The sequence below is a fragment of the Pleuronectes platessa genome, chromosome 8 (genome assembly GCF_947347685.1).
Source record: "Pleuronectes platessa chromosome 8, fPlePla1.1, whole genome shotgun sequence".
Classification (NCBI taxonomy): domain Eukaryota; kingdom Metazoa; phylum Chordata; class Actinopteri; order Pleuronectiformes; family Pleuronectidae; genus Pleuronectes; species Pleuronectes platessa.
The window spans coordinates 7,974,302-8,045,995 of NC_070633.1; the positions used below are offsets into that span (position 1 = coordinate 7,974,302).

At 40.6% G+C, this 71,694-nt stretch overlaps 3 protein-coding genes and 1 long non-coding RNA gene across 10 annotated transcripts; all 4 read left to right on the plus strand.

Moving 5' to 3' along the window:
- The first annotated feature begins 1,506 nt into the window (after positions 1-1,506).
- On the plus strand, positions 1,507-4,897 carry LOC128445942 (uncharacterized). Its single transcript, XR_008339526.1, has 5 exons — positions 1,507-1,586; positions 1,841-1,926; positions 3,623-3,742; positions 3,895-4,058; positions 4,680-4,897. It is a non-coding gene; the product is annotated as an uncharacterized LOC128445942 (long non-coding RNA).
- A 716-nt stretch (positions 4,898-5,613) lies between these two features.
- LOC128445941 (fibrinogen-like protein 1) lies at positions 5,614-10,540 on the plus strand. Its single transcript, XM_053428866.1, has 7 exons — positions 5,614-5,849; positions 6,660-6,822; positions 7,051-7,192; positions 7,400-7,497; positions 8,195-8,283; positions 8,952-9,139; positions 9,253-10,540. Exons 1-7 carry the CDS (start codon positions 5,784-5,786, stop codon positions 9,446-9,448), a joined length of 942 nt encoding a protein of 313 aa, XP_053284841.1. The 5' UTR covers positions 5,614-5,783; the 3' UTR covers positions 9,449-10,540.
- A 1,645-nt stretch (positions 10,541-12,185) lies between these two features.
- Positions 12,186-26,999, plus strand: snx25 (sorting nexin 25). Its single transcript, XM_053429105.1, has 21 exons — positions 12,186-12,730; positions 13,733-13,817; positions 16,106-16,322; positions 16,988-17,160; positions 18,293-18,479; positions 18,899-18,969; positions 19,602-19,792; positions 19,980-20,111; positions 20,460-20,609; positions 20,806-20,931; positions 21,070-21,234; positions 21,586-21,717; positions 22,732-22,872; positions 23,293-23,406; positions 23,834-23,911; positions 24,571-24,654; positions 24,760-24,877; positions 25,039-25,105; positions 25,582-25,763; positions 25,899-25,999; positions 26,110-26,999. Exons 1-21 carry the CDS (start codon positions 12,380-12,382, stop codon positions 26,173-26,175), a joined length of 2,931 nt encoding a protein of 976 aa, XP_053285080.1. The 5' UTR covers positions 12,186-12,379; the 3' UTR covers positions 26,176-26,999.
- A 3,034-nt stretch (positions 27,000-30,033) lies between these two features.
- On the plus strand, positions 30,034-45,721 carry LOC128446455 (centrosome and spindle pole-associated protein 1). Of its 7 annotated transcripts, none has more exons than XM_053429507.1 (29): positions 30,034-30,169; positions 30,902-31,023; positions 31,517-31,589; positions 31,786-31,901; positions 32,548-32,613; positions 33,184-33,491; positions 33,591-33,691; positions 33,846-33,942; positions 34,419-34,476; positions 34,797-35,074; positions 35,267-35,385; positions 35,519-35,660; positions 36,120-36,231; positions 36,981-37,037; positions 38,038-38,185; positions 38,378-38,506; positions 39,234-39,346; positions 39,575-39,724; positions 39,828-39,971; positions 40,849-40,962; positions 41,135-41,207; positions 41,349-41,463; positions 42,057-42,196; positions 42,278-42,403; positions 42,569-42,609; positions 42,781-42,841; positions 43,869-43,978; positions 44,113-44,266; positions 45,312-45,721. In XM_053429507.1, the coding sequence occupies exons 2-29, from the start codon at positions 30,925-30,927 to the stop codon at positions 45,482-45,484; spliced, it is 3,417 nt and encodes a 1,138-aa protein (XP_053285482.1). In that variant the 5' UTR covers positions 30,034-30,169; positions 30,902-30,924; the 3' UTR covers positions 45,485-45,721. The 7 variants fall into 7 exon arrangements, with proteins under 7 accessions (XP_053285482.1, XP_053285483.1, XP_053285486.1 ...); XM_053429508.1 differs by having other exon boundaries at positions 41,141-41,207; XM_053429511.1 differs by having other exon boundaries at positions 41,165-41,207.
- The last annotated feature ends 25,973 nt before the right edge of the window (positions 45,722-71,694 follow it).

Genomic DNA, 71,694 nt, shown 5'->3' on the forward strand with positions numbered 1-71,694 from the left:
GTGTCTCAAGCTCCCCCACAGCTCTGCTCCTTTTGCTGTTTTTTTTTGTTATGTATTCTGCTTTATTATTTTTTGCTTGTGTAATATTTTGTGCATTGCTAGAAGAGAGCCTGTGACCCAAGCATTTCATTGCTAGTGACTGCTCAATGTGATTGTTGTGCACATGATAATAAAGTCTTGATTCTTGAATCCACTAGGCGGCATGAAGTCTGAATGCTGGTTATAATCTGACTGCTATCAGACCTTATAAGCTGCTAATCTATCATATATCATCTTACATGACCGGATCAATATTTTTCATCATTCTATATTTTTGATGTCCCTCATAACTCAAGACTAGCTGTCTATATTTGAATCCCAAAGTGTTTTTGTCTTTTTACGCCCTCAAGTTGTGTCCATTTTATTTCATAGCTCATCTGCTCTAATTGAGAAGAACAATGTAGAGGATGTTAAGGTTTTCATTTGTGTCGTACTGACTTCGGATTATAGCCAGTACTCCTTGAGGAGAATAAAAGTGTTTTCTTCTTTGAAAAAACGCTCCTCCCTTTGAAAATGTGTCAAAATCTTTTAGCTTAATTGTATATGAACAGCTTCATTATTAGAATACTATTAAATACTTTGTTAAGTTTTGAACACATGTGAACTATGTGACATCCTGAGATGGCCTGTAAATAAGGCATTCTGTGTTTTACGTCTAGAGATCTAGGGTTTGAACACAGGCTCTGAATGTCAGTCAGTAGAGACTAAACAGTGTAAAATGACAAGTCAAAACCTGCATGGTAATAACATGCTAAATGAATGAAGACACTGATGTGTTATTTCTATGCCACTGGGTGATGCCAGTCTGTTTTAACTACCACTACTAGGCAGCTACCTTGAACAGGGGCCAAGGAGGCACTGGCCCCTGCTGAAATCTGAGGGACCCCTAAAGTACCCCTGTCCTGTCAGTGATGTTTATTTGTATAAAGTTGTAACAAAAAAGGGGCAATTTGTTTGCACATTTTTAAGAACACAATGTGATTGAGCAGTTTTCAAAATATATTCAACGATGTATTTTATCAATGCAGGTTAATGGAAAACAATTTAGTGCAACTAGAAAGAGAAACTACCAGCTGTAGACAGTGTTATTTCCCCTCACCTTTTCCTCTCCAGTCCGGGATGTCCAGTTTCCTAACTGACTAATAACAGAGAAAAAGGAATGGCATAAATACAAAAACCTTACAGAATCAGTAATTGAGCTTGGATGTAAGCCATATATGGCCCTTCTATGTAAATTGGACACATTTAAGGCCCCTGATATAGAAAACCTGCTTCTGAACAGAAGAAAAAAAGAGAGTTTAGACAACATAAGTACTTGGTTATTTTTAGTAAATGTTAATGGTTTGTATTAAAGGTTAACCATGTGCAAAGGCTTGACTTCCCTCATATGCTGAAAGGCTGTTTAAATAACCATGTGAGACGGCTGTAATGTGCTCATTGCATTTTCTGCAGCATGTCAGTGAGTGACTTGGGACCAAAGTCCAACTTGCCTGTGATTTCAGGAAGTGACTTGAACGGATCTCGTGGAGAAATCACTGCATAAACAGGTAGTTTCTATCAACACATTGATTGCTTCTCTGTAGCTTCTCTCACTTCGATGGTCTTTCGGATTTTGATGGTCTCCCTCTTTTGTCCCACTGCTTCCCTTCTGTTCTCTTTGCATGTTTCTTATCTGTGGTGTTTTATCTCGTAGTCTCTAATTATTCTGTGACACACTGATCACAACACAAAACATTCCCTCTCTCACGCCTCACTCAGCTGTAAACATGCGCTTGGTTAAATGAATGTGTGTGCATGTTAGTGTGTGTTCCAGGGATGGAGATCAGCGTTGTGTTGCTGTGTGTGACGCTGGCAGCCAGTGTGACACCAGTGTCTTCTGCAGCAGAGGTAAGACCATCTTATAACGTAATGTTCATTTTTAAGAGCTAAATCTATTAATCACTATTTAGAGGAGATTAATTATTGTCTTTCTAAACACAATTATAAATGTCCAACACATTGAACATATATATAAACTAGAAAAAATATCAATAATGCACATTTCTTTTCACAATATCTATTTAAACGTCTCTTAAATAAAGACTTTGTGCATTTACCAAAACAATTAATGGATGAACATAAAGCAAAGGTAAAGCCTGTCATGGGATTATTCTAAAAACATACTTGAAAAAAACAAAACAATTTTGAGATCAGATTTAATTAGATTCAGCAGCAGTACTTATACACCACCTTGTGGTCAGATCTATATATGCACAGAAATAAATGATAGGTCTTAGCTTTTATGTTCCCCTTCTCCATTTCTTTCTTTAAATTTCTCTTGTATTATTATTGTTTATTCAGACACTTGATTTCCTTTCATGTGATCATTTTGTGGTGATAGTATTATTATTTCTATCTGTCTTCTCGAATTACATTTTACTCTAGTTTTAGTTGACGAAAACAAATTACGTTTTAGTCTAGTTTTAGTCACATTTAGTAGCCACATTAAACTCCTTATCTTCCCTTCTCAGGCCCAGGGACCCTGTGTTGTGTCTAAAACTGCAAAATAGTCTAGCTTGCAGTACTTAGGTTGTCCATTAGATAGCCCTCCTAGCATAGGGCTATAGCAGGGGTCGGCAACCTTCACTTTCAAAAGAGTAATTTTGCCCTCTCTTCCCCCAAATAAAATGTGTCTGGAGCCGCAAAACATATTTGATAACAAAGCTAATAAAGTTTAATATAAAGTTATACTATACTAAACTATAGTTTGTTGCATTTACGAAATTATAGAACGACAATAAAGAAAACTCTCTGCTATTAGTACCTGTTACAAAAAAAGAAAACACAGAACGCTTATGAAGAGAAGAAAATACACAGGCAAGTGTAGGCCTACTTTGAAATAATTAGACACAGAACTATGTAGGGCTATTTGAGTCCTCCCCGTATTTGTGGGAAATGTATGAAATAAGAAGAACCCTATTTTAGAATAAATAAAAACATATAGCTGCAGCCTAATAGCTTAAAAATATATATTTGGTTTTAAATGTGAAAACAAAAAGCGAGAGCAGGTCAGACTGGAGGCGAACACAGATACTGAAGCTCTTTAGAAACCAACTGCAGCTTCTGCTCTGATCAAGAAGCTGCTGCGCTGATCTCTGATCAGCTGAGACCAGAGAAACTCTGTGTTTTCACTGTTTCCACTGTTAAGAAGCAGCCGGTGAGTCACTGACGGGCTCCTTCACGTGAACGAGCTCTGGTCTCACTGTGTCTCTGAGCGAGTGAGCGGGGCGGGGGGCGAGCCTCGGGACCGGTGCGCTATCTGGCGCACACACACACACACACACACACACACACACACACACACACACACACACACACACACACACACACACACACACACACACACACACACACACACACACACACACACACACACACACACACACACACACACACACACACACACACGTGTCATAGTTTTCGTCAACGAAATTAATACTGCTGCTTAGGGCTTCTATGTGTGTTAAATCATGACAACTGGATATACTGTAGATATTATATAACAGATGTGTATACATATACTTTTTCTATATGTCTGTTGTAGCCAGGTATCATAGAGAGCCTCCTACTGGCCACCAACCAGCGTCCATGGCTCTGGGGTGTCTATGTCTTCACTGTGGGACTTCCCATCATTCTCTTCATCAGCCTCATGTGGCCTGACAAGGTACAGACAGCTTTGTGTGTTTGTGTGTGTGTGTGTGTGTGTGTGTGTGTGTGTGTGTGTGTAGCTATAAAGCACTAATTGTATGTGTATGTGTGTGTGTGTGTGTGTGTGTGTGTGTGTGTGTGTGTGTGTGTGTGTGTGTGTGTGTGTAGCGGTTTGGGCCTCCTGATGAAGAGTATTACTACAAGAAGTGTGACGATGCTCAACCAGACAGTCTTGACACCTCTCCTCCTCCTGTACGTAAAGCCGGAGAAACAGTAGCGAGGAGAAGGGAAACTAAGGGTAACCAGAAGAAGTCAGACTTAGAATCCTGAAGGTGAGTGTCAACAGACGTTATAATGACCGATGATGTGATACTGATGATTGTTAAGGTGAAAAAGTTAATTTGTAAACATTCAATGTGTCACAAAATTAAATCAAACTTCCATATTGGAGGTGATGGAAGTATTATCTGCTTTCTGAGTGTGCAGTAGGGATGATGGAGGCAGGGAGGTTTAAACAGGGGGAGTTTTATAAATAACTCATGACCACATTCTGAGAAATGTTCTGGCACTGTTCTATCAAGCAAAAAACCAGGACTCCAGGCACCGTTACAGAGCTGAAAGGATACATCATCTTACTCCAAAACAACTTATTTACTCTAACAGTTGGATAGAGCCAATGTGTTTCAGCATTTGCAACACCAGTCCTTTAATTATAGCCCACTTAGATTTCTGAACAATAATGTTACAATTAATGCTACTGTTTTGCCAGATTAGTATTGTGAAGACCTTTGTGCTAATTGTTTTTAAATAAAAATATGAATAAACTGTAAGATGGTATTCAAGTAAGCCCAAATGCTTTAATATTTACAAATTCAACTCTTGTGTGTGTGTGTGTGTGTGTGTGTGTGTGTGTGTGTGTGTTTGTGTGTGTGTGTGTGTGTGTCACTGATCAGTGCCACAAACTCAGGAGACGAAGCTCCACCAGCCTTCAAGAGGATGGAATCTTTGGCCAATCTCACTGATGACTGGACAAAACAACAAAGACTGAAGACTGAAGACTAACTATTTAATTATATTGTATTATGGCTTTTCATTAATGAAACTTAGTATTTTCAGGTCAATTTATAATTTCAAAATTATAAATATATATTGTAGATATTTCAATTTGGTAGATTACAGTATTTTAGTGCAGATACATGAAGAAAGTCAGATGAAGACATGGAGATGAAGAACTAATAAAAAGTCAATTTGACCCCAAAACGATTTTGTTTTTCTTATTGATAAATTCAGATTATCTTCACTTGAATAAACTGAGGACGATTTAGAGAAGTCTGGCATGAACAGCAAAAGTATTTCTTTAGTGCACAACAAAGATGAAGTCAAGAAAATGTACTTGAGTCAATTTTGGCTGAGAAAAATAATAATTTGACACAAAATGAATGGGTTAAATATACATATATCTGTAGATATACAACAAGTCACAGACACGAGAATGAGAGCCATGTATAAACACACATTTTCATAGAACGAGGTGGCAAAGATGTTATGGTGATGGAATGCTTATCCCTTGTGCTCTGCAAGAGCTAAAACTAAAAGCTGTCTTCCTTTCCTCGACACAACAGCCTGCTTGTGCCATCTCTATTTTGAATAATCAGTAACGGCCACTTTATTCACTCAGGTTTCTTTGTGATTCTCTGAGATAATGCATCTTCCTGCTGTTTGGAGGTGACCCTCAGTGGCATTCAGCTCCTCACAGCATTGACAGCATTTTTATTCCATTACGTATAATACCACAAGAAAGAATTTTCCCAACAAGTGCAGCCAGTTTTGGCACATGTGTTCTGGACCCTCCCTGCATATTTCCTACATTTTATGACTGTAGAGAATCAGGTATTTTGTCAGTTTCTGGTTATATGTGGCAACAGCTTGGTTTTGCTGCAGGTGTGGGGAAAATCCAACACACTGTTGAGACAGACAACTGAAACAACACTACAAAACTAAACTTTGAGAGGAGGAACTCTCCCTTTTCTTTGACTTGCTGTCCAAAGCAGACGAGGATGAGAGGCCCACTGCAGCTGCTCATGGGACTGATGGTCATCACTGCCTGCTCTCAGTCTCTCTTTGTGAGTATTTTATTTAGAAATGTTAAAATTATAATCAACAAATCTGTTTCACTTTGTGTTTGTATGTATTTTTACATTTGTAGATAAGCATTATCATTCTCTCCTATAATGTACTGTGTTCATTTTATCTAATGTCAAATCTAGATGTAGAATTTATGAATTTTAGTAGCTCTATAGCACCATAAGTATATTTAGTTACTCGGAGATGTGGTTGATGTCCTTTTTAGAGTCTTAAGAGACTGGACTAATTCAATGAAAAGTGACACTGTTTACATAAGTAAATGTTCAATTTAGCTTGGTTTAACAACAGATTGGAAAATAAGAAGACTAATGCCATTCACATCTTTATGTTAAATATGTAACTACAGCCACCCGCTGGTCAGTTTAGCTGAGCATAGATTTTGAACTATTGTTACAAAGGGGAAATTTGTTACAGGGAGGGTTGAATGTAATAGTTTATGACACATTGCGCAGTGTATCAGTTTTTATAATCTGGTGCTTATTGTAAGTATTGTGATCCATTCCGCTGAATATTCATATTTACCACAATTCCTTTTTAAAACGTGCAAGTAGATCTATTACAGTCAAATAAAGTAAAACAACAATAGCAAAAAACGTTTGTTTCTTTTTATTATCTCATACTTCCCATTTCGTGCATGTTTTATTTTTTAATATGAATGAAGACCCTCACAAATATAGGGAGCTCATGGGTGAAAGAAGTTAATTGTGTGTGTGTGTGTGTGTGTGTGTGTGTGTGTGTGTGTGTGTGTGTGTGTGTGTGTGTGTGTGTGTGTGTGTGTGTGTGTGTAGGCGTTACACACTTGCAGTGAGGAGGTGGCTCGTCTCAGGGAACAGGAGATTCTCCTGAAGGGCCTGCTGCAGAAACAGGAGCTCCTCCTCCACAGATTACAGTCACTGAACCAACCTGTCAACAACAACAAAGTGAACCAGACCGAGGACACTGAGTATGCAGGTCTGTCTGGGCCTCACAACTGGAAAACTGCAGAACTAGTGCATGAAGCTCTCATATTAGAGAAACAGACAACAGATAATTTACCAAAGTTCATTCTTCACAAGGACTGTGTGCATGTTTTTTCATATTATGCATTCTTTCAGAATGAGGAAATTAATATAAAGACCCTCACATACATATTGTGTGGGTGTGTGTGTGTGTGTGTGTGCGTGTGTGTGTGTGTGTCAGATTGCTCCCAGCTTTTCACCTCTGGCTTCAGATCCAGTGGATTCTACAGAATCAAAACCAGCAGAGTGTACTGTGATATGAGTGAAGGAGGAGGTTGGACTGTCATTCAGAGACGCATCAATGGAAGTGAGACATTTAACAGGTGTGTCTGAAGTCTGATAGCTGTTAATATAAAGGGATGAAATCAAGTGAAAATAATGCTTTTGGGCCAAAAAAAAAAATCAAAAAGAATAGAATGGTTGAATCCTTTTAAGGATATTGCTCTAAACAAAAGATCATTAGTTATAATTTATTTAGTAGAATGATCTATCTATCTATCTATCTATCTATCTATCTATCTATCTATCAGGTCCTGGGAGGAGTATAAAGAAGGTTTTGGAGACATGAACTCAGAATCAGGAGAGTTTTGGCTTGGAAATGACAACCTGCATAACATCACTGCACAAGGTCAACACCACTTCTAAAAAACATCTATTTTCTTACATTAACAATGCATCTATTGTAATATTAACGGTGGCGCTGACAGTAATGAAACCACAGAGAATGGACTCTTCGTTTTGGCTTTTCAGGCACATAGCACCGTCACTGCTCATATTTCCATCTTCAGGAAGAAGTTTTAGACTCTCAAAATGTCACGATTGCCCTCTGGTGGCCGGTGATCAGAATAAAAGTAGAACACATTTTTCCCAAAGATGGTTCCTATCTATTTATTTTTTAACCCACTGGTGTATGTGTGTCCATTTCATTGATTATTAATAATAAAATGTTCCATTCAGTTTGATTCTAATTTGTTATTTCATGCTATAAAAATGGGGTGAGACATTCTGATTGACAGCTCAAACAATTCTGAGGCTCCACCCCCCCACTGCAACACATACTTTGGTTTAAAATTACATCATCATTGCAAGATGGCAGTGTTAATAAAATAAGATGAGATAAGATAAGATAAGATAATCCTTTATAAGTCCCACAATGGGGACATTTGCAACATTACAGCAGCAAGAGTCAAAAGTAGTAACCGGGAAATTTTAGCTTCATTTCTGAATAGTGGGTGGAAGTGGCATTGCAATATTCATCTTTGGTCTATGGTTGATATATATGGATTGTTTTGCAGACATTTATTGACTAAATCTGTGTGTTCCAGGGAATTATTCTTTGAGGATAAACCTGGAAGACTTTGATGGTGGCCAGCGCTATGCTGAGTACAAGAACTTCAAAGTGGCAGATGAAAAGGTGCTGATGCCAACTGAACACTAAAATGCAGTAAAGCCTTAGACTGTATAGCTTTATGTGTTTATATATTCCATCTTTTTCATTATGCATATAGAAACAATTCTGAAGGTTACATGAGCGGGTACATCTCTCTACAGTCTCTACACAAAATATGAAGCTAGCCGGTTGCTGGTTAGCTTAGCATAAAGGCTGGGAGGAGGGAAAAACATTAAGAGTGGTTCTGTCCAACGATATAAATCTGTTTATCCAAGCCAGTAAAGCTCAGTAGTTAATTGGTTCCTTTTTAAATAAGTAAAAACAACAAGTTTCAAATTAACTGTATTCATATAGAGTTTTTCTAGTCTGCATTTAAGGTTTCAGTATATTGCTAAAGGAAACTTCGTAAGGCAGACTGGAGGAGCCAAGGATCAAACCACTGACCTCCGGGTTTAGTGGGTGACCCTCTCTTGAAGAGTTAGACAACTTCCCTTTTTGTCGTGACAAATGTGACAGAGGGATTTCTGGGATTTGTATACTGAAAATACTTATTTATATTTAGTTTACAGGCATGAGGAAGCTTATGAGTTTCTCATTTTGATTTCTTTAAGAAAATGTACTTTCTAGAAATGTTGAACGATGTCTCAACTTTTTATTTTGTTGACCAACTTTTCAAATATGTTTTTCTGCAGGATCACTACCGACTCACGTTTGGAGCCTATGTAGGAACAGCCGGAGATGCTCTGTGTGGAAGTTTCCATGTTGGTGTCTCCGGGTGGGCGAGTCACCAGGGCATGAAATTCAGCACCTACGACCAGGATAATGACAACTACAAAGGCAACTGTGCCCAGGAGGACAAGGGAGGCTGGTGGTTCAACAAGTACGGTTCTTCGCCCAAAATGCACACAGATTCCAACATATACACCACAAAGCGTGAAATATAAATTAAAGTTTGATCAACTATCATTTCCTCCTCTTTCCCTCTCTCTCAAGTTGTCACTCAGCTCATCTTAATGGCATCTACTACCCCAGTGGTCACTACAGTGCAGTGACAGACAATGGTATTATTTGGTACACATGGAGAGGGTGGTGGTATTCTCTGAAGACCAGCGTCATGAAGTTGCGACCAACTGACTTCGAAATTGGCCCCATTGACGATCCCAATGCTGTAAATCCCGGTCCATCTTAGTAGATCAGACATGAGCAGAGATCAAATCGATTTTTTTCGGGATTAAAACTGTTTGTCAAGCCATATTGTTCTAATTGGTGTAAAATCCCATTTGAATTTAAAATAGGTCAAAACAATAGACTGTTAGTTAAGATAAATGATGCGTCTCCACTTCCTCCTACTGCAAAAAAATGAAGTCAAAATATCCAGGCTGTGGGTGTTGCCATCTCAGCCTATTTTAAAATGTCTCTGTTGTTATAGCATCAAATAACTAATTCAAACCAAATTTATCAGAAATATGAACATCTGAACAAACATAAATGTGATAAGAACTACCTAAAATTACACAAACTTTTTATTTAGGGAAGAAAATCATTCAAAATGTACTCTGACATTTTAGTTTGGCTCAGGTCCGATCTGATAATATGGAGAAGCCAGAATTTTTGACATATACCACAGACAGCCACCAGGAGGCGTTCAAGATTTTTCGCCTTGACTTTTGGGGAGCTGTCATAATTTCCATCTTTATACACAGTCTGTAAACCTTATTTCATTATCCTCTTAATATAATGTGAACCTATTAAGTTCCATCTGGTTATTCTGCTAAGCAGTAACTATATGATCAATGTATGAGGCCAAGATGAGCCAATGAACCAATCAGACAAAAGTCTGAAGTGGTAGATGAAACTGCACATCTTAACAATATAGTTGAAATGTTGGTAGCTTACATAGCAATATCTAAATGTGTAAATGCAAGTTTTTGCATCGTCAGGAGTTGTGAAACACTGACTGCTTTAGAGCCATGAATGTTGCAAGGGGAAGTGGAATGCACACACAGCTCTCTGTTTTGGTGTATAAAGGGAAATCTGATGCTGATGTGTGCTTTTGTGTGCGTGTATGTGTGTGTGTGTGTGTGTGCGTGTGTGACAGACAGAAACATCAGACTGAAGAGATGAAAAGAGCCATTACCATGTCACTGTAACAAGAACATAACAGCTTTTCATCTTTTTAATAATAGCATGGAGTGAGCTCAGAAGTGGTAATTGTCATAAAGATGAACATTAACTCTATGTATCACAAACAACAAATAAATGATTCCTTTTGTAGCTTTAATTTATTAGACTGTTAAAATGTATTATTATCAAACTTATCTTGTGAACTTTCATTCAGCTCGGCCTCCCTTTTATTTGCATTATGAACATGATTCACTTTTATTTCTATTACAGTAAACTATTTCATATAGATGTCTTAATAGTTAATATTATAATAACCACTGTATTTTGAGTCAACTATGAGTCTTTATTATCTCTTATAACTCATTTCAAGAACAAGGGCTCCCAAGGCAGTTGATATTGTGCTGTTGAAGTGACACATTCTAAATGTTTTATGATATTTTAACGAATTAACATAATTCATATTTTATAATTTTGTGATAATAATTCAATGTAATTAAACTGTAAGACAGTGAGCCAGGAAAACTGACCAACTGTGTTTTCTGTAATCACATATAGAGACTATGAGTATAATAGTAGGATTCATCCATCCATTCATGTCAGTAGTAGCAGATAGCAGTACTATCTGTTTTTAATATGACAATAATTCATATTTATCTATGGAAGCCGCCATGTTTCTTGCATTAACCCAGACTGGACAAACTAAACACCCTTTGAGTTTATGAAAACTGAAGGTTACCACAGGTTCTCTTGGGGTGAGGGGTATTCAGCTGCAACATGCAACCACTATGTCACCAAATATTACACACTGCAACTTTAAGACTTTCAAATAGAAATGATACAAACTTATATATATAAATATATAAGTTTGTATCATTACTCTGTATCAGAAAACAAAAATGAACATCTTTATAAGTCATCTAAGAGTTACATAAAGGGATGAGAGACAGTTACTGAAGCCACTGTCTGGAGGAAATGTCAAGGCATGATCCTGTATCTGCTTGTAGGCTTGATTATATCACCTGCAGCTGCCATGTTGTGCGGTGTTCTTTCCCCCACTTCATCCATAGCAACGTGCACACGGAACAACCCCCGCCCTCCTCTCCTCACTCGGACGGTCTCGGTTAATAAAACAGGCGCCCCGCCGGCGGGTAACACGGGCGCTGATTGGCTGACAGCCCCTGCACCTTCACAGATCGGCAGTCAGCTGGAGCTCGGGGGAAAATAACAGTAGCCTGTTTTGATCTGTCGAGGATATTGGACCAGACACATTCGGACACTTTTTGAATCGCCGTGTCAAAGCTACCTGTGTATTCTTTACACAGAGGAAGAGCGACACCTTTATTCAAACGCTAGGTGCGTAAGCCAACATTAGCTGACGTCCATTGGGTTACTTAGCGAGCAAAGCTAGCTAGCTAGCTGTCACTGCTGTAAGTAGCTTTACTCTCAGCCGGAGCACACATCAGGTCAACTTTATTTGCTGCCTCTCACTATGACTTGTTTTGCTTTGGAGCAGGGAACTTAACAGTAACTCGGCTCCATACTTTAGCCTCCTGCTAGCTAGGTGTGTTAGCACCAGTCACTAAGCTACCCTTCCACCTATTTGTATCCAAGGTGACGGTGGTCGTTGCTCCATCCGTCCCGCCACCTTGGCTCTCCCTCCGCCTGCTTGTCTGTAACCTCCCGGCGCCTCTCCCAGGACAAGCCCCGTCGTCCTGGTTCTGCCGTCGGGTGGCACCGAGCTGCGGAGGACTAATCTGGCGGGGCTGCGTGGCTGTGGCCGCCGGCTGGGCCGATGCTAGGAGCGTGGAAAACATAGCGGCGTGGGTCGGTGAGGAGATGTCAACGCGGGGATGCCTCTTCTTGGAGACAGTGTTGTAGTCGAGGGTACACACGAGTGCGCACGGTATACCTACCTCTGTGACTTGGCACGTAGACAAGCGGAGCAGCTTCCCAGCCCAACAAGCAGTGGGACATATATGGATGGTGGGGTCGCAGCATGCCCAGCCCCTCGACTACCACTACACCACAGGCTGGAGGGAGTAGCAGCGCCGGAGAAGGAGAGGGGCCCATGTACGCCACCTCCACCTCTTCTGTCGGCTCCTCTTTCCGGTTCGTCCCGGCTTTCTGCCTGGGCGTGGTGGCAGCAGTAGTATTTCAGCTGGCCTGGGGAGGCCTGACCCTCACCTCCTTCTTCCTGAAGCTCTTCATCTATGTGTCATTCGCCCTGCTGTGTTTCCTGGCGGGGAGCTTCGTCCTGCTCGTCAGGAAGAGTCCTCTCAAAGTGAGCTGCTTCGCTAGAAACACAAGGCAATCAGCTGCATGGCTGGAGTTCTTCAACAAGCTCATGGTAAGATACTGCTACCTCCTAGTTCAAACTCATTACTGACTTAAACTCGTACACAAAACTCCGGAGAATGTCTGAACAATTGGGTCTTGACTTTCTCAGGAGTTTGCCTTTTACAAATTCTGCTGCAGGAGATTCATGCTCAGGCTTTGTTATTTACTCCTGACATATCTTGAATTGTTTTAGTTTTGTCACTTGCCTGAATAATCCCCTGCAGGATCTCCTGCTGATTTCTCACGTCTACAGATTAGGACTGTATCTGGAGTCTAGACTCTTTACTGGGGGGCTGGCAGGAGAGATGATTGTGGAGAATGTCCGGAGCATTTCACTATGACATTTGTGTTCACTCATACACACAGTCCATATCTGAAAGCAGTTACACAGTGCACATGTGGTCTGTTTACCAGCTCCCCAGGATATCACATGGGGGATATAATCATGTCATCAGGAAGCAGGCAGACCCGAAACAGTGTTGAACACACAGTACACATCAAGTTTTATATATTTTGTATCTCCAATGGTCTCTTTTGCTCCTCTCTGCAGCTCTGTCCTTTTCACCTTCAATTATTTTTCCCCTCGCCATTTTTCTCCCCTCTCTCATCTTGTCTGCCTGCCCCCCTCGCTGTGTTGAGCTTTAATAGACAATGCAAGCCATGCTGCTGGATTTGGACACACACACACACACACACACACACTTATGGAGATTTATTCTCCAATAAAAGTGATTGTGTCCTTGTGACTGGCTGTTGTCTTACCTTAACAAGCAGCCTCAGCCCAGCGGCAGCCTTTCAGCGACTGCTGCTGTGTGCCTGATGACTTATTGATGTTGACAGCGGAGGAGTATTGTCTCAAGTAGTTGTCTCGTCGACATGTATGAGCTATGCAAATTTGGGCCCAGCTTGTTTTTCAGGATTTCAGGCTCATTAGACACACAGTTCTCAATCCTCTCCCTTTCCTGTTATTTTCCCGTAGTTCTTGTCCTCATTCATGCTTTTTGTTTTTCAGGCTCGTTTTTTGGTTCCAATTCAGGAATCAAGTCAGAGCAGGAGGGTTGTGGTGTCACACAATGTGGACAAAGCTCTAAAGGAAGGTAAAAGATCACCTTCTGACAACTTTATGTTCATATCATTGTAAATGCTATCAACTGTCACTTGAGCTCTCAGCTATGCTTGTTGTGTGCAGTCATGACATCCGCCAACAAATCACATTGTTATGTTATCATCACATTAATACGATTATAATATGAATATATTTTACTTCCAGGTGCCTTTCTAAACACAGAAGGTAGTTGCAATACATCATAAATGAGCACATAAAATCAAACCCAATGTCAGGATCCGAGTAAGAGACACAATACTACAACTAAGGCTGGGTAATATGTAACAAAATATATATCACTATATATTATATATAATCAATATATATATATATATATCCTTAAAAAATCTACTCACTATTACTGTAATTGTTGCTTAGATTGGAAGATGAGTGGTATATCCTGTCTCTGTGGGAACATGCTTTCGATAAAATTTGCAATGCAAGCTACTCTGCTATAGCCCCCCCAAAAATGTTAGACTACCGAATTCCTCTGACCTTTCTTTTCAACAATGTCCATGTCTGATTGTCGAGTGCCCTGGTCACACAAACGCACACTGTATATGTTTATATTTCTATTTAAGTGAGGACACTAATTGACATAATGCATTCCCTAGCTCCTTACATTAACCTTAAAGGGATAGTTTACAGAAAAACTGATAGCCTCCTCAGAGCTGCGTTCATGTACGCACAGGCACACTGGAGAACCGCACACATGCCTAACCCTAATGCTTACCTAAACCTAATTCTAACCCTAACACCAAGTCTTAACCCTTAAAACAGTTCTCACTCTGTAGGGTATCTGCTTAAAATGGTTCTCACGAAGATATAAGTATAGGAACACACTCACATGTATTCTCACTCTCACTCTCGCACACACAGTCTGTCTGTAGAAAAGTATGTCTGGCTGCCAAGGAACAGATGGCTCCAGATTTACCCAGGGGGTGTGTATTTGCACATGCTCCTGTGTGTTCTAAAATGGTGTTTTGATTGTAGTGTGATACCAGTTCATGATGACATTGTCAGGTTCACAGTCAACCCCACTGGGTCAATTATTCTGATGATTATTGTGTCTGTATCAGCTTTGTGTTTGTGCTAAATTTTAGGATCGGGATAGGTTCTTATTAATTGGTTCCAAATTAAAAGATAATCATATTGATCTCATTTAGTGATTGATATTTTATTAATATTTGGAAAAAACATTTGTACTGATTGACTGAAAATCCATAGTATAGTGGTCTACATATGTACGATTTGCCTTTAAACTACTGTCAGAGCACCAACCTCCTCTACGCATCATATTTTTAAGCCTCTGATCCTTTGCAGGGTCATGGTGATGATAGGCCTAACACCGGTCGCCAGTTCACAAAGATCTAAAACACTCTTCACACCCACAGGCAGTTGAGTCACCATTTCATGAAGCTTGCATGTCTCTGGACTTTGGGAGGAGGGATATAACCAAACCCGACAAATGGAAAACTGCAGAAAATATCGTTTAGAATGAAAAGAAGTGCCTAGATATTTTTGCCATTGCTGACTGATGTTAAAATTGTTTGTGAGAAAAGAAGTTACATCTGCCATTTGGGTTAGGGTTAACACATATGAATGTTCGTTAATTGTGAGAAATACCTGCATTCATAATTTTTAGAGCATAAGAGATAAAACTACAATATTTCGCAAGAAAAGAACAACAAATGATTTGAAAACCAAACAGATATTTGCAGCAAAATTAAGTAATTATTATTTATTTTTTCATTTCTTACACTAGTCATCATCATGTGCGCTCTCAAAAGGATCCTACCCCTCAGGTTTGAAGCCATTAGTCTCGAGTATGTATTAAACACAGTGTAAACAGAAATTCAGCAGTGTTGCCTCACAGCAATAGAGCTTCAATTGTGAATCCACCATCCAGCTGTGGCCTTTCTGTGAGGAGTTGGTGTGTGTCCTGTGTGATGTGTGTGTATTTCTGTGGGGCTTATGCAGATACCCCATTTCCTCCCACACACAGTTGAATGGATGACTCTAAATTGCCTGTAGATATGAATGGTAGAATCGTTTGTCCATGTATCTGCCTTCATGGTCAGTGCAGCTCAGCTTTGATGAAAGATTGGAAAACAATTAAAAAAAAGTATCAATCATTTGGTGATGAGTGTTAAAAGGATCACAGTAGAAAACAAAAATATCAATTTAAGGACTCTGTCCAATGTATGGCTTTTCTTTGTAAATATTGTTCTAGCATGCATCTTTTAACAAAATATATATTCCAATCCTCTCTCTCTCCAGTGTTCGACTATGCCTACAGAGACTATATCCTGTCGTGGTACATCCCTTTGAGCAGTGATGAGGGCCAGTTGTACTCCATGCTGTCAGAGGACTGGTGGCAGATGATCGGGCAGCTGAGAGCCAGGGTTGCGGATATAGACCTCGTCAATGTGGTGTGTTATGATAGCATCCGTATCCTGCATACACACTTCACTGACCTCAAGGCTGCATCTGCAAGGTATACACACACAAACTCTCTCACACACACCTACACACACACACACGTATTATTATAGATAAGTTCAAAGTTTAACAATTACTTTTGAGGACAGCTTCCTTTGCACAGAACTATGACTCACTCTTTAACAGACAATCTTTTTCAACTCTAATTTGTTACTGACAAGATTTCCCTCCCCACCAGTTTCCAGTGTAATTGTGTGTGTGCAGATGGCCTGAAATTACAGCAGTTCAGGACAGCGTATGACATTATACTCTCCCAGTCTCGCTTCCTTTGTCTCTGGGCTGCATTTGTGAGGTACAAAGCATCAGATGGATGATTCACATATCATCTGCTTTCATTATCTTTGCAAGTCAGGCGAGACTTATGATTTGATCGCACTACAGAGATGTCTGGCGTCCCTCGTCCTCAATCGTTCAGCCACAATGTAGCGGCAGCTTGTTTAATCAAGTTTATAGAAGTATAGATGGTGTGATGCGATGCAGCTGAAGAATGAATAACAATGGCATTTTTAGGTCCAGTAAGCTCCCATTTAATAAGAACATCTATCTGACATTTAGCTCTGCCAGAATAGCAGCCAAAAATCTCACCACCTCTTTTTATATCTCAGATTAAAATCTGTGTCTCTCTCGTGTGTGTGTGTGTGTGCATGTGTGTTTATGCAGACCGGAGGAGTTTGCTCGGCCGTTTCCTCTCCATCCCTGTTTGGTCAGTTCTGACTCGGAGTTGGCCTTCCTCCGCTGTGTAGCCAGAATACTGCTACTCTGTCTGCTGCCACAAAAGGATGCCAAGTCACACACACTACGCTGCTGCCTCACAGAAGTCATCACTACTAAAGGTACTTTGTGTGTGTGTGTACCAGTACTTTACAGTTTATTATATGACACTGGAGTGTGACTGTATTGAAGTCAATGGTGAGTCCTGCTTCAGACATAATAAAACAGCAGAAAAACATGCCTCCATCTGCTTGTGTGGTGTCATCCAAGTGTCCGCAAGCCCCGACATTCATATTTAACTTGAAACGAGGTCATTTACACCAAGTTTTAAGCTTAAACTCAACTATTGTCCTCCTCAGTGGTGCGTTCACTTAAATGTGTTTTTTGAGATGTAAACTATATTTTATGATGGCTCTTTGAGGAAATACATTAATAGCTGTTTTAATATCACAGTCAAACATTTGGCATGTTTCTTTATTATTTTTGTCTCTATTTCTACATATATTAAAAGGTTTAACATACACCAACACAAACACACACACACACACACACCGTTTGAACTGCTTGCAGAAACGACTGACTGTGGCAGTGGTTCGTACAACATGGGACCATCAGGTTCCTCACACATGGTTGAGCCCCCCCGGCCTGTGTCAGCGGTTCAAGTGGCTCAGAACAACCGTGGTCTTTGCTCTCAGGGAGTCCAGAGTCCTAGACAACCTAGCTTTAGGAAGCTAATTGATATGTTATAGACCTGTTTCATGGCAGACAAGTTGATATGAAAGAGAGCTGGAGAAGCACTGATGTTATCAATAAATGGCTGTATTCTATTTAGAGTTTTTCATCTATTAGGCCTTGCAATTGTGCTTGTTTGCCTACAGACCGGGCTGTTGTTTGCTTTTACCTGTTGTTTTTATTTGGTCTCTGACAATGATGGATTAAAAAGACATCTGCAACAGCCAAGGTCATAGCCACTGTTGTCATCAGCTACAAAATAAATGTCTTTTTTCGAGATCAGAATACAGGAATTACACTTGGGGGGGAATTTGATAAAATGTGTATTCTTACAATTGTGTTTTGTTTATCTGTATTTCCATCTGTGCCTCAGTATGTTACCCAATGATGCTACGTTTAATATCTGCGTATACTGTATTGTTATGTATAGTGCGTAGTCACTCAAAGTACAGAATTTGCAAGATTTCTTATAACTTTGTGCTGCTGTGTGTGTGTGTGTGTGTGTGTGTCTTTGTGCTCCAGTGTTGAAGCCTTTGGTTGAGGTCCTTAGTGATCCAGACTCCATAAACAGGATGTTGTTGTCTCAGCTTGAGCAGAGGGAGCAGCAGGCTGAGCAGCAGAAGAAAGCCTACACCTATGCTGCCTCCTATGAAGACTTCATCAAACTAATATCAACTTCTGCTGATGTCAATTTCCTCAAACAACTCAGGCATGAAACAGACACACTGTACACACCTGCACGGCCCCGTTAAACTGAGACTGACCTGCACCTACATATAGTCCCTCAAATTAACCATACTATATGTATATACAAACATTATTATAGGCAGTGCTAACTGCTAGAGTGTTTGCTGCTGTTGGGTTACCATGGGAACAGACAATGTCTCTGCAGCTATATACTTGATCTAAATATAGACAAGACATGACATTAGATATTGTCTTGTTAGTTTGAGAAATATTGTTTAAGATTTTGAAAAACATAGGATCAGTTTTCCACTCTTGTGCATTTATTTTACAATTTACCACTGTATTTACATCTTCTTCACTTCAGTTTATTAATCCAAGACAGCTTTTTTCGATTTCATCACTTTGCTTACAAGTATTTGTTTTCTCCTGTCTCTGTTTTAGGTATCAGATAGTGGTAGAGATTATTCATGCCACCACCATCAGCAGCTTGCCTCAGCTCAAGAAGCAGAAAGGTACAGAAACACTGCATTTCACTGACTGACCTACATACTGCTTTCAGCAAATGGTTATTTAAACATGGAAACATATGGAAACTTGAGCATTGTGGTGCCAAACAAACAGTTTCAAATCAACGTAGGTAAACAGCTACTATATCTGCTGTTAACATACTCTCAGTAAGAGAGCATCAAACAGGACTAGATTTCTACGTAAATGTAAATGTTAGTTCTGCACAGATCTGGTCCTAAACCAATTTGTACCTGTTGAGTCAGGGATCACTGTATTTATTTAAATTCATCTTTTTGACATGAATATCTGCTGATATTTTTGACTCAATACATGTAGTACTTTAGAACTTTAATCCAGTGGTTGCAATACATGATTTACAAGGTCATTAGACTTCTGAATTTTTCTGTCTATGCAAAAGTTCACAACACATATCAGTAACAGTAACACATGTCAACCTACTGGTGGGGCTGTAAGAGAACTGAGGAGATCACCAAAGTCATAACATTAACATAAACATAAATATATCTATAACATTTCGTGGACGTCAACTCAAAAGTGGTTGATCCACCACAGAAACAACCTTAAAGTGATTTTGCTAAAATGCGTACGTGCCTCACACCGCTTCCCTCTCTCTTAGAGCGAAAAGGTAAAGAATCAGCAGCTATGAAGGCTGATCTGCTGAGGGCCAGAGATATGAAACGTTATATCAATCAGCTGACTGTTGCTAAGAAACAAAGTGAGAAAAGGATTCGGCTCCTTGGTGGACCCAACTATGAAAACAATGAGGATGGAGGGGCTGAGGACAGCGACGAGCCTCAAAGTCAGAAGGTAAGACCTGTGGGGATTGAGAATTTTGAATTTGCACGTTTTAAAGAACCAATGTGGACTTAGAAAGCCATCAAGCATTTTTCTCATGGCTTGTTCCTAAACAGTTAATTTGAGGTCAAATCAATGACATGACTCTTGTACCCCATAGTTTATTTTTTTGCTTTCTTCTCTCTGCTTCCACATCCAGATTCTGCAGTTTGATGACATCTTGTGTAATCCAGGTTACAGGGAGCATTTCAGGGTTTACATGGAGAGAGTTGATAAAAGAGCTTTGATCAGCTTCTGGGAACTGGCGGAAACATTGAAAACTGCCAACAAGGTGAGCTGTACAAATTCTAGAGGGTTCAGCCCAACACTACTACTAGTATATGGTGTATTACTTTTTTTTTTTTCCTACAGAGTTAGTGTGCTGTACCTGTACTGGGCCTGGTTGTTGTATAACACGAGAGTGTCAAAGGTCGTGTTAAGCTATTTACAGTTTTCGCTACTACATGTTAGTACTGTTGTTTTAACACAAATTGTGACGGCTGTCATTTATACTTCCAGTACTACCATTGAAATACTAATTCGATATTTCTGTACCCTGAGATCAGGGACGTAGCAGAACACACATAAATGTAGTGGAATAATTATACAAGTTAATGGTAATTTTTTATGTGATGGACAGAATGAGGTTCCCCAAATCGTTGGGGAGATCTATCAGAAGTTCTTTGTGGAGAGCAAAGACATTCCAGTGGAAAAGTTTCTTCTGAAGGAGATTCAACAGAGTCTGGTGGGGAACAGAGGAACACAAGTCTTTGTTAGACTACAGGAACAGGTAACTGCTGCTGTTCTTAATAAGCAACTCTAACCATGACTAGTTATGGCGATGACTGCTAATATCAAAATAATAACTAAGAAAATTTACATTTCTTTATTGAATGTGCAACTAACAATTCTATACTCATGTTTCCAGTGTTAAGATGTTCTTCACTGGTTATGAAGAATTTCTGTTACTCTCATTCATCCTGTAGGTTACTGAGACGATGAGAGAACGTTACTACCCCTCCTTCCTGGTTTCTGACCTCTACGAACGGCTGATCAAACGAGATGAGCAGCACAGCCAATCACAGTGTAGCACAGAGGAAAAGGATGAAGTGGTGAGAAACCCATACATAGATAGCACCACATGTGCCCACTTCTGAATGTTCATCTGTTTCATTACCCAGACCTGTCATATCCCTCCCTTTCTCTTTGTAGACAATCAAGTCTTTATTGTTGTATCCCTCTGTGTGCAGTGCCAGGGTCTCGATGGAGTGGAGGAAGTGGGTGATGAAGGCAGTAAAGGAATAAATGAGCAGGCCAGCTATGCTGCTACCAAACTCCGCCAACTGTACGACAAACTCGAGTACAAACGACAGGCGCTGGGCTCTATCCAGAATGCACCAAAGCCAGACAAGAAGGTAGAATTAACATCAAAAGTTCAGTATCACAGCAACAAACACATAAAGACAAAATCTGGATCTGTGAAACTTCTCATACATGCTTTTCTAGCAGTATGCCCTAAACTTATCTGCAGTGTCAATATGTTAACTCGGTTGTTGAGGTGACATCGGACCAAATCCTCTCTATTAAAAATCCTATCACAGAATCCTATTTACTTGTTACCTTGCCCTGGTGTATGTGTCAATTTTGTGTTTTGGAATCTGAGTAAAATTAACAACAAAAAATGTGGTCTCAAAGCATAATTTGAACTGAAAGCCACTTCACCTTCTCTTTCATCCTGTCATTTCTTCATTACACTGTGTGTGTAGATTGCGAGCAAACTAAAGGAAGAGATTGGAGCCATGGAGAGGGAACACAGTGAACTCCAGCAACATATCAGCAGGACAGACTGGTGGTGTGAAAACCTGGGGCACTGGAGGGCGACTATTACTACTGCTGAGGTAACTACAAATTCATACGGCTTATTATACTAATTAGTAATAAACTGAGCTGCTTCCTAGTGGAGAACCTCAAAGGCCCCAGCCAAGTGTTTCATCTAGGTAAAAAAAAACATGTAAAACCACACGAGTAAGAGTGTTATAACTGGAAAGTCTTAAGACCCTGGGCCTCATGCAAGAACCATTTGTACAAACAGATTAGTTCTTAACTTGTGCGTGTGCCTGATTTCAGAGAACTTGTAGCAATCAACAATTTCTCAAGTTTTGGGTCTTCTCACGGGTAAAGACAGAATTTACAAGTGGTCCAGTCCTGCAGAAGGGGTCATGAGAAATTCGTTCCATTTTCATATCAAACATTCATTTATTTAAACGTGTCCCGATTTCATAGATCATTTCTGCAAGATTGAAATCAGGACTTAAATCTTTGAACTTGTAAAGTTCTTCTTTTTACTCTTCGATGCCATTTCCATGAATGAAAACTTCTGAGATTGGGCAGGAAGTTTAGCCTCATATGGTATTATTTAGGCATTCATTATTTTTGCTATATTCATTATATTGCTACCCTCGTGCACTTTCACTCAACTACACACAGTGGCATTTGTCTTGTTTTAGCAGTTTTTTTTTTTACATACTTCTGAAGATAGAAACATTGCTCCATTGTAATATATGATAGAAAATAACAAAAGAGCATTGCAGCCTCCTTGTGGTAGAAAATGGTATAGCAGAAAGTGGTCACTCCTTCAAACCCCTGCAGCTGGTACTACCATATGCATATAAAAGATTGATTGTTTAATGTTATCAAAATATGGGTATCCCTAAACTGGAAAAGTGACAAAAAGATACATGTTACCGCTCAACTTGAACATTGTTACACCTGGTGTTGTAGGTATTAAATAGGTCATGAATTCCGGCTTTTTGTCAGTTGATTTAATTTCTCTTACTATTCTTAGTTGTGCAGGACCATAGACCATTTGTGTGTTTAACTGTGTGTCTGTGTGTGTGTGTTTTTTGTTTCAGGCCACAGAGGAGGGTGGTGAGACTGTAGCCTGTTACAGTGTCTGTGTCAGTCTGGAGGAAGGAGAGGAGACGGCCAACAGTCACTGGAGCGTCCACAGGAAACTCACTGAGTTCCAGATGCTGCATCGCAAACTCACTGAGGTAACAGAACAACAAAACCTGCACATGTTAGGGGTATTTTGTCTTTCTAAAAATCAGTAAACACTCATCACTGTACTTGATGCTTAATCTGCATTACCACAAATACAAGCGTTGCGTTGCTGTTCGTATGTCCCACGCCTCTTCCACAATAGAAAGTCTATGGTTTTTAGATGGATTAATTGCAGTGTACACACTACACAACAGACATCGGCTCTCTTTAGAAGCATTTCCAATCCCCTTCTTTGATAAATAATTTCATTGTATCAAACTGAACTGCTTCATGGTGGCAGTGAGATCCAGAGTGTTGCACTTGGAAACTGGATTGTATAATCGCACTGCAAAGTAAACCAGATTAAAAAAATCTTAACACATTTTGGCAGTAATGTGGTTTTACATTGACTGTCTGTCTTCATTTCTCAGTGTTTTCCATCATTGAAGAAACTCCAGTTACCATCACTCAGCAAACTTCCTTTCAAATCCATCGACCAGAAATTCCTAGACAAGAGCAGAACTCAACTCAATGCCTTTCTCCAGGTAAACATTGTGAAAGAAGGTTCATACTGTAGCTACAGGATGTTACAGATGACTCATATATGAGCAAACTGACTAGAGGATCACTTTGGTGCTTTTCAGTGCCGTATTTACTGTTCGATTGATGAGATAATTTGTAAGATAATTTATACTTCACAATTTCTCCTCATGGTAGACTGCACCATTAGGATAAAAGACTGAAACACACCACCCCAGCTCAATGCTCATGTTGCCTCCTTTTGGTTCATCATCACAGCCAAACAACGTTAATTGTGTGTGTGTGTGTGTGTGTGTGTGTGTGTGTGTGTGTGTGTGTGTGTGTGTGTGTGTGTGTGTGTGTGTGTGTGTGTGTGTGTGTGTGTGTGTGTGTGTGTGTGTGTGTGTGTGTGTGTGTGTGTGTGTGTGTGTGTGTGTGTGTGTCGCTTTGCAGCGTCTGCTGATGGATGAGCGATTGTGCCAGTCAGAGGCTCTCTACGCGTTCCTCAGCCCGTCTCCAGAGCATCTCAAGGTACCCGACTTGTCATACTCGCTTTACAAATACAACCGGCCTTTTAAAATGTCATTGTCAGAATATCAAATACTTTATTGAACTTCTTCCTTCCTCCATAAAGCCCCTGACAGAGAGTCACTGTCAAATTCGAACAGTTACCATCTTCTTTGAATTTTAGAATTTTCCCTTTATTTAATGCAGTGCAGATTATAAGCATTAGGTCAATTTTAGAAGTAAGGGTCTTCAAACCCCCCAGGTAGACGATGATTACAAATACTTGAATATAAAGTAGCAGCAGAGTGAAACTTTAATGTATCGACTCATGTATTATCTATTGAGATGTTTTAAATCAATATCTGATGATTGATTCAAATTAGTTTTTTGTTCCCTTGTGAGCTCCTCTCTACTGCAATCGACCAACAGATGCAAATTTCTTTGCTACTAAAGGCTGAAGATATATAAACCTGTGAATGTATTGATACAGTGGTAATGATTCACGACATAAATACATAATTTATTTTTTATTTATTGAGTCAATATGTTGCTGTATTGTAGATTTACTGTGTTGATTCAATATTTCCGACCTTCCTGCAGGTGGTGTATATTGATCGGATGAGTGTGACTATGATTCCATGCTGTTTGCAGTCAAGTGATAATGTCCTGTACAATCTTTAAAGGTGATGTCAATTCAGAAGAAATCGTCTTTCTCTCTGGCCTCCTTCCTGGAGAAGTTACCTGGAGACTTCTTCTCCCACCCTGAGGTACACCCTCATGCATGACTGCAGTGTGGACAGTTTTAGGACCCAAAGTGATTTGTGTCCCCATGTCTGATCGGGTGCTGTTTGTCATCTCCCATCTCTCTTTAGGAGGAGAATGACGATGACAGCGATCTGTCAGACTATGGTGACGAGGTAGATGGGAGGAGAGATGCACTGGCTGAACCCTGCTTTATGCTCATTGCAGAAATCTTTGAACTCAGAGGAAGTGAGTAGGACGTTGTTTACCGATTACAAATACAAAAGTGTAACATGAAAGAGACAGAGGTCTGCGCCATTACACCTTAACTTTTATTGTTTTCGATGCATGTATTTACGAAGCCATATCATGAATTATAACTGAATGGATTTGTGTGTGTGTTTGCTCAGTGTTTAAGTGGGTGAGGAAGACTCTAATTGCACTAGTCCAGGTGACATTTGGACGAACTATCAACAAGTAAGTTACATTTTATTTATCTGTTTACAAATTAACTTCATGACAGCTACCCAAAGTGAAGCCAAAACATCTGGATCGCCCTCTGGTGCCTGGCTGCAGTATAGGTCATAATCCCCACCCCTTCTATGTTTGCAGATGAGACGTGGACCAAACTAAAGAATTTAATAAATGTTTCCCAAAGAGGGCTTCAGTCATTTTAACTAGTTATTTTCACACTGATATATGTTCAATTGTTTAAAATAGATATTGATTTGTTATCAAATCAATATCAGACACAGACATTCTTGAGTAAAAAAAACAAAAAAACTGGAAGGTAAACACAATTCTCTATATATATCTAGGACAGGTCAATTATTGATTTAATGTTGATATATCGTACGCTAAGTCAATATAGTAACTACTGTGACAGGCATAAACACTCACTATATTTTTCTCAGATTGTCTTTGAGGCTAACAACCTTTGTGCTTTATTTTAGACAGATCCGGGACACAGTAAACTGGATCTTCTGTGAACAGATGTTGGTGTGTTACACCGGTGTGTTCAGGGACACCTTCTGGCCCAACGGGAAGTTGGCCCCACACGTCAGTGTCCGAACAGACTCTGAACGCAGTGAAACGAAAGAACGGGCTCAGCAGAAACTCCTTGACAATATCCCAGGTATGACTAGTGGAAATGTGACTTCAGAATGCCTGGCTCTAATTCAGGAATGTGCTGTATGACGCTAATAAACATCAGCAATCCATTTACCACATATACTGTGTTTTCACCTCTTTATTTGTTGTTTTCTATCAGAGGCTTTGGTAAATTTAGTTGGCCAGCAGAATGCCCGTTACGGAATCATAAAGATCTTCAACGCCCTGCAGGAAGCCAGTGCCAACAAGCACCTTCTCTATGTAAGAACAATACATAACATCTTAAACCTCATCGTTGTCCTGAATACACTTCTCATAGTGTTCACTACAAAACGTTCAACTGTAAATAATACTTTTCCTGTCTCTGTTAGGTGCTAATGGAAATGCTACTCAAAGAACTGTGTCCTGAACTCAGCGCAGAGGTGGACAGCATCTGAACACACTCGTACACGTAACAAAAAGAATTGGGATGAAACTGCCGTTCTGCTGGTTCATCTCGCCTTTCTGTAGCCGAGCAATCACAAACTTTTGGTTTAAACCTCAGACAGAAAGCAGCCGAGTTAGTCAGAGTTGAGGCTCTGAGGCTGATTCTGTTGGAGGAACGTTGCTGCGATGAAAAGCTGGGCTGACAGCAGACTGAAAGGAGCTGATGTTGGACTTTGTTGGAGTACAGATATACATTTGTGAGTCTGAGCGGAGAGAAGCCACATGGAGTCTGACTGTTTCCTGTTCAAACAACAGTCTAACTAGACAGATCACATCTGCACCAGAGACCACACACATTTACACAAGAACAGATAGTGTTTTGACATTATGTGACCCATGTTTTAAAAGCACTAAAAGATTGGATCCGTACCAAAACAACATGAAATCTTACGTTCTGTGTAAATTGTGACGATCTGAAGATTACAAGGTGGAATGATATTTTGTGAAAGTAAAAAACGTGATTGTTTCTAGAGGTGATGACCTACAGACGCTGATCAAACGCAACAAACAAACAGCTGAAGTTCAGATTGTTGCCCTCTGAAGGCGATCAGTTGGTGTCATCACCCCAGGACCTCTGAACATTCCTGCTACACACAACCTGAGCAACAACACTTGTGTTTTGTGAATCTTGTTAAAGCTTATAATTGTGCAATATAATGTCATGTAAAAGTAATTGTGATGATTTTATTTATGATTATTATTGATAGATTTTATTTTTACCAACGATTGTTTAGAGAGCGTTTATATAAGCAATAAATTGCAAACAAAAAGATGATGTGGCGTTTTTTTCTTATTATGGTCTTAAGTCTAAAAGAAATCTGTAAGCAAGATATTTATGACACAGATTGATTCAGTTTCCTCAAGCATAAAACAACATCACTGAACAGAATAAAATATCACCAAGATGAGTTTAAATTTAAAATTAATTATTTGATCTAATTGGAATGTGAGGATAGTTTGCTGAGAAAAAACATAGGGGTTGAATATTTGCATTAAAATAGATTGAGTTTCAATATAAAGTTAAAGAAATGAATACACAATTATTCGTAGATTTTTACAGTTCTCAAAATTGACTAAATAGATTACAAGTCTGGGATGAGAGAAAGTAAAACACCACACCCTGCTCTCCTAAATATGTAACAATATTTTCCTTTTAGTAAAATAAAAATATATAACTGAAAATAAAGTACTTTTTATGCAAAAGTCTTTAAACATTTGGAGTGTAGGATTCAGTTACCTCTAGTGGTAAAGCTACATATAGCAACCAACTGCATTCCCTTCGTCATAACCCTCACCTCTCAGGCCAGGTGTGCGGCGGAGCCTACAGTGGCCCACTGGTAAAATAAAAATGTGAAATGCCCTCTGTGTTTGGTTTGTCAGTTCTGAACTACATTAGAAATATTGCGGTGCAGCTCTGAATTCACTCAGATGAGAATCTATATGTTTCATAGAGAAAATGATCCGGAGAGACCAGTGGACTCTGAAAAACTCTAAACAAACAACAAAACTCCTTTTTAAAAATGCCTATGACCTGATTCGATACAATCAGTATTTGTCTTTGTTTCTGGCAGCTTGAATATTTCCTTCTCCTTTAAACATGTGAAGCATCCGGGGGTCCATTTGAAGGAGGTAAAACGATTCAACTTCCTAGAATCAGTGATGTTTAAATGGTAAACCCGAAATGCAGAGCACAGCTACAATTGATGTAGTGAAGATTTATTGGGGAGTTGATGGATCTGGCAGGTGACGGCTGAGGTCAAAGAGGAAATAGTGATTTACAGGATGGAGAAACAAAAGGTTGTGAGTCGGGCCAGGTGACTGGTCAACAGGCAGGAGAATGAGCCCTGGAGCAGACTGAGACAGGAGGCTGAGACAAGCTGGATATGGAGACGGCCACTGCTTGGAGAGTGATGGAGGCAAAGTTGAGAAAACAAACAGACAAATATGAGACGATCCCGAAAATCAAGTCAGTCAGTCTTATATTTTTATTCAAAGAGTTCAGATGTGTTTTCTGCTCTGTATGTCCTTAAATGAAAGGTTTTAAAAGCTGAACCCTCTTTCTGTACCTGCAAAATGTCTAACATAGGAACAATATCCACCTTACCTCGAAATTTAAACTATTTCATATATATACAAACATAGACATAGAGAGGCGATGGACTAGTGGCAGAAAAATTGGACTATGGGCAGAAAGTTATGGACATCGGACTGGAAGGTCTCTGGTTCCACTCCTAGTGGTAACAATACAACATACCTGGATGGACAACACCTGGATCTGTTCCAAAGTCCAAAGAGCACTCTCCCTACCCCCATTGTCTAAGTGCCCCTGAGCAAGGCACCTTACTCCCCCAACATCTGCTCCCCGGGTGCCGTGCATGGCTGCCCACTGCTCTGTGTGTCCTGCGATATTCACCAGATGGGTCAAAAGCAGAGGACAAATTTCCCTCATCTGCATGTTGTGTGACTGTGCATGTGTTTGGGATCAATAAATGTATCTTAATATACATAAATGATTGTGTGAATATACAATATTCACTTAATATATAACCACTAGTAGTGCATCTGTTGGTTTCTCTTTTCTAGTGTATTTTTTTGGATTTCTAATGTGCTGATTTATAAAAAAGAAAAAAATTCTCACTATTTCAATTAAAATTGTATCTCCTTCTGACATGGTCACCATAACCTAGTTTTGGGATGAGAGAAATGGTGCATGTCCATTCTGGGCTACTGTAGAAACGCTGGCAGCCTTCATGGAAGAGGATACGACAATGAAAACAAGGTAATGAAAACATGTTTTTTGCTTTAGGTGATTATATACAAATAAAAACATCATTGTGAATATTATGTCTATCATGCAAATGGATTTTTCCATTCTGACACAGTGGACCTTTCAAGGGGTGTTGTTCATACACAGCAAGAAACATCATGGGATGAACTCAAATTTTTCGGTGTAAATTACCTAAAAGTTTCTTGTTACTACTGTTCACGACAAACTCAATATAAAGTGGTAAATTCATTGGCAAGCGTGATTTTAAACTGCACCTAAAAGTGTTTAATCTCTCACTTCCCATTAATAACATATTGGTGAGACTGGAGCGGGTTTAGACTGCAACAGTGTTTTCTCAGGTCATGAATGCAACATGTGTTCCCTTAAAGGGCGGGTGTCTAAACAAGGGGGAGGGGGGTAGCGTGGGGACCAAGTGACGTCACACTGCATAGTGTCACGCTGTCAAGTTAAAGAGAATATATGGCCATAGACAGGAAGGGTACGTTGTTGTCCTTGAAATAACAGAAATTATTTCATTTCAATTTCAATTTTATTTTATTTGCATTGAAATTTTATTTTTATATAAACCATTATAAACATTATCTCAAGTCACTTTAGAAACAGCAAGACTGGTCCAGCAATTTTGCTTGATGTTGAGGCTTGATGTTTCTTCATGGCCCAAACCTTTTACAACAGTGTTAACAGTGCAGGTGCAGATGAAGCAGAGTTACATTTCTGATAAAATCATCTCGGTAAAGAATCCATTTCGTTCTATGATTCGTTTGCTTTACTACAAACCATAGTCATGTAACACATTTTAAAGACATATCGCACAGATTACAGGAGGCTGAACGGCTTAATATTAATAGCTGTGTTTTGTTGGTGATTGTGTTATGATGGTTTGAAAGAATATATTAATTTTGATGGAAAATGTGCTTTTGTTGGATGAGTCATTTTAGATTACAAATGAGATACAAATTTTAATGGGCGTTTCGTTTCGTCACATGGGCTTTTATTGTGACACTTGAAAGCGGAAGTCAAATGTTACTGTGATATGGTCGCTTGTGGTTTCAGGCTTACAGACGAGTCACAGGCGAGTCACAGGAGGTACCGCCAACATTTATCAGTGAGCTAACGTCGCCTTCTTCGGTCACGTCGGACCCGAGCCTCGCTCAATGGTTAGTTGTAGTTAATACCAAAGTGAAACCCGCAGCCACTCACTGTGGCTAATGCTAATGGTGCGAGGGGCTACTCGTTAGCTCAGGCTAGCTTTAGTAGTTAATGTGCCGCTCTCTTTACTCTGGGTTACCTTTCCTTTATCGAAGCTAACAGGCTAGCGGACACAAACTGAGTTAGTTCAGTGAAGCATGCTGCTCAGGATGTGTTCAAGTTATTACCAGTTGTCATTACAACAACCACTGGTTTATTGAATAGCGCTGAATTAGCAGATTAACGTTATCAGTGAGGAAACTGACGCTATCGCGTTCACTGTGGTTGCCTGACAACGGGAAATTAAAGAGACAGTATCATCATTAATTTGCCATGAATCGTAGAACGGTATTATCAGTATAATATGATATTTAATATAATTTATGAATGTCTTGTATGTGTCAGCTGGTATGGCTCCTATCAGTGTAAAGGTGTGTTTTCCATGCAGGTGATTGAATCCATAAGCAGAGAGGAAGAGGTGGTGACTGACATCAGCTGCTGTTTGTTTGACATCAAATCTTTCATAGCTTCTCCATAACACACGACTCCTAATGAAGCTGTTTATTAGGCTTAAGGAATTATGATCATTACTTCCTTGGGATAAAAACATCAGGTTTTCATCCCTGGAAACATTTAAACAATTTCATATTATTCATTTGTTTTTACTGAATGTTCAGAATCATGTTCTTATGTGTCCTCAGCTGGGCTGTGTAACTTCGTGGTGATGGATGATGAGCTGGAGGACTTCATCAGGGAGCGGAAGGCGAGAGTGGCTGAGGATAAAGCCAGTCTACAGCAAGACCCTTCTTATATGGAAATAAAGGTGCCTTTAAATGATGGTTCCTCACTCATTGTTAATGAAGTGGTTCCCTTCTTACAGCCATTTTATTTTGATAATTCAAATGCTGATTTATAGCTCATTCAGTCATATGTATTCATTTTTAAGCCAAACTTCATAATGGTCTGACATAATCATACAGAATAAAAGATCAGATATAACTAAACTAAACAAAATAATACTAAAATGAAGAGAAGCTAAAACAAGATATTTTACATGAGGTAAGTAGGCTGATTATATGTTATGATACCAGGAGGATCCAGGAATCAGACTCTGTTGTCTATGACTCCGTTCAGACTTTTTATGGACAAGTCTCCTGAATGAGCCAATCGCAAGTGGTCAGCTCTAAGTTCAGGTGAAGATGCAACTGCTTTCAGTATTAGGGAATAGAAAGAAAGTACTGGATGATCGTTTAGCAGTGATCTTTTTATTTATTTTATTTTTTTATGCATGATGTTTCTCTATTTTGCACGGACAGGCAAAACCCAACAGAGCCTATGAGTTGACTGTTAAGGAGAACATCCCTCCCAAGAATGTTGCCCAGAGGAAAGGTACATCACCACATTCACTCCTTTAATTCTTAATTGTTAAAAACTGAAGCACATACCTTACATGAACCATTAACAGTTACCTACAAAGTTAATTTTTGTCATGTAAACAAGGTTACTCAGAGTAGATACGTCTCTAAATTGGCAGCTGTTTTGTTTCGACATAAAACTCTTCACCTTGTTTCTCTGTGAAATATAGATGAATGTCTTTTGTCAGAGGAGAATTTTTGTCTGCCGCTCGGTGTAGAATACGAGAGGAAGAAGCAGAGGCTGCAGCATGAGCTACGTTTGGACTTCAGGCACTACATGGCTCAGGTGAATGTTTCTATTTACTCAGGTGTTTGGATGTAAAACAGAAAATTTAGGTCAGTTCATGTATATCTTGCAAAGTTATCCACTTTAAAAACCCCGTAGCCAGAGCTGGAGCCAATGAAATTAGTGATATTGATGTTGTATGTGTTTTCATTATTTTTTAACTCCTCCAAATTAGGTAGTGTATCCTTTGCAACTCGAAGGATCCCCTAATCCATGTAGTGTTCAGTCATTGTTTTTAACTTGAAAAACAAAGGATCAAATCACCATGCTGTGTTTGCTAATTCAAGTGGGTAACGGTCATGAAAACACAGTAGGATGTCATCAATACAGAAACCCAGCCAAAATCTCTCTTCCCATGTTCTGAATATGTTGTTAATCATAGTGTCATGGAAAATGCAATAAATAGAGATACAATATTTAACATTTACCATGTATGCTGAATGTGTTTGAAGTTAAATATCAAATCTAGGAATCATTTACACTAACATTATACAGGTGGGTATTTTTGAGGATCCAGTGTTTGGGTTGGGGCTCAGTTATTAACTTCTTTAACTTTGAGATTCCAGCTGTAGTTTGATACGGAAGCCTGTCTTGAAGAGTAAATAATTTTTTGGGGAATCATGACAAAAAACGTTTTATGTTGCAGAAAAAAATCTTTGACCCTGCAGCACCTGGACCTTTAATTCACCTCAACAACAGGGGGTCTGTCAAGGTAACTTCTTCTCTTTAGTGACACAATGACATCAGTTGATGTAAAAAATCTGATTCAGTTACTGGCATTTTTCTAAATTACCTAAGAACTATGAATAAAATAGATGAATAGCCTCATTATCTCTGGATGGCTGCTAATCAAGGGCTAACTGTCTCTTTCATTCTTTATTGACTAAGGTCTATTGAAAGATCCAAATGACCCTTTGTTTCCTGAACGTGTACACAGATGCTTAGTGTTGTTATTTTTTTTAGAGCAGTGGTTTTTCAACCTCTCTCTCTTTACTTTATTTTGAATATATTTAATTATGTTTTTCTCCATCTGTCTGATGACCCCTAGAAATGATCAATGATCCCCAGGTTGAGAATCACTGGTTTAGAGAGCAGTGATCCTCAACCGGGGCACCCATGTGGTGAAGTGGTACTGCAGTTGTAAGGGTACACATAAAAATATAGTGAGTAGACATATATAAGATGGATGGATATAGATCAAACAAAATAAACTAACTTATTGTACCTCAGGGTGGTCTCCTCATACCCAAGCATTGCCTTTTTAAAATCATGTTTTTTCCAGCAAAAGCTTGAAGACTGGACAGGCGTTCTTCCCAAACAGCGAGCCTCTTCTCGGAGGGATGCAGCCACCCTGACAGAGGACAGTAGGGGGCTGCAGAGGGCTCTGCACCTCGCTGAGGTTAAGACCTTCTGTCCTGAGGAAGAAGAGGCTTGTAGGCATCACGACAGGCTGGGGAGGCCTGTGGAGCTGGAATCAGAGGAAGATGAGTATTTAAAGAAGGAGCTGGAGCTGTTGAAAGGCAGAAGAAACAGATATACAGGGATTGAGGCCAGTCATGAGAAGAGACAAACCAATAGGACTGATGGCAGGTAGCTGGGGAAATATCCATTGTTTCTTATTGTGTGTTCTTGGATGCATTGTTTGTCTGTATTCATCTATTTCACCATCGATCTGGTTTATTTGCTCAGGGAGAAGAGGGAGAATCCATTCAGCTTTGCCAGAGAAGGCAGGAGATCGAGAACACAAGCCAAATATGTGGATGCTGAGTTTGCTACTGGTCTTATAATAGGTTAAAAGATGTTTTCTATTTCATAACTGAACATTTTGTTGTAAAGAGAAATAGGTCCAACATTTAACGAACATTTACTTATACTTTAAAATCTAATTAAGCTTTTTTCAAACTGTCCAAAGAGATAATCTCCTCTGTGTCCTCGATCTGTCAGGAGCGGCAGATACGGATGAGGCTTTGCGGAGGAGGAAGGAGCATTACAGACATGAGCTGCAGGAGCAGATCGCTGAACAACACAGGAACAAGAAAAGGTGACAGACTAGCTTCTGAAAGGTTGAATGTCTTTTACAAGAGATGGGCAGCTGCCATCCAGGCTCTGACTTGAGGTTGAAATCTTCTTGAAGTGTCATTGAGCAAATTGCTGTGCTACCTCTTGAACATCCCTGTTTATGTGATAAAATACTTATCATTGGTAAGTCTGCTTATCATTACGGTAATAATAAAAGAAGTTCAGATTTTCTTCCACAGCAATGAACCCTGTACAAGTTGGATAACACCCCATGTTTCTTGGAAAAATTTGACACAGCCTATATTTGTGACACTTCTATTTAGTCATGTTAAAGAACAACAGTGTCTTAGAAAGACAGATGTGTATTAAATATATTTTCACAGACACCCATATAATGGGGGAATCTGTAAGCTTTCCATGAAACACGTGGCAGTGTATCTTGGTTCCTCACTTTAGAACCACTGCTGTAAGAAGTACATGTTTGTGTCCTTGTTTCAGGGAGAAGGATTCGGAGCTGAAAGTTGCTGTGACGGGGATGAATGATCCTGAGAAACAGGTCAGCTGACAACTAACTTTTATTTAGTTTCAGTAAAATATAACTTAAAGGGCTACGTGTAAGTTTCTGCTGTTGCTACATGGCTGAAGTTTAGCATTACAAGCTGTTTATTTACCTGTCTGGAAGAAGCTGAGGTCCTGTTCAGACATTAAAATGCTCTCAGGACACATTAGGCTGCGTTTAGACCTGAACAGATTACTGGAATAGTGTGATGTAATTGGTCTTAATTTTTACTTTACTCTGTTATCATACTGCTTGATCCGTCAGTATCAGAAAAAGGATGATTTTCTTCTTATTTTCTCCCTCAATCCTCAAACCAGCCGGACCGAATCAGGCAGTTTGGACTGAGCAGGAGAAGATATCTTCAGGTCTCAGCGCCTTCAGCAACAGGAGAGAGCGAATCATCATCGACAGGTTTCCACAATAATGAGCAGATTGGTGTTCGAGAAAGAGAAACATCTCCTCCCGAGCAGCCTCATGTGGCCTTCCAGTCACCGCTGCTTGAGTACAGCTCTTCCCTGGGTCTGGGAGGTGGAGGTCTGTCTCCCAGCAGTCAATCGGCTGCCCCCTCCTTCCCGAGAGCCATGGACACTCCAAGGTATACATCAGCTTGCATATAGCTGTGGACAGGATTGCTGTTTTGATTGATGATATTTAAATTTTCATGACGATGATAAATATTGTATAAACTGATGTTTAGCTCTCATCCGTGGAGGCAATCAATGCAAAACTGCCAGAAAACGAAAAATCACTGAAAGGTCTGGATCTGAACATAACCCTGTGTCTCCAGAATTCCTCTGTTCCCTCCACATCCTCCCTCATCAGTCAGAGAAGCCTGCAGGAGCCTGTATGCGGAACCCCATTACTGCTATTGCAACAGAAACCTGCTTGACCCAAACATGGCCTACTGTAAGTATAGGTTTCCTCTGTTACATGAGGTTAAAACACCTTTTAGTGAATACATTTGTAGTGAGCTGAATTTATAAACAACTTAATTAAGTTGTATCATCATGATTTTACTGCCTTTCATTTTCCTGTGTAGATGGTCATTTGCCTGTTCCTGGCGCTGGCCATCCCATCTCCTACTGGAACATGCCACCAGGGGCTGCTGTGCCCAGTCAGCTTGGTAACCATAGTCCTCACAGTCAGCACAGTGGCAGCAGCTTCCCTGAACCCCCATTACAGTAAATATCTCCTCTTCAATTTGAGCATGGCTAAGAAAGTAGGGTGAGACAATTCATAACAAGCAACATCCAGGTGTTGGTAAATGTTTGGCTACTGTCGACTTAACACATTTTCTCAAATGAGGAAGTGAGTAGAAGGGAAATTATGGTAACTCATGCTTGTGTTTCCAAAGGGTTGATATGCTTTTGATGTCCCCAAAATTGATTAAACCACTAAGAGCTATGGTGCAGAATAAAAAAACACATTCTAAACCCTATAAGCATATATGTTTGAAAATAGCCTCCTAAAACCTTTAGGTTTTCTGAAGAGCCTACAGAATTGCCAACGTTTACAAAAACTTTAGTTTCTCACCCTCTGAAGCAGATAGAGACGTATACACTATTTAAAAAAAGTAAGAGGAGTAAAGGGAGAAATCTTGATAACATGTGTACACTATATTTCTTTGACTCTGCAAACAGGCCCAGTAGTGAAGCTGCTACAGTGGAATCATGCAGCAGTGTTTTCCCTTCAGAGAGTTCCAGGTCAAACAGAAAGAGAATCCTGAGCTACAGAGACGCTCTAAAAGAACAGGTAGGTCGACTCGTTTTGAACATACCTTTGAAAAACTCTATTTTCCTAGATTTGGACCAATCCTCCTACTGCCATCATCAACCATTAGAAACATTTTCCTTAATTTTTTTCTTTTATTAAAATCGATTTCACCTACGGCCCACCGCTGCAAAATTATTACTGCAGCAAAGAAAAGTCCCAAAATTTGCGTGCATGCAGTTCTATTGCGCATGCGTACATCTGGATTCATGATCTGACATCTTTGATTATTAACTAAGTAAATTAGATAGTTATTCTCAACAACAGAGATGGACACACACGCCCTGCCCCTGCTGCAAAATAAAATCCTTGGAGAAACACTGATTAAGTGAACTTAACATCAAACAAGTTCATGAATTTGAATACCATGATTTTTTTTTTTTTTTTAATTATTTGTGTAAATCCTAAGGGTTATTTTTCATTGACTTAAGGGAACTGCATCAAAATCCCAAGCAAGAAACTCTCCGTTCTTAACATTTCAGAGGAGTGGGCTGTGAGCGTGTTGAACATTTAGAGTTGATTTGTAAAGCTGGGTAACCCTTAAAGATTAGGCTATTGGACATTGATAGTTACAGATGGCAACAGAAATTAAATTTAGGTTGTTGGATAACACTTGTAAAGTAGTTTGTGTATGATCAGTGTCATCTTGGCACTGGTGCTTGGTTGGAAAGAGCCGTAGCAGAGAGTACAAAGCAAGAATAGTATTGATACATGAATTCACTGTATCCTAGTCTGTGGTATGTTGGCAGGAAACCCCCTGGAGTGGGAGCAACGAATTTGACAACAAGGTAAAATAGATTTAGTTAAGACTCTAGAGAGATATAGTGCAAGTTAAGTTACACTGTTAGATCCTAGTTAATCTGTTGTTATAGTTGGTGGTAGAAGTATTTGTGAGCTCATGTACCAGAGTTAGTTCATGCTGCAGTGCCACCTTATTCCCCTCCCTGTTATTTTCCCTCTAAATATAAATCCTCTCCTGCTTCCCAGCTTCCTAGCTTTAGCCAGGCATGTCTGCAACACACACACAATCACTGCAGGGTCACACAAACCTTTTCCACCTACTCACTGATTACTTTGGTTGATTTCCATGTGGTGTAAATAATTGAAGTTATCCAAAGGATTCACTAAAAGTGAGTGGTCTTGTTGAAGACAATTCTAACACATGATGAACGCAAAACTGAAAAAAAGAAATAGAAATCAAATCATTTGATTCGAGTTGCGCCAAAAAAAAATCTCAAAGTATTCAGTTCCATACCTGTGTAATAGATTTAAATTTGATGGAGTATTGCCACATTAATACCATCGAAATATGAACTGATAGGAAATAGGAATTTAAATGTTAGACAAAATATCTAAATATTGCACGTTCAACTAAAAGATCTATTTGCTGATTTTCTTTCTCCACAAAGGCTTCCACTATAGGATCAGCAGCAATACAAACAAATTGTGCAATTACTCCAAACAACAGTAGCCTTACTCTTTGGTTGTTCAGTGACCTCTCGACTTCTTTTCAACACACATTGCAGTATTGACCGATTTTTTTTTGTCAAGAAAACCAACATGTAAACCATTTCAAGGTTCAGACATGAACACTGACACTGCTTTTACTTCTGCATCATCTTCCACAGCATTGTCTGGGAAAAAATAAATAAAGATAAACCAAAATATGAATTTGCTTATGACTTAATGCATTCCCTGTGTGAGCTGGAGAAATCAAATACAGCTTTGAGGAGAATTCTGCCCTGATGAATAAAGTTACCCAGTGTTGTAAGGAATTCTGTCCTCTAGATCCAGGAGCAGCAGGAAAGGAGACGTCTGGAGAGGGAGGAGCAAGAGCGACATGAGGCGCAGCTGGAGGCCTACTCGAAGAACCACCAGCCGTGGGGTCGAGGTGGAGGAGGAGCCCCTCTCAGAGACAGCACCGGAAATCTAATTGGTAGGTCCCAACTCGCAGTGTCTTTTTATTTTAAACATACAATGTTGGGCTTGGCAATAAGCCACAACAACAACCTTAACTCAGGAGCAAGAAATCAGTCTTAATACTTATATCAATATAATTTGTCACCCAGCTCTAAAACAACGCCTCTACAAATAGTCTGGTTTCTAACTTACTGTTTCTGTTGCCCAGCTGATCTCCACCAGATGCACAGGCTGAATGAGGAGGTCTACACCAACCCGGAGCAATCGCAGAGGAAAGCCGCTGCCACCGTGTTGGCACGACAGACGGAGCAGCCTGAGCCCATCGAGAGAATCTCCGGTATCAGAACAAGATCTGTTATTGACTTACTTAGCACTGACAGCATTCACGATTAAAGCAATATTCTAGCTGTTGACCTTATTCAGATTAATACGTTATTTAGGTTTTGATGTTGAATTGACAATAGAATATTCCATTCATCACTGTTAACATGTTACAGAGCACAGCCAGATGTTTACATCACAGTGTCTTTTTTGTCTTAATCAGGTTGATATAAGGATACTGGTTTCCATGTAAATAGTGTTCTACATTTGGAGCGTTTAACAATACTTTTTATCTGTATAGTGCTTTAAACATTGCTCAAAGACACTTTACAGGATTACAAAAAACAGAAAATGGATGAATTTTATTAAATTATATAAATATGATAAGAAAATACACATTATATTCACATATTTAAATTTTAGATACTTGTCACAACCCATTTATTGTTGGGGTGACTACCAAAACACCAATACTGTGAAAATATAATGATACTCAAATGTGAAATCTTTCCACACAGTTGAAGATCTGTTCTGTCACTATCTGTAGCTCAGTCACGTCGAAGTACAAAAACTTAATATTTGCTTCTCACCTGATACATTAACATTATCACCAAAACATGGGTCTCAAGATCTGTGCTGCATCTTTAGCTTCAGTTTTTCCTTTTTTTTTATCTTCAATTATTTTAGAGAAGAAAGTTCTTTGGATCAACTCACAGTTCCTTCATTTGTTCTTCTTTGTGCAGGTTTCACACACGTCCATACCCCCCAGTTTGCCAGAGGCAAAGTGTTTGCCAACCAGCCCACCCAGCACCATCTCCATGAGCAGGACACGTACAAGGCTTGCCTCAAACAGCAGGTACTGCTTCAAACAGGCGGTGCTGCCTTGTCTAGCATAACTTCTGCTGCCAGCTGAAAACCCTTTGGAGGTTCTTTTCTCTGCAAATTGAACATGCTGCCTGTGGAATCATGCAACTAAAAGTTTACTAGCGCTTTTGTTTCCTTCCTTCCTCTATATAAAATTATCCCAGTCGGCAAGTGATGTTCATTGTTTTTATGGTTGCTTTTTTTTGTTTTTTTTTAACAGATTGAAGAGAAAATGCGTAAAAAGGCAGAGGAGAGGGAGCAGATCAGACAGGAGGAGGAGAAGGAGGAGAAGAGGCTGGCAGAGCAGAGAGCTCGCATCCAGAGGGAGTACGAGGCAGAAGAAGAAAAGAAACAACGAAAGGAAATGGAGGTAAAGCACTATAGAAAAGCACTTTTGCCAGTTTTTTTTTCTTTATGTAGAAAAATTCAGAATACAGGAAAACAGTATTCATCTCTCACTTCCTGTCACTCAGCAAAAGGCCAAGAATGAAGAGCTGATTCGATTGGCTGAACAGAGGAAGAAGGAAGCCGAAAGGAAGAAGAAGGAAGTAGAGGAGAAGGAGAATGCAGCACTTAGAAGGCAGAATGAGATGGAGAGACAGACCCGGGTTGAGGAGGTTAGTCTCTCTGACCCATAAAATGTATCATGATTAACCGACATGAGCAAGATTAAGTCAGTCAGAGGTTATAAATGTCGCTTCCGATACATTTTTGGTTAATTTCCCAGCCATAGGTTGAGTTCATGTTTCAGCATGACCATGCTACTGTGGCTTCATCCTCCACTCTCTACTTCACTAACTCCAGATTAACAAGATGGCGGCATTTGTATCTGGGATATTTTTTTCTCCATTTCTGAATAGTGGGAGGGAGTGGAGATGTGTCTTTCATCTTTATTTAGAGTTTATGCTCTGACCTCAACAAACGATACAAATTAGCTTGTTAGAATAACAATTTAATGACGTTATAAATGTGGTACTCTTATGATGCAGTAATTTATTTAGTAACCAATTTCCAACAGTAGCTGTATAATTTTGAGGATATACCTTTTAGGAGTTTTCCTGTTCTTACAGTGACACTACAGTGACAATAAAGTCAGATTGGATTATAATCATCTTCTCCCTGATATTGACCAACAGACTTTTTCTAGAGCAGCAAAGTTTTACAGTTTTGTTTCAAGTTGCAACAAAACATCACTAGGAGAATTACTACTTCTTCTGCTTTTCTTCAGATAATAATGACAGGTGTATTCATCTGAACCCCAATCTGCTCCATAAATACGTAATATTTTAACATTCAATCAATCAAATGCCACATTTGACTGCTTTTCCATCTTTTTTGATTAAGTTGTATTATTGTTAGATTGTCCATTGTCTGTGGATTGATCCAATTCAAGACAAACTGAAACAGAGGACGACAAGCATCAAGACATCAGGCTGAATTCAATTAACCATGGTCACACATAACGTTGTTATTTGGTGACTGTCTTTTCTTCAGGTCTGCAGGGAGCCTTCTCCTCCAATCCCCACCCTGCAGAGGAAACATGGGTCACAACGATACACCCCCAGACCCCCTACTGTTGACAGCCAACGTTCCACTGCTCCCCTGTCTGTGAGTGACACACACGCTGACTACACAAACAATACAAAATGCATCTCTACAGTATCTGTTTGGTTCCATTTGACTTGTTTTTGTTCCTCAACAACTTCCTCTTGGATTAATAAATGTGAATGAAGTGTTTTCTCCATTTATTTTCATACCTTCTTTGTTATCTCTGTCTGAGTATCAGGAGTGTTCTTTGTCTGGTCTCCAGTCACCTCCTGTGCCTGCTCGTAGGAACCAGCTTCGAGCTACAGGTACTATATACACACCCTTGATATATATGTGTCAGTAAAGATTGGTAGTTATAAAAATAATTTTAGCAAACAATCCCAATCTGCATTGTCTTAGTCCCACTGCTCCACTGTGTGTGTGTGTGTGTGTGTGTGTGTTTTCAGGTGACCAGCGGGACGTGTTCAGCGAGCTGTCCGCTTTGCGTCGGCATCTTCGCTCTGAACAGAAGCGGTTGGAGCAGGACGAATTGGAGGAGTTAGACTCTCCACTGAGTGACAGGTCAGAGCTGGCAGATGCATCACACTGAAACATTACATTTATCACAGTAAGAACAGCATTTTGTGGACATACCCCACTGAGGTCTCTACCTGTATTCAATGCCCCAGCCGTTGGATAATGTGATGGATCAGTCTCCTGGACGATGTCTAGATTTTTTTATTTTTTTTTTCAAATCCCTGCTAATCAGAGCCAATTCAAACTGTGTCTACTGCTGAGTCATTTGATTGTATCCAGTCTGATTGCAGACAAAGCCAGATGTGAGCAGGTTTTTTGACCAGTGTAAAATGTGCTTACGTGACCAGAGAAGTTAAAACGGATAAACTTCATAGTTGAATTTGATGAATCAACAGCTCAAAGAAACTGTTCATGGTTTACAGCAGTTTGAAGTAATGGATCAACAGGGGAAATAGATAAATTGCAAAAGTGAAGGACAGAAGATTGAAATAAATGGTGATGTCATCGAAGGGCAACTTCAGTTGTGTAGTCCTGGAAAATCCTGTGTTGCACTTTTCTCTCATTTTTTTGGGTAATATTAAGTCTAAGTATTCTGCTGTGCCATTGGAGTGACATTTTGTGTCATTGTAATTGTCCAGACATCAGGAGCCTCCCCTGGTAGATGTGTTCAATATGGCCAGGCTGCGGCTCCAAGGTCCAGCCCGAAGACCCAACTCCAGAAACATTGAGCCCAGAAATCTGCTGCGGATCCACGACTCCCTGCCGCTCAACCACACAGGTAGTACACCGCTGTGAGGATTCTTAACTGCATATCGACATTATGGGTCATAAATGGTTGCTATGTTTATTTGTGAGTCAGACCGGAAGTCGAGGCTGGGCTCCTGTGACGTTCCACTGGAGGAAGTTGGTGTGAGCAGCAGGAGAAGATACGACCACAGGGATCCATGTCAGCAGCTCAGCAGCCAGAGGACGACTGTCCTGGACGGTTAGAGCTGCTCGCCTATCATTTCTTTATTTGAAAATTGGAGAATTATTTTCTAATCTTTTTTTTTTAGGATTAAATGGTGTCTGTCAACATTATCTGAACAGTGACGTCCACAGCTCTTTGCATTTACACTTTTTTTTTAACAATGTACTGTTTGTGTTCCAGATTATTTTGACCTGTCCCCTCCACATCAAAATGATTATCTGGTGAGTCCAAAATAAATCATTTTGATTGATTTTGAAATAAGTTTGATTTAATGCGCCACCTGTGCTTGTTTAATTCAGCCTAAAAAATTCTCTACATGTTACATATTCACTGTTTCCATAAACTCTAACTATTATTGATCAATTGTGAAAATGGTTGTGTGTATGTTGCAGAGGAGTGTGATGGGGCGATCTCCAAGGGGTTCTCTGCTGGAGTCGGACAGAGTGTTCATTGGTGAGTCCCACAATACATTGCTGTTCAACCACACATCTGTGTAGGCAACCGGCTCCGTTGTGCACATTATGGTTCACAACTTGCTTGGGTATTAAAGGGATAGTTCAGAAAAATGGAAATTCACTCATTATTTACTCACTACTATGCAGATAGAGGGGTTGGTGAAGTGTTTGAGTCCACGAAACACATTTAGGGTTCCAGGGGAAAACCGTGTTGCAGCCAAATCCAGTACAATTGAAGTAAATAGCGACCTCTTCTTCAAACGTAAAAAAACCCCGGCAGAAAACACTGAATGCCGCCATTCTGCTTCTGTAAGCCCCAGCATTCAAATTCAACTAGAAACGGTGTCATTTACAACATTACTTTAACTTAAATATCCTCTGATATCCTCCTGCCTGCAGCCGTGTTCATGTTCGCAAGCAGACACCGCACAAGTTCTCGCGTCTATGCTCTTCCCCAAGGGGCACGTGACGTCATCAGCGATACTCAGAAGTAACCGCAGCGATGCTACTAGAAGTAGTGATGCTAACGGATCTAATGATGCTACAGCCCACCTCGCGCGCGCCGTTGGGCGGCAGCGCGTGTGCAGCTTCTGCCCTTAATGTGCTCAAACTGATCGTTACAGCATCTGCTACCGACAATCCATATGTAGCTCTATGGGATAGCATTTATGTTCTTTGGTTGTTTTTCTCTGGTTGCAACATTAATATTTATCCGATGTAAGTGAATCTTCAAAAATTGAAATGAAACAACTTGGCTTTGGTAAAATAAATAGAATTAAATTGGGAAACAAGTGTTAAAATCCATCCTTAGTACAGACGTTTGTCAGTGTAGTGGAGGTGGGGAGTTCTCTAGCTTTCACAGCACACAACCATCCAAAACTTTCTGGGCTACTTCAACACAGATAGATTTTTTACTATCAGCTAAGTGGGGAGACGTGGGTACAACTGATTATAGTGTAGCACATCCTCGAAATTTGTGTAGAGATGTCTAGGACAAATGTTTTCTTATGTGTGTGTGTGTGTAGAGCCCCTAGGTGATGCCCTTATACTGCCGCCGTACCCAGACATCCAGAGAACCTCCCAGCTATCGGCCAGGGAGAGGAGGAGGCAGGCCAAACAGTCCCAGCATCCTCAGGTACCACTCCACACAAAACACACACCTCACAGGTTTCTGACGTGTGTTGTGGTGCAGCCGGCAAATTCCAAACTTCTTTTTGCTTTTATCATGATGTCTTATTTGGTTTTCCTGTCCTTTCCTTTCCGGTCCAGGATCGAGCTGCTTCCAGCCAGTATATCGGCCAATATGACGACTACTCCACTCACGCAGGGGCCAGGCTGCAGCAGGAGGTGGAGCACAGCGAGGGGAGGAGCCCAAACAGTGCAGGGCATCGGACGGCTCTCAGTCGTCGTGGTAACAAAGCCGGTGAGACTTGATGGATTCATCTTCTGCTGGTCGTTGTGTTTTGTGTAATTATTTCAGCTTTGTTGCAAGAAGATGAATTGAAGCTTATCTTTCAGGAAAGTAGTGTAGTGCTTTTTTACAGGTCTGAATTAAAATGTGCAACTAGAGCTGTAATTTCCAAAGCTAAGAGGTCATTATATTCAGCCAGCTTTCAAATAATCAGATTGTAGTTGAATAAAGAATAACGCAGCAATTATTAAGACCTGTATTTATCACCAAAAAGCATCTGATAGCTGATGGTAGTGGTTTTTTATTATAGCAGAATAAATGAGTTGCTGTCATGAGTTTCTCTCTGCCTCCTTGCCGGGGACATACAGTGGCCGGAGGCATTTTGTTTAGGGGGATCAGTTCATCCTATTCCCTTGAATGCAATATCTCAAGAATGCCGCAAATTTGGTACAAATATTCACTGGTACTCAAGGATGAACTGATTTGATTTTGGTGCGGTCACGGTGACCCCACGAAGCCAATTTTTTTCTTGTGAAGGTGAGATCTCTGTAACACCATCAATGAGTCCTTTTCACATTTGGCACAAACATTCAAAAATGAACTCACTTGAATTTGTTGGCCAAAGGTCAAGGTCACAGTGGCCTCACAAAGTATGTTAATTTTTTTCTCGAACATACCCTAAGATAAGTATAAAGGAATGTCCTCAAATGTTTTACAAACTTTCACTTGAAGTCAAAGATAAACTGATACGATTTTTTAGCCTGGAGGTCAAAGGTCAAGATCACAATGACCTCATGTTACTGTGAATTTGATTACATCTGGCACAATTCACTTGGACTCACTGATAAATTGAATACATTTCAGTGTCAAAGGTCACTTGGACTTATAATATGTTTATTGGTGTTTTTGGCCTCTTGAATGTGATCTCTTGGTATTTCTGAATTTTCCCATGGGCCTTGTACTTTCCACTGCTCGATTGAAAAACTGCAATGTGTACCAAAGTTTACAATGTAATACTTTTAGTGTTTGACTCTGTCCCCTTGCTCCTGTTCTTCAGGACCAGTGGATCTGTCTGATGAAGACTCCTCCCCGACTCAGTCCTCTTCACGCAATCTTAACCATCAATGCTCCGTAGAAACTGTCGTCACAGATCCCTGGATGCGCCCGGGGACATCGGACACCCTGAAATGTTTGGACCGTCCATCTAGGAGGGAGCGGTTGGCAACGTAGGACTTTGTCTCCGTGACCTCTGAGCTTCCTTGTACTTTAGAAAGTCTCTTGTGACATTGACTCCGCTGTCTTTAAAGCTATGGTTGTTTTTACCTCGTGGATTATACGACGGATGGATGTTTGAAAAATGTACTTTTGTAAAAATCATTGTTTACATCATTGACAACATACATGTTTGTATGGACCATTGTTTGGCTAAAGACTAAATAGATTTTATTAAATTATTTTAATTATTAATTGTATTTTTTCCTTTTGTGTGACGTAACCAGCCAATCTGCCAATGGGGTGACATGGCATCATCCTGCTTAAATAAGTGACTTTTTCTAGACAACACAATAAACCTCCATCAAGGATATTGCGTTTTTTGGCGCAGTTTGTAGTTTGTTGAGCAGGATTATGTAAAAACTACTGCACAAATTACTACGAAACTTGGGGTAAAACCTATAAAAACTTGGTGCAGAACCAGATCAGGGGGGCTGATCCATGTAATTTGGTGCAGATCCAAATAAAAATCAGGATCCAGGCATAGACTGTGTATAAACAATAGACAGAGATGAACAAATTTAAGTAACAAACTAGAAAAGACATAGAATTGGAGAGTTATTCACTCATTCAAAGAGTTTAAAGGATCCTTCAGCTTGTTTAATCAGCAGACGTCACAGTGCACAGACACATACACACACACAACTAAGATGGTGAACATGGGAGGCAACATGCTGCCAGCGGGCCTGTACGCTCCTGTTTCCGGTTGTTTCATATAATTAAATAAGTTAACTCCACCAGTATTAGGAGCTTCCAGCCAAACGGTTCCAGTTAAACAGTAAATGTTCTCATACCCCAGTGAAATCAGCCCCAGTCAGTCTCCAAGCAGTCATTAGATGATTCTGTCTGTGGAGCCGCTCCAGGATCCTGAGTGTAGAAGGGCCCAGAGAGCCAAACCAAACAATGGAAAACAAGAAAATGAAAAGCTGCAGAGCCTGGAGCTGCTGGTTTATCACCCGTCTTCCAGGTTTGACTTTCTGACTAAATACAACATGAAAGCTGAGTTGTTTGCCAGTGAAGCTCTGACTGTCGGTTTCTTTCACTGGCTCATTTATTCAATAAAGCACACAACAGGGAAAGGGCGCGAATCCAGGATGAGGATTAGCAGCCAAAAGAGTCTAGCACTGTCTGTCCACCAAATTCTACCAAAACATGGATTTAGACAGAAATACAGAAGTAAGAGCCTTCTGCCTCATACTAAAATCATTTAAATACATCTTATTTCTCTTATCGCTCTACACTCAATTCCCCATTATGACAAAGTGAAAACATTCATTTAGAATTGTTTGCAAATGTATTCAAAAACTGAAATATTGCATTGACATAACTCACACACACCTTTTACTGAGATCTAAGTTGAAGAATCTTTTTCAGCGACTACAACCTTAAAGGGATAGTTCACCGGAAAATGATAATTCACTCTTATCTACTCGCCACCTATGCCTATGGAGGGGTGGGTGAAGTGTTTGAGTCCACTGACACCTTTGGAGTTTCAGGGGTAAACAGAGATGCAGCAGAATCTAAAACAATGGTAGATGGTGATCGATTCTTCAGACGTAAAAAAAAATAATACTGCTCATGTTGTGTCATCCAGGTGTCCATTAGCCCTGACATTCAAAGTCAACTCAAAACAGCCTCATTTACACCAAGTATTTAGCCCCTAAGGCATCATTTTAAATTTGGGAGAAATGGTCACATAGAATTAACTGATTATATTGGGTGGTCAAAGGTCAAGGTCACAGTGGCCTCAAGGCATGATGTCTTTTGAGTTTTCACTTGAACTTAAAGGTGAACTGATTGCATTCCAGTGGTCAAAGGTCACAGTGACCTCATTTGATTCTGGGGAAAAAGGATGTGGACTGAAACTGCTGTGGCTGATGGAGAAAGAAAAATCTCTGTAAATGATTTTAGTCTGCAACATATTGTGTGGATGAAGTGATTGCGCCTGAACACTCACTGAATGTGCTGCATCTGGTCCGATGACTGAGTGTGAACTGAATGCAGTGATGTGTTTGCTGTGCTGTCGTGAGGCTTCAGAGCTTCAGAGCTTTGGAGTTGGCTGAGAGAGTGGCTGACATCATTCCACACATAAAAAACACATGTTGTAGTGGAGGCCATTGTAGTTTCCTGTTAGAGATTTTTTGCATGTTTGAGAACACACACATCCTCCGGCTCTCTCTGTCTGACTCGCTGTTTGGCATGATCAATCTTTCTCCTTCTTAGCACTATCGCTCTGCTCTCATCGTTCATGCTCTCGATCTCCCCTGTGCACACACGCTCTCTCTCTCTCTCTCTCTCTTTTGCCTGGTGGAGCACCGTCGCTCTCTCACTTCCCTCTCTCTCTCTCGCTCGCTCTCTGTCTGTATGAGTGATGACCTTCTCCGGCTCTGGATAGGAAGGAGGATAGAAGCCATCTAAACTCTGCTACGCCCCCATTACTCAACCAGACACCCCAGTGTCAATACACACACACACAGGCACACACACACAAACCCACACACACATTGCATCCCACTCAGCATTACACTGACTCAGGAAGGCCACAGCAGCATAGCGTGTCTAGCAACTTCATCCAAAAATTGATTGTCCAGGCAAAAACTCCTCAGCTGGTCGAAACAATTTATTGCGCCAAACAAATTTGATGGTGTTTATCTCTCCAGCAGCCCAACCCAAAACACTAGAGAGGGACAGACTGCCCCTTCCCATCCAGCCTGAAGCGTGGCCAGGTCACGTGACAGCTTCTTCCTGCTTGCAGCTTCTCTGATGTGAAAGAGGATCAGATTCTTATTGTTACTGAGGAAGCACCTCTAGACGTCCAGATCAGTTAAATAGCCATGGGGAGTAATACTATGTCTATGCAATATCTACTTACATGTTTACCAAAGTTTGTTTCTGCCTTGAGTCAGATCAGCAGAACAATGTGAAGTCTGGTAACAGTTGCTGTAGCTAATGTATATGCAACATCTATCTGAAGTCATGTGTTTGGCCCTTCAGTCAAAGTCCAACATTCACTTTTCTTTTAGGGTCATTACCTCCACCAAGGAGGTTATGTTTGCATCTGTGTTTGTTTGATTGTTTCTTTGGTTTGTTAGTGAACATGATTATATAAAAACTATTAAACTGATTTCCATGAGATCTTGTGGAGGGGTGCAGCATGACCAAAGGAAGAAGCTGATAAACTGTTGTGCAGTTCCAGGATTAAATTTTCACTTTCTTACAAAAAGGGAGTTGGGTAATGGATCTTCATGAAAAAATCGGACATGTATAGGGGACTGATATATATGGATGTGTGCAATTTGGTGCAGAGCCAAATAAAAATGCATATCTAGTAAATTTAAATGTGTTTTTTTTTAAGGGGGCAGGCCGAGGTATGCATGCTTCTGAGTTACAGTGAATATTGGTTGAAGGGTGGGGTAAGGGGCCAAGAAGAACCTGCTAACTTTTGGAGCGGATTCGATCATCCTGACATATGGCCTTAGCCCTTCCTGTTTTGGTTTTGGTTTCCTCTTACCTCAGAGGGAAGTATCTGTTTCTTTACCAGCTATAAATATTGAATGATGTGCTCTATAGCTGCTAACTGTATCTGTCTGCTGTTTGGTGCTGGGCGGTTTGTTTACAATGGGTTCATCATTTGTTAAATACAGCTGGGGCTGCGAAGAGCACTGATGAGAGCCGTGAGAATGAACCAAAGCAGTGAGGTTGGCTGTAAAAGCAAAGACATCCGAGAGAAACTGTTGAGAAGTACTGATAGTGATCTGCTCATATAACAGCATCGATATAGTGGTCAAATGCAGGTTTACACCAACAAGCTAAGGACTCAGAGATTTGTTCAATAAAAAAAGAAGATTATCTTTTACTGACACTGTAACAGCTCATCACTGGTAGTGTGTAGGTCTATCTCTGTTTTTAATACACTGCTACTGTATGTTTAGAATGTCTGATATACTGTAGTCCCTTTGAGCCTGTTGTGAATTATTGGTCTCACTAATGTAAAGCAGGGTTTTGTAAAGTACAGGAAAAGTTTCATGTGTGTACCTCCACACAGGGTTTCAAGTCCGAATCCACTAAGACACCTGAACTCCTCACAGCAAAGTGGCACATCACATCTTACATCATGTCACTCCGCCAGTGTATGTGAGGTGTGTCACACTATATTGATCCACATCTAAAAATAGCAACAGAAAACAGTGTATACTGTGTACACCAACAATAAATGAGATTATGTAAATTCTCAAACACAAAACTGAGAGAAATAATGTATTCTACCCAATACATCTCCACAAAAATGACTCTCCTCTTGCATTCTTCCCTGTCCTCAGATGAAATGACTCATGTCGAAGTTTATGAAAAATAAAACTCATTTCACTGGAATAAACCACCACGCTGGCAGAGACACACTGTCCTTTTACAGCCCCCAACTCTAGCTGTCCATAGAAAAGATTGTTACATTAATACTGCTCACATTTTCCATCCCTTTCACCACTGAAGGCAATATAATCCTCCGTTGCCTTAAATTACTCCAGAATGCATCTATCCACTGTGTCCCGGTGGGTTTATGTGTGGAGACAACATACAGTGTGAAGGACTTCAGTGCTCCTATTGGACAGTATATGAAGCTCCCATTCATTTCTTCTCAGCGTTATGAATCCCTCACATGACTAATGAATGCCATAGCTCACTTATGCTAATCAGTCTCTTGAATTAGCCCGCCTCTGGAGTGGTCTATTAGTGGAGATCACGGTGTAATGGATGGTATTATGGCAGCAGGGCCCACTATGGCTTGTGTGTGTGTATATCTATAGGAATGTGTGGATTGAGGAATTAGAAAAGTTGTAAGTTCCAAAGTAGAAAATAAATCAAATCAAATCCTTTTTAATTATGATCTTCATCCCTGGGATTTATTTTTATTTCTAGGTACCATGCAGAGCCATTGGAAGTAATGACATCGCCTCACCACAGGATGGCAGTGGTGTATTGCGCAGGGCTATTTGCCATTAGCTTTTATTTTTAAAGTGTCTGAATAAACATACCTCAGACTGTGAGATAACATATTCAAACACAGGAGCTGGACTGGGCTCGTTTCAATATCCACACAGAGGCTGATTAGAACGATCAGACAGAATGTATTTTAATGTTCCCTGACAGAATACTGCTCACAGTGTGTCACACTCAGCGGCTCCTGCAACATTTCCTTAACTCTCATCTTCTTTGTTTTCTCTTGTCGCTCTCTCTTCCCCTCCCTGCCTCCTATCCCTCACCCAGCCTCTCCTCTCTCCTCCTCCTCCTTCCAAACCTCCTCAAGTTCAAGCCGGGAAGCATCAAACTAAATTTTGGATCAATTGTTTACTCATTCTATACAAACTCCCTGCTATGCCCAATTTAGCTGATGCAAACACACACACACACACACACAAACACACACACACACACACACACACACACACACACACACACACACACACACACACACACACACACACACACACACACACACACACACACACACAGAGAGACACTGCACACTTACTGCACACGCCTATCCCTTATCTTACCTCTGGGATGTAGCTGACAAATGACAGCGCTACTTGTCTGCCAACCCTGTGTCTTTTGCTCGGCAGGGTGTGTGTGTGTGCGTTTGTGTGTTTGTGTGTGTTTGTGTGTGTATGTGTGTGTGTGTGCGTGTGTGCGTGTCCGTGTGTCTAAGGGAGGCAAAGAATCGTTGAGGGACATGGGGAGATGGAGGGGAGCTTTGGAAAGAGTCAAGTTTTCTGATTGGTTGACGTGAACATCCTGCAGAGTTATGGATTTTTGACGGAAAAGATAGTTTGCTTCGACCGTGTTGCTCAGCAGACTGTGACAAACAGGTTATTTTCTTTATATACGAGTTCAAACTAAATATTTGTGCTGGTAAAATGTGTTATTCTGCAATTTATGGATTTTCCTGGTGGGGGACGGGAACAGGTGAGAACAGCAGTACATGAAGAGGAGAGGAGGAGGTTACAGGGAGGTTAAAGCTGGTCAAGGTAGATGTCTTGTATTGGCGTCAGACATTCCATCATATGTGAGCCCTTTCAACACCTTTGCAGACTACTCTCTGTGTCCATGAAGTTCACCAATCCCTGAAACCCAGAATTAGATCCTACAACCTGTAGGATCTAATTCTGGGTTTTTAAAGTAACTCACGCAGCTTTCTACCTCACCATGTCCTCTCTTCCTTGAGGATCCCAAGGCCTTCAGGCCATATTAGGTATGAAATCCTCATTTATTTTATTGATCTGCCCTGGGCTTGTCTCTCAATCCAGCATATCCCCAAAAGCCTGAACAAGGTTCCAAATCAGGTTCCCAGACAGACACCCTAACTGGCTCCATTAGACATGAAGGAGCAGCAGTTCCCAGCTCTGTATGGATACCTGAGATCCTGACACACTGTTGATAAGGTTGAGCCGAACCACTTTGTAAAATATAAACTGACCTCATGGGATCTTAAACTCTCAGTCACACAATTCAGGACCATGGGTGAGGGCTGGAATGTAGACGTGCAAGGGAAATAGAAATGTTTGCCTCCAGGCTCCTCTCTGTCTTCACCTTAACAGTTTGGTACCACTTTTCATATCTCTGTTGTGGCAACAACCTGACTGTCGACCTCGCGTTGCATCCTACCCTGACTTGTGAAAAAGACCCAGAGACAGGTGGACAAATTGCTATTTCCCTTGAGCCTGTTTTTGCAGCGAGGTGTCAGCATGACAGGACCTCAGCCTGAAATCTGATTGGCGCAGGTCCTCTCCATACAGATTTCAGAGAAGTCCGATAAGTGCTCTTGTAGTTAGAACACCTTTAAATCGCTCAAGGTGCATCATGTAATGATAATATGGTATAATACAGAAGGAGTTTGTCTTGTCTGAGATCAGTTATGCGGATTGTGGTTCTCACAGTGTGCACTAGCTTTTAGTGTTGGAGCATCTCTCTCCAGGCTGCACACAGGGTTGAGTCCTGTGGCTGTTTCTGCATTGATTGTACAAATATTATGTTACACAGTATATTCCCCCCCCCCCCTCTGTGTTTCAAACTTGCCACCTGTGCATTGGAAGGGTTCCACACACCCTCCAAAACCTGGACACTTAGAGAGTACTTTTTCAGTAATGGAAACGTCTCTCCTGGATCCATCTTTATTGTCCTGAAATTATTTTACATTCTAATTCACCTCAGTGGGTATTTTGAGATTTTACTGATAATTGGTAAGAAGCAATATATAAGGAGTAGGCCATTTAGGCCATTTAGGCATCCATGGGCCTAAAACACAATAGGACAAGAAAAGCATTCAAGAATAAGTGAAACACAGAAATATGTGTGTATTGAAACAAGGTTGGAAAGTGCAAAATGATTATTAGGGCAATAATAATAATAATAATATCAAATATGAATTAGCAATTAACAGGCACCACACATTCACACAAGTTAAAACGCATTTTCATTTATTATATTCACAAAAGGCTCAACTTAAGTGATGAAAACACAACCCTAAAGCCTACCAATATATTATATGACCATTTGGGACCAATTCCTGCCCTGAAGTGTCAGGGAAATGTCCTGGAAATGGAAAACGATTTCTGAAGCCTCTGTGACCTACTACAACCCACGACCCCCCCCCCCCCCCTGTGACGTATGTATTATCGCAGGATCCTGGATCCAGCTTCAGTTTACAGACGGCAGGAATTCCAACTTGCATCTCTCATCATAAACAGCAGATTTGATACATTCTCTGCTGCTGCTGCTTTAAAAAAAAAAGCAAAACGTTGAGTGGAGAAAGCATGAGATCCCTCTCAGGAGGCTGAATGCTACAGAGGACCACACTGTTGTTGAGCCCATGTGGAGCTCAACAAGAAGAAAGACACTGCTTATGTACATCAGCATAAAAATTTGACAACCCGTTTCATCATATTGCTCCTTTGATTAGCCGCCACACACACACACACACACAGGTAAATGCTTCTCAGCAGCTGGCTGTCAAGTCACTGGGGGCACATCCACGAATGCTTGGGAGCTCCTGCTTTTATTGTTGTTCATAATTATCTTGTGTTTAACGCCTCATTATAAAAATTCCTTTAAGATGGGAAATGCCACTTCAAGGCCTCTGACACCAGAGAGAGGCCTCTGCTCTGATCCGCTGCACCAGGACTCGTCTTCCGAATTAATATGAAGCGAGGTAGTTGATCGCAACCATTCAGCATCCACAAAGAGATGCACATGAGCCTATCAGGTGAGGGTTCTGATGATGGAGAGATGGAGTGAAAGAGAAGAAAGAGGAGCGGCAGCAGAGATCAGGTAAAACCAGATGCTTTAATTAGCAGGCTGAGGGATGCCCTTAGCGCAGTGTGTGTGTGTGTGTGTGTGTGTGTGTGTGTGTGTGTGTGTGTGTGTTTTGCATGTGTGAATGTTTGATGGCTTTAATTAGTTGAAGTGTTAGATAAAACGCGGAGGAAAATCAACAAAGTGGCTTCTCCAGAAAGGTTAATAACCGCCCAGCCTCTTCTCGCTGCCTCTCCTCTGCCCTTTCCTCTTCTCTCCTCTCTGATCCTTTCTTCCCGGGCGTTCGCGGCGGAGAGAGAGAGACAGAGGAAAGGAGAGCGGGGCGCGGGATGAGAAGGAGGCAGCGAAGACGCACAAGAAGACAGAGTAACTCTTTAATCACACCGGCAGCTCAAGGTGCCATCAGCTTTATTAGCTCCAAACGCCACGCGCTCACACACCGACACGGCATCCGTCTGCTGTTCTGAAGCGCCCATATTGAATTCTGCCCTCCAGAAACAAGGGAGAGATTTAGTTCCAGGCCTCTCACTCTACAGATTACAGGTAGAAGCCCCGAGATTACTGGGAAACTAGATTTGAGTGTCTGGTTTTCTGATGTCTCGCCTGTGGCCCGAGCTACCTCAGAGAATTGTTTCCCTCTCTCCTCCACTTCTAGGGTTGCTTTAAGATTGTTTGGGACGGCGCAGAAGGGAGACGGATGGGACAGTTATGAGACAGGATGATATGCGACATGTATTAGTCTGCCGAGCCTGTAGTCCAGAGACAGGTGGCGAGGGGACAGGAATGCGGAAGTTAGTGCCTGTTGGTTTCTTGGGAGCTGGGAGACTTTCCACTGTTTGTTAGATTCTCGCCCCAATGTCTCGTCCCATTTGTGGCCTTGTCCTCTCTCTTGTTCACCCTCTCAGAGTAATTTGGTTTTCTGTTCCTGTGGGTAAAGAGCAGTTCATGAGTCTGTTTTTATGAAGTTCAAAGTTCTGTTTGCTCAAAAGTCTTTTTTGCCTTTTTCACCAAAAAGTTGACAAATTAAGGTTTAATATTTACGCTACATTAAAACATGGTTATTACCATGTGAGCAGTTTGATTCTAGTTTGTCAGCCTCCAGCCTCACACCAGTATAATATAACAACTAAAACTTTCTTGACTTTTGTCGATCCCCTGACTCTATATCTAGCATCATCGACAGGTTACAATATTTTCTTTGGAACATGCTGGTGCTTGGTGTTGAGACATTCATGTTTATTTTTCTAAAAGTATCCTCTGCTTTCATTCCAGTGAGAGACCAAACCTTTAACTGTGTCCAGTATTTTGTCTTTAGAAATGATCAGCAAAACAATGGACAATATACAAAAAGTCAGCGTACTTCACGTTTTTTTAAATACAAATAATTCTAAACAAGGATTTAAAGGTTAAGTTCTTTTTTCTGAGCTCACCATCCATAAGATATTTCCTGTGTATTATGCATTGTGGCTCAATAGTGACCATTAGTAGCACACTCAAGTCTCTGGGTTTTTTTAGGATGTAAAGTGACTTTTCTGAACATACTTTATCCAGTATGAACACACTACATATTCAAACACTTCTTAGAATAAATGTGTGGTGTGCAAGTGGGACGCAGCTTCCCTTCTGTTTCTCCAATCTGTTTGACATGCTGTATATTTAAGCCCAGTGGATTAATAGCTGCTGGCTTGTTTAAAATAATGAACCAAATTCATCTCATTACAGTAAAAAGGCTCATTACAGGCTTGGTTGTCCAGACAGTGTGAGAAAGTGGGAAATATTGAATAAAAAAAACGTCATCTTGGCATTTCTCTCTCGGCATATTTTCTCCAACTGTAAACTGGGTGACCTGGTTTAAATACTAAAAGGTTAATATAACCCTCACACATAATCCTTTTACGCAGGACTCACACAAAAAGCCAGAATGCTGCAGTTAAAACACTTCTCATTCATCCTCATTCACATTGGAAGACGGCTATGATGTGTATCCCACGTGTGACGTACACAAAAGATGTGGTCACATTTTTTGGTTAATGTTTTCACCTTTCATTCGAGTGATGATAATTATTTCAGCTCTCGTTGATGATTCATTATTCATTTTGAGAGACTTTTATTCAGTCTTAGTGGACTTGTTATCCAGGTGTAATACCCCAACATGTTTTAGTTGGGCTGAAAACTCAGGAGATCAATTACCCAGAGTTATATTACATATTCAGTTCATCTCTACTAAATGACTCTACTTACATTTGTACAGTTAATTTGACATTTGCTAATACCTGTCTAAGTCATCATGGAGAGTGTGATGTATTTTCAGGATTTTATTGTTAAAAAGAGAGAATTATTATTATTTGTCTCAAAGAGGGAAATAGAAATGAGTCAACTTGTGTTAAAACTGTTTGCATGGTTAATGCCTGGGACCTGCAACACAAGCATGAAGCTGGTTTATTGTCATTATGCAACACATTACATTACTCACTTGCTCTAATATTGAATATAAAAATAGGTGTACACTTTTTATATATACAAATGTAAACATGGCTTATTTTCAATATAAATTATATGAAACCTTAACCTTTGACATAAAACACATGTAAATGCTGCACATGTGGGGTCAGTTTAAAAAAACTACAGTGATACAGTAAGTTAAATGGAAGTGGTTACAGCTCCCAGTAGAAATGTGGTGAAGAGGGTAATTCAGGGTAGTGATCGGGACAGAGGGAGAAACGATCCGCGGCGATCCTCAAAACGAATCCCCAGGCAATAACCTCAAAGACTCTTTAATCAGAGATGTGTGTGTGTGTGTGTATGTGTGTGTGTGTGTGTGTGTTTGTGTGTGTGTGTGGGGGGGGTTGTTTTCTCCTTCAGTATGGATTCCTATTTGTATTCCTCTTTTCTACTTTCCTGTTTCAAGTCCGTGTTGTAGAAACATGATATGTTCATGAATGGTTCTGTGGTGCATCACAGTGGAATCGTCCAGCAGCATGTTTGTAACAGTCAATCACCGTCGTTTGATCTATAACAGTCTCCGACAGGTTTGTGGCACAGAGATCGGGCTTATGTTCGTGTGTGTGTGTTTGTGTATCATTTGGCCTGTTAGGGTAAGTGTGTGGATTTTACTGCTGTTTTATAGTCCATTACGAGCCCATTATGGCAGCCTCATGGTCCCACTCTGTTCTTTTTATCTTGGATCTCTTTATGGCTTTACGTAGCTAAATACTGAAAACAGAGGGGGCATCAGGACCAGCAGGGCTGCTACAGGCTTTGGCAGGAAAGATAATAAACAGCGTTTGAACTGAGCTTCCACACCACTGTCAAAATCTTTAATCTCAAACTTCTGAAGTCTCTGAATAGGTTTTTATCCCAGACACTTTCTTTACTGAAAAATAAACTGCCTGGAATCTGCAGAGTTCATTAGAGGCAGGTGCAGGTGGTTACTTCACTTTTTGAGGGTTTTGTTTTGCAGGGGGTTTACACACCTTGAGAGTTTGCTATGTGAAAGCAAAGAAGGGCCAAAATAGTTTGAGAGTATCCGCAAGCCGAAATAAAAAATTGTTAAGCTTGATCATGACCTGAATCTTCCTCAATAATAATGGATGTATTTAAATTGAAATCAGGGGACCCTAAGTCACAGCCTTTGATTTCATAACCTTTTTTAGCCTTTTCTTTCTTTGGCATTTTATGATCACCCAAGGTTCAGTCTAGGGAACATAGTGAGAGAGGAAGGTGAATCCACAGATGTTCTATTAATGTGGTAGGTGTAACGATCTGACAGTTTAGTGTTTTCTGTAAAACTGTTAAATCTCTGTTTTGTGTTTTTAAGTTGTTTTCATGTGTGCACTCAGTTTCTGTTTCCTGTTTTATTTTGTAGTCTCTGTTCCTTGTGGGTGGTTTCTGTTTTCACTTCCTGTCTTGGTGATTGTTTTTCTTACTCCTCATGTGTTGCACCTGTGGCCAATTACCCCTGCCTTCCCTGTGTGTATTTAAGCCTCTGTTCTTCCCCTTGTCCGCTGTCGGGTTGTCTTTTTTTCAAGCTGTGTTCCATGTTGCTGTTTTTCCTGCTGTGTTTTTGGTGCTTTCCTGTCCTGCGTTCCTGCCATGTCCTGTTCTCATGAGTCTATCGTGACAGTAGGTGCCTATAATGTGTGTAACAATTATTGTCTCAAGACAGACTAATGTTATACATTTTGTGGACATGTGGAGTAACGTTATCCGAAATGTTTCCAACTAATGTTCAACCCAGACAAATCCCAGATTTTTATTTAAGGTAACAAGATGTTTTGTTTTGTTTAATTTTTAACCCCTTGTGGACGAATGTCGCGAATTTGCCTCAAACCTAATTCAGGCTTTAATGCTGCCGAGGTGATGATTGTGCCTGATGGTGCAAATACTACACATACCAAGGAAGGTATTGAAAGCACTCTGCTGCCATCTAGTGGTCGGAGTGGAAAATACACACTAGCGCCTTGGGACTGTGCAGCAAAGTTATTGAGGTATTAAGCTGTATTTGAAATACTGCGATGATGGAACAGCAATGATTTACAGAAACATATATTTTTATTCAATTTCAAGCCAAAGCAACAATAATCTACATACCAGAGACTGGAAATGTGTTAAATTAAGGTTATGCCCCATTATGCCTAATGTCGCTAATTTGCCTCATACCTTAATTTTATATCTACTGTCTATACTATATTGAAATTAACAATCTCAATTTAATTTAGCATCTGTATGAAAGCCAAAAACACAAATAATGTTTAAGGGGTTAATTGCGTCAAATCACCTTTAATTGAGGCTTTGTCCGTCTCTTGTCTGACATCCGGGGAAAACGACGTATAGTGTACAGTGAATACATTTGAATAGATTACCTCATCCTTGAACAGGATGACAACATCTCCCATGATCTCACAGTGCTTCATGACATCAAAACATTTGTTACTGTTATGATGGAGAGACCCCTAGAAGCCGAATTCACATTGTTGGATTAACTGTAAGACAACTGGGATCGTGCAGTTTTGGATTTGTGAATATAGTCAAAGTAGTTAACAATAACTAAGTAGAAGATTTTGTGCCACAAGGAGTTTCACCAGTATGAACTCATGTTGTGCATTCATACTGAAAACAGCTGTGGTTAAAAACAGTGTCTGCATTGCCGGAGATGTTTCAGGTACTCATCAGACTATGACATGGCAGTGTGTGTTGAGCTGCAGATCTGAGTCCAAAGGTTTTTCAAATGCCAACACACATGAGACAGATGACCCCGTTTAACACCCTGTGAATGTGCACCTGCATGTATGTGATTGGTCCGTGTAGCGAATGGGCAGGTGATGAACAGTTGAAACATGTGTGGACATTGAGTGATGTGAGACCAAGCTCCCTACAACTGTTGCACAAAATGCAGCAGCTCACTACAAATCATCTTTCAGCCATACTGGATATTTAATAATCAATAATACATTAGTTTTCTGTAGACTATTCCTTTCAAAAGTTACTTTAAACCCCTGGGTTTCTTGCCCGCTGTTTTCTAATGGCCTTTGCACACTAGATGCATTTTTGTGTTATTCATTTACAAACTATTTATATTTCTCAAACCTGAATAAAGTCCACAGAGTTTTATTATTTCAAACCAAGGTCGATTTTTCACGTCATTGTACAAGTCTGACCAATCTGAATGAATTTGTTGACGTCACAAAGTTGAGAAGAACAGTTTCCTCTGTCTGATATAAATTGTATTAGTTGATTTATTTAATATATTTGTGTATATTACTCAGTTATTTTGGTCCTTAGAGGATCGGATGGAGCTCACTTTAAATTGGGGTCCAGCAACTGAAGACTCAGCTTCTGTTGATGAAAATGAATGAACCAAACAGGCGGGGCTGTTTTCAAACAAACAGAACCTTCATCGTGCTCAAGGTGAATAGAGCGAGTCGGAATCCGCCTTTGATTATTTGCCATTTTGTGCTGTTGATTTGCATCGTTGCTGATGTGCAAAGGCCGTCTCAGGGGTTAAAGTTGCCCTGCAGTGTTGTACGGGATGATCCAGGACCTTGTGACGTCACTGTTTGCTCTGGTCTACGATGCAACACATTGAACCCGGGCTGAAACACCTCTAACTTGAACCAGAGAGGGCAGTTTTCCACACGGTTGTTCAGCCTGGTGCATCAGGCCTGTCTAATTCCAGACCTTGACTTAAACCCAACTACAGTAGTTCAGGGTTCATACACATTTTGACCAATGGATTTCCATGACTTTTCAATAACTTTAAACCAAATTTCCATGACCGAACATTTTGTGAAATCTCGGTGTGACAAAAATGTAGTATTTAAACTAACAATTAGAATTCCAAGGCAAACAGTATACCTTAAATGACACAAACCCAAGTATGCCTGCTTATATTTTGAGCCTATTTCTTTAAAAGCATATCAATTATTTAAAACTCAGTGTAAATGAACGACATGAAATATGAATATAACAAATTTCCATGACTTTTCCAGAACCTTTGGGAGATTATATTTTTCCATGACTTGTCCAGGCCTGGAAAAACACATTTTAGAATTCCATGACTTTTCCAGGTTTTCCATGACCGTACGAACCCTGGTAGTTTCTTAACGAGATGAACCACTCACTGAACTGACCCGTTCTACAGGCTCATCACTGAAGCCACACAATGATGTCATGTGCACTTAAACCACTGAAAACACAATACACAGCTGGAGGATGGTCTCGTGATCATAATCCGACAACCTTGACGTTATTAATTAAAACATCCACCTCCAGCTTTTTATGGCCACACGTAGCAGTGATGGGATGGAAACAGAGCAGAGAGCCAGACATCTGACCAGACCGAGCCAATGTGTTCAAGGTTAACTGGGTTGCCACTGGTGTAAAAACTCATCCATCATTGTTTCGATTGGTTTTAAGAAACCTTCATTTTTCCGTAGTTAAAAAGCAAGTCATCATCGAGGGCAACGCGCCATGAAGGTGTGTTTCCTGTTGATTTGAAATGAAGCAGCTCCACGTTTTGTCTGCTCGTGTCATTATGAAGCATCTGTTCAACAAACAAGAAACAAAGGGACTAGAGAGTATAGCTTCCTGGCCTGGGTGCAATCTATCAGCACGCATTGTGTGTGTGTGTGTGTGTGTGTGTGTGTGTGTGTGTGTGTGTGTGTGTGTGTGTGTGTGTGTGTGTGTGTGTGTGTGTGTGTGTGTGTGTGTGTGTGTGTGTGTGTGTGTGTGTGTGTGTGTGTGTGTGTGTGTGTGTGTGTGTCCTAGGGATTGTTCCTCAGAAGTGATTAGGGTGTGTTTTCAGCTCTAACAAATGGCATGGAGGAGAGAAGTCAAACGATGCTCCTTAACACTCATACTCACACACGCACGCACGCAGACACACACACACACACACACACACACACACACACACACACACACACACACACAGCGTAGCTCTGCACAGTTTGACCCAAGCCTGTTGTCATCAGGATAGCTTGCTAATTAAGAGCAGCTTTGCTCACACTGATGCACACACACACTGACAGCTTGTCGGTTGTCTTCCTATCCAGGGGTCTCATGCGGGACGTGTGTGTGTGTGTCAGGGAGCTGTGGTGTGACAATTTCTGCTCTTCTGTCAAAGAGCTGCCTCCTGCTGCGAAGAGCCAGAGAGGTGATTTGTCTCCCTCAACTGTGCTCTGTGTGGGACAATACGTGTGTGTATGTGTGTGTTTGTGTGTCTAAAATACCAAACCTCCATTATTAAAATGTTAAATAGAGAAGTAATACGTTTGAAGACTGACTGGTGCTTAGCAGAGGCGTTCACACTTCCTCTCACTATCGAGAAATCAAGCCAAAATACCCTGGACACAAACGCCGCCATTTTGCCCATTTGCAGTTACAGTATCGAGGTCCCATCAATTAACACGCCTGACCAATCATAAACCAGTCTCAGCTGACATTTCCATCTGCTAAAGAAACAAGGTTAAGGATATATCTTCGCTACCAGCCACCGGGACACTTTGGCTTGCCTTTTGGGGAGCCGTCATGTCGTCCATCTTCAGATAAAGTCTCTGATATTGAGCCTATTGTTAAAGGTATAAATGGAGTCGATAAACTATGCGAAACACCTCTCTGCAACTTATATCAGTGTGATAAGAACTACCTAAAATATGAAAATAACTCTCAACTCCCTGCTCTACATACAAATCACTGTTGCCCATCGGTTGAACGGATGACATACTAATCGACCTTCTACTTTTTATTCTGAATTTCATAAACAGTCTTCCTCACAACGAGACCAAACTGAGACCCCAAACCTAGTACTTGGCGAATTATCAGCTTAATGCAGCCAACATGACTTTAACCAGAACACTTGGAGTTTTTAACGAGCAACGTCGTAGATTTTGGAAAACACCCCTGGGAGTTTCACACAGATAAAAACTGCAACAACCAAAGTGGAACATGCAGCACAAGACCTTTTATTTTGAGCCATTACCACTGCACTGTAAATACAGCTTTAGATTTGTTTCTCCAAAGCTGGTAAGGACCAGAACAAATATTGGAATTTCATTCATCAGCTGGACAGAAAAACAACCCTTTTCGCCAGCCTGCTCGAGACAACACATATTTGATAATATTCCAGTGTTGTGTTTGTTTATGTCATAGACTGTTGGCTGGCTGCTGTATAGTTCATAAACCCCACTGTCCTCGTGTCATGACTCAGGAGGACATTACAGAGCCACACGTTGTTAGTTATACATGTGCTTATTTTATTTTATTTCTCTCACTACTAGGTGTTTGCAGCTGTTCTCTCATGTGCCACCAAAGAAGGGAAAAGAAGTTCAGAAATTGAGGCGAGTAATGAAAAGATAAAAGATAGGGGGAGGAAGAGATGATAAATTAATTATGATAACATTTTTGCGCTCCTCCCCCTCTTTCTGTCTCTTTGTGTAAATTAATTCATCTTTAATACAATATACTGCTGTACAGCTGTTCATCAGGTCCTCATGGGAAAACAAGGAGAGGGGGAGAGGGTGGGAGATGAAGTTAGAAACAACTGAAGTGACACAGAGACAAGAGCCTGTTTATGTGTGTGCGTGTGTGTGTGTGCGTGTGTTTAAATGTGTAAATGAAACAGAATTAGATCTACAGGGGGAAGATGATACTTATGCATAAGAATGAGCCGCAGGTAAAGATCATGCTCCATCTTTGATCACGTGACTGTTTGTTTTCATAATTAACTCAAATTCATCTCTGTGAAATCGTTCAGCTTTATGACATTTGCTTGGCATTTCAACTTCATTAAGGCTGTGCCTGTCTCCTCTGCCAGGGAAAAGTCATGACGGGCCACATCGTACTTCCCAAACCAATTTCATTCATGTTGATTATAGCAGAGTTTTTTTAGTTTCCCAATGTTCTCAATTGGTTTCAGGAGGACATAATGAGCATTAGACACAAAATGGTTGAGTTACGGAGAGCTATTATTTCAGCTAATCTGTGTTTACGAGGCAAGAAGACTTCACTCTTCCTGAGTGAAGTTTCAGTTAGCTTAATTTATATGCATTGTTGTTTTTGCCTGGTAGTTGCTAAAGAGAATGAAACATAATGCATAGCTGAGGGACCAGACTACAAAAACATGCTTAACAATGGGACAGTTGGCTCAGGCCAACACTGTTTGGAACAATACAAAATTACTCACAAGTGCAACCCTGATCAAAGTCAACATGGTGGAGTCGGAGGATGACCAACGTCTTTAGGACTCATCCAACTAGAAATGTCTGTACAAAGTTTAATGACAAAATACTAAAAGCTATGATATAATAAAACTAATGGTAACAGTTCACACAATATAAGCAAAATTCCCATAGGGACTTGGAGGTTTGTGCACATTTCAGTATTCCAAAGTTCGCAATTTCAATTTTTAAACACATAGAGAGTCGTATGGCAGATTACGATCCTACATCACAACTGTCCATATGCATGTATATATATATAAAATACAGAATATATATATTCTGTTTACATATATTTTGACAAAAGATTGAGGAAAGCACACAAAAATATTGTCCTCTTCATGTCACTCATTATTTTTCTGTTTTATTTGACAAAAAATTCTCATTTTATCTTTTTACAAGTGAAAATGTGATTATTATTACAACAATTGTAAAATATCTATATATTTCAGTCAGAACCACTTAATTCAATTGTATGTCTCGGTTCTGGGACATCCCCACCCTCCCATTTACCTACATGGAAAGTCCAAGGCAGCAGCTCAAGACCCCCCCATCACAATAACATGACATAATTGAGTTGGATACAGCATGAGAATGAATTTTTGTTTTTAAGGTGTAAGAAGTAGGAAGCAGGATAAAGTGGCTAAGTAGAATGTCTTAGCTAGTTCTTATCACGTGTTTGTCAAGTCAAAAGTCAAATATACCTGTATTTTTGGATATAATAATTTTTGGGATAATACGAAAAACAGGGTGAAAAGGCTTGTGAAATACATTAGCTTGTGATGCACCTGGACACATCGTCAGTGATGTTACCTGGGGTCATTGGGTGTTTCAGGTCTTTCAACAATCAGAAACCCAGGCAGCGCTACCCATCCCAAGGCTCTCCTCTCATGATCCACAGCCAGCTTGATGGCCCTCCGCCTACTGGCTCCTGTGATGCCCAGCATTTTGTCGGCCCAGCTGAGACACTGGCCTGCAAACCCTCTGCATCCCACATCAATGGGCTTGCACCTCGCTCGCTAGCCATTGCTTCGGCATTCTTCGAATAGCTCACCATACCTTTCCCTCTTCCTCTCGTTGGCATCCTCGATAATGTCCTCATCAAGGCCCTTCAGGATGCACCTGCTCCCTGGGAGAGATTTTGTTGTCACAGTCAGGTCATCCATGAAGGCCCTAATGGGGGGCTGTCGGACACGTCTTGGTGAGGGGCCCTCTGTATTTCCTCAGCAGACTTCACCCGCATGTTCATGGCGAGCGCAAAAAGGAGCACTGAAATGGTACATCCAGTATTGATTCCACTCTCAAGCTTGTGCCACTCTGAGGTTGTAGACCCAGCAGAGACTCTAAGACTGAAGCTGTTATATTGGTCCACAATTAGGTCCCTCAACTTGCCTGGGATATGGTGCTGGTTTAGTTCCTCTTCTACCAACTTGTAAGGTACAGATCCATAGGTGTTGGTGAGGCCCAGCCAAATCACCACCAGATCCCCCTTGTTCTCCCGGGCTTCCCTGATCAGCTGGGTGCTCCAGACACTCAAATACCTTTGGGATCCCTCCTTTCTGGACCGAGCTGTCAATGTAGGAGTTCCTCAAGAGATAGTCTGTTTATCGCCTAGCAACAGCTCCGAAGAATATCTAAATAAATAAATAATAAATAAATATCTTTAACTATTTAAAGCTGAGACTGACTCGCAATTGATCGACTGTGTCTACCAGCAGGACTTTGTTACCTTGGCTCCATCCCCCAGTCGCTGCTCTGGCTCTACTTCATCGCAAGATGGCAGCACATATGGGATATTTTGGCTTATTTCTGGATAGTGGGAGGAAGTCATACTGTAAACAGTCATGATTGTAAATGATTTTGTACTACTAGAAGCAGCACACTATGAAAAGCAGCTGCTGCACCTTGCAAAACGTTGCAAAAATCGAACTTGAAACTCCCAAGTGCCCCTCCAATACGGACACTAAAGGCTTCTTTTTAGGAAATGGTAATCTCAGAAGAAAAAGTAGTGCTCGGTAGTCCGCAACAAGAGGAGAATGAAACGTAACCTGGAACTCTAGTTTCACAAGTTCACCATCAGTGTGTTCTTTGCTCACCATTGACAGTTTATCTCTGACACCTCTACACAACACCGACAACTCTCCTGCTTTGATGTTATCATTTTACAGGCCACAGGTCAAAGATGGTGTCTTTTGGAGCCAGAGACACTTCAATGGTCTCACACAACATTTCAACCTGTTTTCTGTCACTGAGGACACGGTATCTTAGTTTCTTTTCACGATAGTAGGTTTTAATCATCAATCACAGCATTATCATCATCTCTGGTGTTTTCAAATACTTAATTACAACCTGTTCTCTGCTACTGTAATGACCCAGTTCTCCCACAAGAACAATTACTTTCACCTGAGTCATTATTTAGTCATGTCTCTAATCTCCTCTCTCCCCTTTTCCCCTCATTGCTGCGGTGATGTGTTGAACTAGCGCCCACCAGTGCCGTGTTAACCTTTTAATAACCTTTACACAATGATTCCCTATGTGTAGACACACTGAAAGGTAAATAAGCCATTCTACCAGGCGGTCATGGTATCCCAGCACACGTTGAAATAGTGGCTCTGGAAGTATGAGATGGATCAGGTATTGCAAGAATATCAATACAGTGCACAAATGCATTCATTTGTAGTTTTCTCCATGGAACAACACAGACAGGAGGTCAAACTTTGTAAAACATTAAAGGGGACATATTATGCACATTTTACCACAGTTGATATGGCTCCTTGGGGTCTTAATGAAATGTCTGTAACATATTTTGGTCAAAATACCACAAGGATCATTTAAAACAGCACCTTTTTACCCTGTCTAAAACAGCCCTCCTCAGATTGACCTGTTTTGAGTGCCCCGCCCCCCTCACCCCCAGTGAGCCTGGCTTCGAGAGCCCCAGCTCCCCAGCGCAGCCCCGCAGTGGGAGCAGTGGGAGCTTGAGTTGGTGTAGCAGGGTTAATGCTTCCCACTTGCCATTGCCAGCGAGATCCTTGCGCTGGCTGTGGTAGTGGGAGCCTTGGTTGGAGTGCTAGAGCTCCCTCTAGCGGAATGCGGGGGTTGTATTTTACATTGCTGCCTCCTCTCCTCAGTCTGTGTATATCCCGGCTGGGAGAGGTAGGTAGTCAGAGCAGTTAAACATGAATCCACACTTTGGCGATGTATTACGGGAGTCTAAATGTACATAATACTGTATTAATACTTGGTTGCTTGTACATATATATTGTGTTGCTTGGAATCTGTAATTACTTTTAAATGGACTTTAGTCTTAGGATCGCTAGCTTGGCTACCATTAGCTTTGGTCATAGCTACTTAGCTAGCGTCGACTTCGCCATGAAAGTGTACTTCAGCTTGTCTTTCTCCCATGTTAGGCTGCCATTGTGAGGGTTCTCAAAGAGCATTTCCCATGTTAAATATTCCACCAGGTATGTCACCAAACGCCCATTCAAATATTTTGTGAGTCATTTGTTTAATGTGATATTTATTTTCATGTAAATGCTCAGTCTGTGTATATCCCGGCTGGGAGAGGCTGCCATTGTGAGGGTTCTCAAAGAGCATTTCCCATGTTAAATATTCCACCAGAATAAACAGCTGGCTGCCAATGGTTCCATCGTGGTCTCAATCACACAACGCAACGAGAGAGTACACAACCGCTACACTGGCGCAGCAGCTGCATCCTTCCACACTGTTGAGTCAACGTTAAGAGGTGTCCCGGGGGTCCCTTGTTTATACGGCCACTTAAATGTCTGACGGGTAGCAGCAGCGAGCTAACGCTAGCCGGGCTCGACTGGCCCGGTTAGCTCACGAGCTAACGCTAGCCGGGGAGCCCCTAGGGAGCTAGGGGAGCTAGGTTGCGAGCCCGGCTAGCGTTAGCTCGTTCGTCCAAGGCCATGTAGCGAGACTCCCTGCATTGGCATGGTGGGACTATGACTATTTATTTCGGTCATAATCCCATTCGACGCACTCTAGCGTATCGTTTCTGAAATAGAGGAACCATAACAAATCGCGGGAATTGTTTTTTCCGGAGTTTTTGGGACGGTAGACATGCCAGTTACCCAAATTAACATGTAGAAGCACTACAAAAGTGGAATTTTCATAATATTTCCCCTTTAAAATAAACAAAAACAAATGTGGGCTTGTTTCACGTGTCCATTTTGAACTTGTTGCTGGATTCCAAACACAAGCAGTGCCCCTTTGAGAGAATATTGTGACTCAGGATGATTTCGTGCAGACTTTCCCCACAGTTTGTCTTTAGTGCATGCACTAAGAAGCGAGGGGTTCTCTGCTCAGATACGTCCACAACAACAGATTCTCGGCAGGATTCTAGTGGCAGCGGCGGCAGAGAAAAAAAAAAGTATGGGTACGAAGCTGGAGATTGAATGTCAGAAGGGGTACGGGACTTTTAAAAGTTTGGGAAACACTGGTTTAGAAGAAGAGTAGCAACATGCTAAGCTGCTACATCTTTCCAGATAAAGATATTTACCTAGTGATCAAGGGACGGGTGCGGTTAAAAGTGCAAGGGAAGAGCTGATATCCCCAACCTCGCACACTTCAACACACTAGCCAATCACTGAGTAGAATGGCCCTTTCATAAAAAATTACCAGATAGAGGCCCGCCAACGCTGATGTTGTTAATGGGCACCAATCTGAATCAATCATTTACTGTGATTGAATTTAAATGAATCGTTGACTTGTGACTAAACGTTCCACTCATTAATTAATTGGTATTTATTCTCCTGAGTCATTGTACTCTATCGTTCACTGATCCAGGATCGCTGCTGCTGCCACATAGCGGATCATGATGGTGGATCGTAGATTGTGACGTTGGATTGCCAATCAAAGATCGTGATGGCGGATTGTGGACTGTGATATTACAACAAGACTGATTGATATACAATATGTCTACTCAGATACTTTACCATTACTGGCATAACTCCTCCATTTCAATTGTCATTGCTAATCCCTTCATTTCTATCAGACATTTAATTATGTCTAAAAACTTGACACACATTGTCATTATGCTTAAAAGTGTTCTGATTCTAATTAATGCTGTAAATATTGTAATTGTGTTGATGTGTTCAGCTACACGTGGCATCTTTTGCACTTCTGTCCGTCCTGGGAGAGAGATCCTTCACATGTGTCTCTCTCTGAGGTTTCTATGTGTTTTCCCCCCTGAGGCTTCAGGGTTGAGGACAGTGGATGTCCCACCTTGATTACCCAATGAGACAATTTATGATTTGTGAATATGGGCTTTGCAAATAAAATTAGATTGATTAGAAACCAGACTAGGAGAACAAGTGTGTCATCAATACAAGACTGCATCCGTCTGTGAGGATGAGATTTACCTTGATCAGTTGAACTGGGATCTTGCTAAGTGATGAAATCGATGCACTTGAATAAATTAAGATGCTGTAAGCTAATAATTGGTTTGTGATTAAGGATATAAAAGAAACAATCATTTTTTAAACAAGCATCTCACCCCTGAGACACAAACTTGAAAACTCATGACACACTATTACATAATGTATTGCATATTCACAAGCACAGATGGAGTTAAGTGGCTGCTAAATACAGATCTTATTCCAAATTCCCCCTCTGCTGCTTCCAGCATGTGTGTTGCTGAAGAAGTCTGAGAAGCTCTTTTAAAGTTACAGATTTTGCAAAAGCAAAACAACACACAAACAGACGGTGTCATCCACCCACACACGGGCATGTGGGTCCTCACCCATCACCATTCACACACACTCACCCGAACCCACACCGGAAGACACACACCTGTAAGTGCACATGCTCTCACCCAAATGAGCACTCTCGCTCAACCTTAAGTGCACACATGAGAGAGACACTCACACACTCACACACACACACACACACTTCTTTTCTCTCACGTGTTCAAAAGAAGCGTGGAATGACACACAGAAAAAAGCACACTGGCATTCACCCAAGTGTCGACAAAAGCGCACTTGCAGACACCCACGTTAAAACAATTGTGCGTGCATACACACTCAAACACACACACACACACACACACACACAAACCAACAACAGTCTCGGTGACGAAGACTTCTTCTTGGCCCCAAACTGATACTAACCTGAGTCATCTACACGCCATGCATTTCATTTGTGACAGCATGCAGGGCACATGGGAGGGAGAGCGAGGGTAGCAATCATCCCGATTAGTGGAACAGTGGATTCACAAAGTGCTTGACACCTACAGGGCGACATGAGGAGCAGGGGAAGGGGAAGCAGAGGGGAGTCCTGTCTGGTCTGGAGTTTCTCACTGTTCTCCCTGACGCAACGAGTTCTGAAATATTTGCAGCCAGGCGTGAAGGCAAAAAGAGAAAATGTGCACACGGGGCAGGAGGTGGCCGCTTCGTTTCACTGTGATACCATGATGTTTCACCACCTGGTATGGGGAGACTGGGAGAGGAGGATGATTGGGTAGAGAGGTCACTGGAGGGGGAAAGGAAGAAGATGCAGAAAAGGAGGATAGAGAAGAAAAACTTAAAATGAAGTTTAAGCGTTTGATTTGCCATCTTGACACACCTCCCAACACGAACATTGCCTTATGCCACACTTATGTGGCATAAGGCAATCTGGCAATCTGGGAGATTAGAAGTCAATATAAATACTTTCAATTTTGTTTGTAATGATAATATAATACTTGTTACCTGACTCCAGTCTTTCCATTCAGCCTCAGTTTATAACATTTTAATTATTTTCTAGTTTAGACAATTTGAAATATTTCTAAACTGTGATGTATTATGTTGTCGACATCCTACTCATCTTTTTGGACCTATTTCTCTTTGCATTAATACCTTCTTTTGTACTTTGAGTTTGCAATTTCCTGTTTAACTTTGAAGCTCTTTCTTTGTGTTGCTCTCTCTAGCTTTACTTCCTGTCTTTGTCTGGTTTTCCCTCCATCATGATTTTCTGCAACTGTCCTTATGGGTCTCGCCTGAGTTCACTTATCCTGCTTCCATATAAAGTATCTGTGCTGCTCACTCTCCTCCGTCACTTCCTCTGTTTACCTTGTTTCCTCATGCATCAGGTTTTTCGTGGGCTTCAGTTTTACAGTCTGTTTTCTCTGCGTTCTGTTTTTATTTGGACTTTTACTTTGCTTATTTGAATTAAATTCCATGTCTTGCAGGTGTTTTGGGGTTTGCAACATAAACAAAAGGTGACAGCGAGAAATTTCTGGTGTTTAAGCATCCTAGACATTTGTTTGTGTAAACTGTAAAGTTTTATCAAAAGACAAAATATATATTCTATAAGGTGTAATCATCACCATGGCTTATTGTGGCCTATCATGACTTTGACAATGAAACTAATATTTTTCTCTGTTGGCCGTTAGTCGAGGTAAAGTTTTATTCGCCCCCTCGCTCACACTGACTGTAAGTGAACTGGGATGCGAGGGTTTGCCACTGCTACATTCATGTGTGACCTTTTCCTCCACATATTATACATAACCAGTGTTGTTTGCATTCACCAAAACACAGAACAGATCAATATTGATAATTAGGTTTGTTGTGTTCCCAAAATCAACTCTGGTAAAGATTACATTGTAATGCACCAAATATTACATTACATTTTAATAACATCTCTTGGTGAACTGTGGCGAGATCACAGTACATTGTTTTAATAATTATTTTGCAAAACACATTCACGACCAGCTACTGTAGTTTTAATATTGAGCTGTATCAAAGTATTGCAGGTTCAAAAAAGTTCCTTGTTAATTCCATCGTTCCATCTCGTACTAACCTCGGTCTCTATTAAGTTGTGTTAGTATGAGTTTTATGATTAAAATACTATACAACAAAACACCTTGGTTCATGTTACAGTTAATGTGCGATATAAAATTATTTGTCTTGCCCATTGTTAATATGCATAGTAGTAGACCTACATACAGATTATTCTCTTCTTGGTTTGGTGCCATATAATGCATTCATCCCCACACAAAATCATTTAAAACCAAGCTATCAAAACAGTTGATGTAATATTCCATTGTACCCAGAGGGTGGACATTGAGCTGCTACCAGAGTTCTAATTAACTCTGGTAGCAGAGTATGATGTATGATGGGCCTTGATGTATGATGTATGATGGGCCCC

What these genes read in the sequence shown, in the direction of transcription:
- LOC128445941 (XM_053428866.1), top strand. Translation starts at nt 5,784, where the DNA reads ATGAGAGGCCCACTGCAGCTGCTCATGGGACTGATGGTCATCACTGCC. An exon ending in CGAGGACACTGAGTATGCAG is followed by an intron (nt 6,823 to 7,050) that starts GTCTGTCTGGGC and finishes TGTGTGTGTCAG; the next exon opens with ATTGCTCCCAGCTTTTCACC. An exon ending in GCATAACATCACTGCACAAG is followed by an intron (nt 7,498 to 8,194) that starts GTCAACACCACT and finishes TGTGTGTTCCAG; the next exon opens with GGAATTATTCTTTGAGGATA.
- snx25 (XM_053429105.1), top strand. Translation starts at nt 12,380, where the DNA reads ATGCCCAGCCCCTCGACTACCACTACACCACAGGCTGGAGGGAGTAGC. An exon ending in CAGAGGAAAAGGATGAAGTG is followed by an intron (nt 20,932 to 21,069) that starts GTGAGAAACCCA and finishes CTCTGTGTGCAG; the next exon opens with TGCCAGGGTCTCGATGGAGT. An exon ending in TTTGGACGAACTATCAACAA is followed by an intron (nt 25,106 to 25,581) that starts GTAAGTTACATT and finishes GCTTTATTTTAG; the next exon opens with ACAGATCCGGGACACAGTAA.
- LOC128446455 (XM_053429507.1), top strand. Translation starts at nt 30,925, where the DNA reads ATGGATGATGAGCTGGAGGACTTCATCAGGGAGCGGAAGGCGAGAGTG. An exon ending in GACTCTCCACTGAGTGACAG is followed by an intron (nt 41,464 to 42,056) that starts GTCAGAGCTGGC and finishes GTAATTGTCCAG; the next exon opens with ACATCAGGAGCCTCCCCTGG. An exon ending in CACATCAAAATGATTATCTG is followed by an intron (nt 42,610 to 42,780) that starts GTGAGTCCAAAA and finishes TGTATGTTGCAG; the next exon opens with AGGAGTGTGATGGGGCGATC.